Genomic DNA, 72,089 nt, shown 5'->3' with positions numbered 1-72,089 from the left:
GAGACGGCACATGTAGTTTCACAATGTGTGGGGATGGCATGTTATATTTTGCTAGATTCTCTAGTAAATTTTCATTGCGAATTTATAGTAACTTGATCATCATTGTATATTATCATAACCAATTCTTGGAAAATGGCTTTGCAGCCTAATTGTGCTAACTCCAGGCCCCATCTTCATTCTCAAGTTTTATTTCCTCGTAACTATTTGATGATAATTCTTCTACGCATTATAGTAAATAGTTTCTCGGAACAACGTGATGCTAAATTATAGTAAAGTCTATCCTAGTTACCATCTCAAGCCACTGACATCCTGTACTATTTTAGTAAATTCGTCTTATTATTATAGTAACTACAGTCTAAGCGTACACGGTCTGTTAAATTCTATTCTCGTAATTTCCTTTTATTATTCTCGTAACACCATGCAAGTTTACACTAGTAAAACCTGCTTCATGTATATTCTCGTAAACCATCTATACACGCTTGCATGCATTGCACCGTGAAGACATGCACATAATTTCTCGTAAGCACCGGCGTGATTATATATTTACTGCAATTACCTGTGCGTTGATGCCGGGTCATGACGTCACTAATTAACGCCATTGCCGCATGTGCGGCTCAAATCCTCGCATGCATCAGCTGGCTTGTTTGCCGTAATTAGCTCCGGCGTCAGTAAACGGCTCACATCCATGCATGCATCAGCTGGCTTGGTAGCCCGAACGTACAGGGAGGCAGTAAACGCCTAGAGGCTGGCCCGGTTGGATCGGATCGGCAGCGGGATGCGGTCGGTTTGCCTGGCTACAGAATATATATATATATATATATATATATATATATATATATATATATATATATATATATATATATATATATATATATATATATATATATATATATATATATAAAACTACTATCCTGTAGCCACTTTGAGTTATGATAATTACTATGTTAATTTATGAGATTATAGTAACTCCTTACTAAGTGATTTAATATAACGTTATGGTAAATATCTCCATGTGTTATAGTAACCCAACTATCGTAAATATGTATTGACATTATGGTAAATTAGTATATAAAATTATAGTAAATGGAGGTGGCTACAGAATAACTTATTTTGTAGCCGGCTACTGAATAGCCTCTCCCTATATATATATATATATATATATATGTGAATTTGGAATTTAGGACTTAGATGACACCGACGTATAAATTTAGGTACTAGACACAATATGTCAGATTCACATCAGCGCATGCCACGTATGTATATGGAGCAAGTTGTAACACGTTTGGACTAGTAGTGCTAGAATCCACGAGAAGTGTATGAGACCTAGAAATCAAAAAGTAAAAGTTTGGGATCTGGATAGGAACGTCTCCCAAATTTAGGGACTTGCAGGTAGTATATTTTAATAATCTTTCTAGAATACAGGAGCACTAGCAAAGCACTCTGTAGTTTGTACTACACTGGTAAAGACGAACGATTATTGGGTCCAACTCCGTTCAAGCTCTTCCGTGACCTGGGTCATGGTCGTCATTGGCGCCGGCGTTGGGTAGTCGTTTACCTCCATGTCCATCCTCGCCTCCGGCCTGCCCAGGTTCATCGCCGCCCCGACCGTCATCTCCTGTTTCCAGACATAGGGTCATCATCAGAATTACAGAAGCCACCTCAGCTCTAGATGACAAATATATATCCTCCACCATCGATGAATTTAACCTCTGTATTTTCCCTAACAGTTCTGTAAAATCGATCAAGAGGGAACACAGCAGGCAAGAAGGCAGGGTGCGCGGGAGAGATCAGAGCAAAACATCCGATTAGTAGAAGTAGAACTATACCTGAGAAGAAGTGAGCTTTAGAGCCAGCGGGTGTTGCTGCTGGCTCCCTGGGCCCAGGCTTCCTGCAATGGCACGAACGCACATCAAAATCAGCAACTGATCGAGGAAGGAATCAGCGGGGGAGCCGAAGACCATGAACAACGGCACCGGTGGCGGGTGGCGACCGATCGAAACTCACTTGGCATGGGGACGGAGAAGACGAGGGGGAAGACAAGGAGGCAGGACAGCACGAGGAGCGACTTCTCGGCGCGGCGCTCCATTCCGCTGCTGCCCGCTCACGGTCGCGTGTAGGAGTATCTCACAGTCACGAACTCACAACGAGGTACGGCGCCAGGAATTCTGAAACTGCAATGGGATGACGCTGGGTGGTGCCGTGGCCCGTGGGTTTTATGTATTTGGACCACCGACCACGGCGTTGCTGCTAGTATCTCGCTGGCATCCTCTCAGGCTATCCGCACCGAGCACCGCTAAACAGCCCTGCAGCATGCGGTGGTGTACTGCGCGCTCGCACCGTGCGCCTGCAAACGGCTCTGCAGCACGCACACGCGCCTACCCACCGCTACTTCTAGCGTACCGGCCGCACAACACGCTAAACACGGTAGCGGAGAGAGAGAGAGTTGGTGAGAGAGAGAAAGGGGAAGGGAGAGGAATAAAATATGGAATAGTGGGTATAGAGTATGAAATAGAGATAACATGGGTGCGGAAGAAATGGATATAGAGTAGAGAATCTCGATGACTATGATAGAATATTCCTTTTAGAGTATGAAAATAGAGGTTGACGAGTGCGGATAGCCTTAGCTCTAGCTAAAAGAATAGGTCAACTAAATGTCTGAATCTATGTTACCAGCTTTATTCTGAAGTGAAAATGTTCAATCTCTATTATATCTACCGTACAATTTGATTTGCTTTCTCAGCCACAACTGCTGCGAGCAGCACACCCATCCGGTGGCTCCGCAATAACCACTGACAGCATGCCAATTGCCAACAAGTCGTCAGTAGATCGATGCGATTACAGCTAAGGATGTACGTGCTCTCCCCCTACCCATTTTAACCACGAGTAGCTTAATCATGGCACGGTGTTTGAAATTAGAATAAGTCTTGAGACGCTTAATTTCGGTTGTTTTCTTCTTTTTAATATTACTAGCAAATATACTCATGCATTGCACGGATGACTTGGAGATAGAGATAGAGATAGAGATAGAGATAGAGATAGAGAACAGATAGTGATGGATTGTCTCAGTATTGTAGGCCTTCTAACAAGCTACGCGCAATTGATATAGATGAATAGTTGTCGAGTACAAGCAAGTATCAAAACGAGATCTTATCACGACAAGAATGTTGTTGATACATGACATTCATAATTGGTCACAATGTACCCAAAAATGGTCATAAAAGGACATCCGTGATAGAATTTTAGTCTGTCATGTATAAAGCGTCATGAATCCACTCGCCTGATAGAAACCTAGAAACGGTCATAGATGCGCACTATCCATGGCTTTTTATGACTATCATAGAATCCCTAAGGGCATATGGAGTGTTTATATTTTGGCCATCCTAAGGGCATCTTCAACAATATCCTAATACTTTTCTCGTTAATATGTAGTTATCGGGAGAGTTGCGGCAGCTCAACCCTAATATGTCTCTCTTAATACATACCCATTGACATGACATGTCAAGACCACATGTCATTGGCCTCTCTCGGGCAGATGGTTGGGTTTGGTGCGGTAGTGTATTTGGGTGGAACTCCTCCTTTATTGATGGGAAAAGAGGAGATGAGGTTTATTGGTGACTACAAAAAAAGTTGGGGATATGGAAGTTGTCATGATCTGATCGTGCACTTTGGAATAACACATGCCTCATGAGCATCATGTGCACTTAAAAAGTCCTGTTTCAAAACATGCATATCAATTTCTGCACTTTCTTGTCTCTATTAACATTTATCGAACAGTCTGACATCACTCGACGAGCAGACTGTCAAGACCTCGACAAACTTGACAGGTCTGCACACTTTTGCATACCATATCACCATGCACCAAATGGTGAGTTGTCAAACTCTAAAGCCCCCTAGGGATTTTTTTTTTATTTTTAACACTTTTTATAAACTAATTTTAAATCTAACACTATTTTTTTTTCTTTCAAAACTAATATTTTTGGCTGCGCCTATTGCCATGACGCGGCGAAACGCCTGTGCCGTGCCATGCATGGTGGCGCGGCGGGAGGATGACTTGGCACTTCTACGCGCCATGGCCGCTGACGTGGCAGGAGCTGTCGCGCCGCCATGCATGGCGCGGCACGGCCACGCCCCGGCGCGTCCCTTTGTCAGATGTGCCGTAACGATGGTCTGTTCTCCATTCAATGTACCTTTTTTTAAACTTGTATCTCGCTTCTTTGTCGTTGTACTTGTCCTATTAGATTTTATCTTTTGTTTCAATGCCGCTGCATATATTGTATCCTATCTTATCGATTTATCGTGACTTGACATAGCACTGCGTTGCTGACTCTAGTTTCGTAGCCCTGAACTATAGGCCATGCCGCTTTGCTCAGTTACGCAAGACTGGTCATACCGTCTAATCGAAACCAACTTTTTGCAGTCTGAGACGACGTGCGTGTAGATGCTGCTGTCGGTGTTGTAAACAACTATAACTGCTGCCACGACGCATTGAAACGAATATGAAGCAAATAAATAGAGTTCGTACGCAAGTTGATAAGTTGCCACATAATATTTTCATTGGTTCATGAGTCTGCAAGTTTCGGACGACAATATTTGTTCGACATAAATTCAACATAATAAACTAAGTCCCAGGAGTATAAGGATCCATCGGACGCCTCTGTCTTTTCGGATTTGTAGGCAACACATTAGGAGTGTAGCCAACGTCGGTGTGGTCGTGTTGCCGGTGCGTACGGCTCGTACTCTACAAGTATATGATATGCACGATTACTTATAATCTTTATGATCGTTAGTTCATAGTGTAACAGAACCGACCAAATTATAAGAACGTAAGTACAAAAACAATCACCGAAGCGATCAAATTCCTGTACTTAAGCTCCCATAATCCCGGTAGTCCGGAAATCACGAAGGATTTCAACCAACTCTCGACATATAAACCAAGATCGTAATGATTCAACACAACACATCATCTGTTATAACATTTCACAAGTAGCATTCGGATTACATCCATCAGAGTTAAATTAGAATATTACAAACCAAGTTTGAGTGTGCGGAAGCAACATAGTTTAGTACAAAACATCAAGGTTTTCAAATACATTGCCAAGTCTGAGTCATGTCCCACAAAAGCATTATCAGGTACGAGAACTAGTAGAGACCGCGCCCAACGGTCTAGTCTTCATCCCCAGCTGGGAGAAGGCAGTACTTGCAGCAACCAAAGTAGAACTGGTCATCTGCAACAGGTGGGAGATAAACCCTGAGTACGAGAAGGTACTCAGCTAGACTTACCCGACAAAACAGAAATAAAGACACCAAGGATCATGCAAGGCTTTTCAGGTGGGCTAGCTTGACACAGTTGCAGAAAAGAGCTTAAGATTATGGTAACCAATTTAAACTTAGCATCAAGCTTATCATTATTTACCTGTCCACTAGATTAGCACATGTACTAGAGCACTCACTTATTAGGAGCAAACAGTATTAACCATAGCAGGTGTAATAAGGCTGTCATCATCATATCATCATTGCCGAACCATTATGTTATTAAGTGTATCTACATTGGAGATAAGCCCGTGAAGTTCTCACTAACCGGGAGAGACGGCGATTCGAATCGAATTACAACTCAGCTGAGGGGGTATTCCTAACTCTCACCCTGGCATACTTAGCAAGGGTAGCCGTGGGTTACCTTTGGTACAACTCAGGAACCAAATTTGCGGGTTCGATCAGCACCAGCGCTCTCAAGGATTACCCTTCTGCCAGGACGATCAGGACTTTTAAATCACCTGCCCTTGGACTCACGCCTACGGCTCCCCTCCGAGGCGTACTTTATACTTATCGACTCCCGGCCTGAGTTGAGCTACTCGGCTTCGCGGTCGGTCTCCAGACCCGGCCAACTAAGAGAGAGGCATGCGTTCAACATGAACAGGAAAGGCTCCAAGAATCAGTCCTTAAGCGACGCAGACGGAGTCACTGCAAACCGGCAAGCCTCCGTCCGGTCTTCATTTCAAATTAAGACTGGTTCTTTTCCACGATAGCAAATATAGCCAACCGTGCCACATGTATACTCCTATATCTCGCAGGTGACAGGAAATCACCCGACTTCTACCGCGTTTAAGCAGGGATAAGCACTACTCGAGCCTGAGCTACATGGGATTTAGGGTAACAATATCTGGACAAGGAATTGGGTAACCAATGCAGCAAGTGTTTGCATCCAACACCTAAACTTAATGCAACAATATATATATGTAACAATAATACTGTACTGCATTTCGGAAATTAGGGGGCTTAATATGCTCCGGGGCTTGCCTTTCACAAAGTTGCAAGGACGGTGATCCGGGCACTCAACGGCGACCTCGTCTGGCACTTCTCCTGAAGGCTGCTCCTCCTGAATCTCCGGTGTCGGCTGCTGCTGCTCGCTCAGTTCCTCGAATTCCAGCAGGGTTACTCCTTCCGGTACACCTATTGCATGCCGATGCAAAATATAAATATCATGGATGCATAAGGAATGACATGATGCTCATGATGAATGAATCACAGTGAGTGTTTACGAAAGTATCACTGGACACTCGTTTACCGAGTAGTTGGCTCTATTCAAATCACTTTAAGCATGTATCTACTTAACTTAAAGACAATATCAACTTACCTAACTTGCATAACCTAAGGTAAAGATGCTCATCTTCAGTTAAAGGCCTAACACCTAGGAACATTACCACAACTTAGAAATAATAAAGGTATACATAATTTAACATTTAAGTTTCATATGCATACAAGTAGTCCCTTAATTAAATCACAACTAAAGTTCTACAATTCCAAATGACTTGCATGAGGACATTCTGGAAAGCTTATGAAATTCTCTACAAAACATTTGTAAACATCAAAGTATGATTCTTATGTTAACTAAATCAATTTCCAGCAAACCTAGAATCTGTCCAGAATGACGGGGTTACTAACTTAATTATTTAATGATTGTGCAAAAGCATACTTTGATCAAACCAAGTTTACCAACTTGTTTTTCATACCTAAGAAACATCAGAAAGTATAGTGCTAACTTCTAAATAAATTATTTAATATTCTTTTCTAATTTATCTAGTTAATTAGGTGATTAAAGCAATATATAGTAAAACTATTCAGAAAAATCTACAAAAATTACAGTAGCTATCTCATGCTTCACATAGACTACCATAAAAATTTCAAAGCCATTGAGTAAGTATAACAGTCTACACAAAAATGAGAACGCATACTGGCTTAAAATGGCATAATTAAGAAATCCTAATGAAAAGTGTCAAGCAACAGATTTCCCATTTTTCCTAGCATCCTTCTATCATAAGAATAGCACCCATCAAATTTCACCTTCACTGGATCTATAGAAAAAATTATGAAAATTCACACAAGATCCACCCATTAATAAAAGGAAATTCTATAACTTAAAAACTACACATGCACTAGCTCTGAAATTTTAACCAGAGACTCTACTAAATCAAAATAGAGGACCCATAAATTTTCATAATTTTTGGGCCATAGAAACTCAAGATAAAATTCAAACAAGTTTGCATGCTTCTAAAAACACATTTCAAACTCCTATTTAATTCATCCAATTTTTCTAAATCATGTGCTCATATAATATTTTTATTAAATACTAGACATGACCAGGAACTTAACAAAATTAGAACCACATCATTTGGATCTATATACTAGGAAATACATATTTTAGAATCATGCACATAAATCTGTGAAAATAAATAAACAAAACAAATAAGAAAACCTAACAGCTACAGGTGGGCTGGCCCAAGGAACGGCGGCCCACGAGTGCACAGGCGCGGCCCATCGTGCTCCCGCCACGCGCGTCAACGGCTGACAGGGTGGACCCGCGTGTCAGCGAGAGAAGCAGGGGAGAAGCGACGACCGGTGGCGTAGCTCGCCGACGGCGGCTTCTCCGACGACGATGACGGCACCAACGTGACCGCCTCAACCTCACGCGTCGATTGATACCCTAACCCCAAACCCTACCGGTCTCTAGGTGCGCCGGCCATGGAGCTCGGCGGCTCGGCCATGGCGCACGGCGGCGCGCGGCCGTGTTCCGGCTCAACGGCGGCGAATCCAGTGACTATGTCTTCGAGGTAGACACTACAGCTCCTAAGGGTACCCATGCGCGCACTAAGAGAGGTAGGAAGGGAGCGGAGGCGGCCGGCCACGACGAGCGCTAGCTCCGGCGAGGTTCGGCCATGGCGACGGCGTCGGAAAAACGGCCAATGGCCCTCACCTAGGGCTCGGATGTCGCGGCTAGAAGGCCGACGAGTTAGAGGAGGGCACGGCGGAGCTCTGGACGGAAGCTAGCTGGCGGTGGTGACCCGGCGAGCAGGCGCGAGCACGACGGAGCAATGGCGGAGCTGCTGGTCAGTTGCTGCTCGCGGTGGAAGGCGAAGGAAAAACGAAATGGGACGGCGAGTGCGTTCGGCAGGCGCGCGGGGTGACCTCAGACACGGCTCCGACGCCAGGAGGCGCACGGCGCGTGGCCAGCGCGAGCAGGAGTCCGGCGACGGGTGGCGGACACGCGGCGTTGTTTTTCTGAAACTTGATCACTGTAGCCCCGATTCAGTGCTCAATTCTGAGGACTGACAGCGCCCATTCGACGATCATTAACTCCTAATCCGTGGCGATCCAGGTTAAGCCGTAGTTAACAAAGTTGGAGACCTACATGAGTACTACAAGTTTACTAATTGGAGCTCGAGCTAGTTCGGCTTGGTCAGTGAGATACGGTGCTCCAAACATCAGCTCATGAAACTAAAATCTGCTTGGGACTTAGAAAAATTTGCTAAGTATGAAATCAGCATGTACATCTGACTTGTGGGCCATGTTTGAGCATGTTCTAGCCATTTTCATGAATTGGCCATAAAACAACTTTTGTTCCTTGATAAATTAGCTACAAATTTTGTAAAGAGTGCACAGCCATGCAAAGCTTCTAAGTTGGACTTTTGAATCAGTCAAACGATGACACTCCATGGGTCAATTTAAGTCAAACCTGAACTTGAGGACATTTTGGTCATTTTGGTCTACATGAACAATGTTCCAACAAGTAAACTAAATGTAGTTAAGGTGTATTAGACCATGATCAACCATTTTACAAAGTTGTTATACCACTTCTACTGATCACATGTGATAAAGAAAGTAAAACAAGCAATTCATACATATGTTTCAATACAATGTTTCACATGTTGCATGACCTTGTTGTTATCCTATACTTGTCACATTACTACCATATTGCCATGTTTCCAAGTATGAGAGTTTCATGTAACATTCACATGTTGCACTACTACCATTCACAACAATCAAGCATGAAACATACATAGTTGAAAATGTTGCATATGCACGTTTCAGTAACAATGACATGATGACATAGATAATGCACATGTTTATGAAATGACATGCAATTTAGTGGAAGCCAAACACCTAGGGTGTTACAGCCCTCCCCCCTTAGAAAAAATCTCGTCCCAAGATTTGGAAAGCGTACCATTTAGTATAGAAAGTTGGATGATTTTCCTTTAAATAATCTTCCCGCTCCCAGGTTGCATCCCGTTCACTATGATTACTCCAAACTACCTTGTATAATTTAACTACTCGTGTACGAGTCACTCTTTCTTGAGTATCCAGGACTTGCACGGGCTTTTCTTTATAAGAAAGATCAGATTTCAAGTTGACTTTCCTTGTTGCTATTCTCTCCTCAGGAATACGAAGACACTTCTTAAGCTGGGACACATGGAATACCGGGAATATAGCTCCCATTTCACGGGGTAAATCGAGTTTATAGGCTACTCTTCCACTTTTCTCGATAATGCGGTAAGGTCCAACATATCGAGGCTCAAGTTTCCTTTTAATTCCAAAACGCTTGACTCCTTTCATAGGGGATACCTTCAAATAAACATGATCACCTACTTCAAACTCAATAGGTTTTCTTCTCTTGTCAGCATAGCTCTTTTGTCTAGCCTGTGCGGCAATCATATTCTTCTGTATAGTTTGGACTTGCTCTTCGGCTTCTTTTACAAAATCAATACCATAGAATCTTCTTTCTCCGGGTTCCACCCAGTTCAAAGGAGTTCTACACTTGCGGCCATAAAGAGCTTCAAAAGGAGCCATTTTGATACTTTCTTGATAACTGTTGTTATAAGAGAATTCAGCGAGAGGTAACCAGTCTTCCCAAGAGCCTTTGCAAGAGATAAGACAAGCTCTAAGCATGTCTTCAAGAATTTGATTAACACGCTCAGTCTGTCCTGATGTTTGCGGATGATAGGCAGAATTGCGGATTAGATGAGTGCCAAGATTATGATGTAAGCACTCCCAAAAACGAGCCGTGAATTGAGGTCCTCGATCAGAAACAATGGATTTGGGTACACCATGGAGACGTACCACTTGTTGAAAATAAATCTCAGCATAATTGTGAGGATGATAGGTAGACTTGACCGGAATAAAGTGAGCAGATTTAGTTAGACGATCTACGATAACCCAGATAGAATCACAACCCTTGTTGGTAGTGGGTAATCCAACAATAAAATCCATGCTAATTTCTTCCCATTTCCAGCCAGGAATAGATAGTGGCTGCAATAGTCCGGGCCTTATGTGAATAGCCTTGACTCTGCAACAGTTATCACACCTTGCCACATAAGCTGCGATTTCTTTCTTCATCTTGGTCCACCAATAATACAGCTTGAGATCTTGATACATTTTACTACTACCAGGATGGATGGACAATTTAGAAGAATGGGCTTCAGCCATAATTTGATTTCTAAGTTCTTTATCTTTAGGTATCACAAGTCTATCATTAAACCAGAGAATTCCCTTGTCATCGACTTTAAAGTGCTTGGTCTCTTTCTCTTTCATTTTCCGCTTGATGTGAAATACACCCACATCCGTCTTCTGGAGTTCGATAATTCAACTTCTAAGAGAGCAATCCACAGTGATATTGTGGAGTACTACAGGATGAAGGAGGGTGCCAGATGAAAGTCTTCACTAACTAAGGAATTGTAATGGGCCTTTCTGCTTAGGGCATCAGCAACCACATTTGCCTTACCAGGGTGATAGTGCACTTGAAGGTTGTAGTCTTTGATCAATTCTAACCATCGTCGTTGACGCATGTTCAACTCAGGCTGCGTAAAGATGTACTTGAGACTCTTATGGTCAGTATAGATGTTGCACACATTACCAAGCAAGTAATGTCTCCAGATCTTCAGGGCATGAACAACTGCGGCTAGCTCTAAGTCATGGGTAGGATAGTTAACTTCATGCTTTCGGAGCTGGCGTGAAGCATAAGCAATTACTCGACCCTCCTGCATAAGAACACACCCCAAACCGGTGCCACATGCGTCACAGTAGACATCAAAAGGCTTCTCGATGTCAGGTTGTGCCAATACAGGAGCAGAGGTTAGTAAGGTCTGCAAAGTGTGGAAAGCCTCTTCACACTTCGGAGTCCACACAAACTTCTCATCCTTTTGCAGTAGCCGAGTCATGGGCTTGGCGACCTTTGAGAAATCCAGGATAAAGCGACGATAATAGCCAGCCAGACCCAGAAAACTTCGGACTTCTGTGACCGTAGTAGGTGCCTTCCACTCTAGGACTTCTTGCACCTTAGTAGGGTCAACCGAAATTCCATCACCAGATAATACATGACCAAGAAAAGGTATCTTGTTCAACCAGAACTCGCACTTGCTGAACTTGGCATAAAGCTGGTTATCACATAACCGAGTTAAGACAATTCTCAGGTGTCCAGCATGCTCTTCTTCATTCTGAGAATATACCAGGATATCATCAATGAACACGATGACAAATTTGTCCAATTCCGGCATGAATACAGAATTCATCAGGTACATAAAGTGTGCCGGAGCATTTGTCAACCCGAATGACATGACGAGGTATTCGAACAAGCCATATCGAGTAGAGAAAGCTGTCTTAGGTATATCTTCAGGACGAATTTTGATCTGATGGTAGCCAGACCTCAAATCGATCTTGGAGAATACCTTAGCTTTGGAGAGTTGATCAAACAGAATATCGATGCGAGGAAGAGGGTACTTGTTCTTGATAGTAACAGCGTTTAGGGGACGATAATCCACGCACATGCGTAGAGACTCGTCCTTCTTCTTCACAAATACAGCGTTTAGTAACGGCGGCTTCTCCGGCAATGATGACGGCACCAACGTGACCGCCTCAACCTCACACGTCGATTGATACCCTAACCCCAAACCCTACCGGTCTCTAGGTGCGCCGGCCATGGAGCTCGGCGGCTTGGCCATGGCGCACGGCGGCGCGCGGCCGTGTTCTGGCTCAACGGCGGCGAATCCAGTGACTATGTCTTCGAGGTAGACACTACGGCTCCTAAGGGTACCCATGCACGCACTAAGAGAGGCAGGAAGGGAGCGGAGGCGGCCGGCCACGACGAGCGCTAGCTCCGGCGAGGTTCGGCCATGGCGACGGCGTCGGAAAAACGGCCAATGGCCCTCACCTAGGGCTCGGATGTCGTGGCTAGAAGGCCGACGAGTTAGAGGAGGGCACGGCGGAGCTCTGGACGGAAGCTAGCTGGCGGTGGTGACCCGGCGAGCAGGCGCGAGCACGACGGAGCAATGGCGGAGCTGCTGGTCAGTTGCTGCTCGCGGTGGAAGGCGAAGGAAAAACGAAATGGGACGGCGAGTGCGTTCGGCAGGCGCGCGGGGTGACCTCAGACACGGCTCCAACGCCAGGAGGCGCACGGCACGTGGCCAGCGCGAGCAGGAGTCTGGCGACGGGTGGCGGACACGCGGCGTCGTTTTTCTGAAACTTGATCACTGTAGCCCCGATTCAGTGCTCAATTCTGAGGACTGACAGCGCCCATTCGACGATCATTAACTCCTAATCCATGGTGATCCAGGTTAAGCCGTAGTTAACAAAGTTGGAGACCTACATGAGTACTACAAGTTTACTAATTGGAGCTCGAGCTAGTTCGGCTTGGTCAGTGAGATACGGTGCTCCAAACATCAGCTCATGAAACTGAAATCTGCTTGGGACTTAGAAAAATTTGCTAAGTATGAAATCAGCATGTACATCTGACTTGTGGGCCATGTTTGAGCATGTTCTAGCCATTTTCATGAATTGGCCATAAAACAACTTTTGTTCCTTGATAAATTAGCTACAAATTTTGTAAAGAGTGCACAGCCATGCAAAGCTTCTAAGTTGGACTTTTGAATCAGTCAAACGATGACACTCCATGGGTCAATTTAAGTCAAACTTGCACTTGAGGACATTTTGGTCATTTTGGTCTACATGAACAATGTTCCAACAAGTAAACTAAATGTAGTTAAGGTGTATTAGACCATGATCAACCTTTTTACAAAGTTGTTATACCACTTCTACTGATCACATGTGATAAAGAAAGTAAAACAAGCAATTCATACATATGTTTCAATACAATGTTTCACATGTTACATGACCTTGTTGTTATCCTATACTTGTCACATTACTACCATATTGCCATGTTTCCAAGTATGAGAGTTTCATGTAACATTCACATATTGCACTACTACCATTCACAACAATCAAGCATGAAACATACACAGTTGAAAATGTTGCATATGCACGTTTCAGTAACAATGACATGATGACATAGATAATGCACATGTTTATGAAATGACATGCAATTTAGTGGAAGCCAAACACCTAGGGTGTTACACATAGAGCCTACGTATTTAAAGAAACTACCTTTGTTACTGTCTATGAGGCTCCTTGGGTACCAAGCAGGGCACCACCTAGCTAAGACATGTCGATCTCGTCCTAAGGCCAATCGTCCCACTGGTCGTGCTGTATGCGGAAGCCTAGAGGGGGGGGTCATCGTCGTCGTCCTCGTCGTCCTCATTTGCAGGGTCCTTCCCAGCGCTATGATATGGTGGTGTACGCACTGTGGAAGTGACACCTGTCAGATCAGCCCACAACCAGCGAATTGGCCTAGCCCAAAGGCGCACACGTGGCCCATGCGCGGGCGGGACGTGCGCATGACCACAGGCGAGATAGACGAGCAGGCCAAGGCCACGGATGCGCAAGGCGAGTGGCCCAATAGGCCAGCGCATGACAGTTTTACAAAAACATCCCTATGGTTCCATCTATTTGGTCCGCACTGTTCATGTGAGTCACAGTCATCACACCTAGCCCTCGGGAACGATTCTATTCATAGTTCTACGTTCTCACCTTCTCTTTCTCCCCAACGAAGAGCACAGAGCAGAGGAAACAATCCGCTAGCCCCTACGGCGGTGCGGGGAGGTACGCCACAGCGACGATAGGACGGCCAGCTCCAGTGTGGGTCAATCCAAGACCCCAAGGCAGTCGCGGCATGGTCAAAGGCAACGCCAAGAGGTGGGACCACACACAGCGGCGGCCGGCGCGGGCAGGCGGTAAGTAGCAGGAGCAGGGAGGTAGCGTGCCAGACCAAACCAGAAGAGATGGCCAGCCATGGTAGGGCGCGGACGGACCGGCTGGCGAGGCACGATGGTGGTGACCCTGACGATTGCTCAAGGGCGAGGTGGCTATGGGCGCGGGAAGGGAAGCGACAAGGACGTCGGCATGCGGGGCGCTGCGGCTCAGCGCGTGGAGGAGCAGTAGGTCCGCACGGGGTCAGAGCATGCGCGGGGGAGGAAGAGGAGGGCGGCGCTACAGACATGGGGCAGCGCAGTGGGGAAAGGCAAGCATAGCTATGATTCGGCATGGGGAAGATGTAGGCTCAGCGCAGAGAAGGAAGGAGCGGCATGGGTCCTGGGCAACATAGTAGTCCCGAGCGGTCGAGGGGCACGTGCGCTCGCACGCGGTGGCCTGGCAGTGGCACTACAGCGGCCACGGCGAGGAGGTAGTGCGGGGCAATGCGGCTGTGGTGGGGCGCGAGGAGCTTGGGCGCACACGGTGGCATGGAGCACTACGGTGGGACGACGCGGGTCCCGGTGGGGCACGACAGCTAGCAGCGCTATGAGCGAGGTGGACGAGCAGGAGCTAGGGCGCCGATGGGCAGCAAAGAAGAAAAGGGAGGAGGAGGCAGCGCTACGGGGTAGCGAGCAGGGAGCCAGGAGCACCGGTGGCATGCGGTAGCAGCGCGGCTCAGCTTTTGGCTTAAGGCACACGAGGGCGGCAACAGTAGCGAGTGCTGCCAAGATCTGGAAGGACGAGAGCAGGGCTGACGAGGAATCAAGCGCACGCGGGCGGCCGGCCAAGGCGTGCGCAGGGCAGTGCCAGCGAGGGCAGCATGCCAAGGTCACTAATTCGATGGGACAACGGAGGCAGGCAAGGATGGGACCGCGCAAGGCAGGCAAAGAGATAAGACAAGAGGCATTTGAAAAGCAGGCGCGCGAGATAGAGCGGGGAAAAGAAAAAGGACCTGCTGCATGCTTGAATGCTCGGTGCGACTGCCGTTCACATAAAAAATATCGGACGCGATAGCTCATACTTGTACCACGCCTTGGAACAAAATATTAAAGAGTTATTGAATTCTTTTGCGCAAAACAAATCGCCACAAACAACGTTTTAAAATATAATTCCTGATTTTTACCATTGACGTGAAAAGCTGGCTTTTAAAATTTTGAAATCCGAGAAAAATTGTTTCAAAATTTTTTCTTAGGCCTAAATAGCGGTGCTAAACAAGATCGTAACACTAGGGGTGTTATAATCAACCCCTCTTAAAAAGAATCTCGTCCTGAGATTCGAAGCAAGAACCAGAAGAGAGGAAACGCGATTACATTTTGTAGATCAGGGATTACACGAACGATTACATGACTTCGAATGCTAAACCACACGGGGACCTAGGGATACATGGTCAAGAGCAACCTAGTACAACCGAGATTTAATCCAGAAGTCAAGATAGACGAGGACAATGGAGAAACAACAAGATAATGATTATCCAAAACATGGCGTAGCACCAACAGATCCAGAAATAGGACCCCAGAACTCAAACATTGTGAACCCTAAGACCAAACTAACTAATGGAACTTAAACTTCTTCAGAAACCAGATCCTTTCTTCTCCTCGGGTTACACCATCACCTCAGACTGACGAACCTAACTTCACAATGTCGACTGGATTTCGTAACTCTGCTCCGAATGCGAGGGGAATGGGATGAAGAAGAAGAACAAGGACCAAGGGTATCTTATAGTGGCGAACGGAGGTGGGGCGCAACACACTAGAAGTGGAGATAGTGTGGATGAGGTACATAGACGAGTCATGTTGTGGGGATAAACACGGCCATGGTGTGTTCCCTGCACAATTGAGCGGATGGGAAATAAAGGAGAGGAGATAAGAGGGTGCGCTCAACGAGGGAGGCGTGCGGGCGACCATGTTCACAAAGGAAGAAAGAAGGGAGGGGAAAGGGGGTCCAGTATGAGGGATGAGGTGAGGGAGTCGAGAGCCAACCGGATGCTAGGGAAAAGAAAAAATGCATAGTGCACAAAGACGGCGGGTGCGACACGAGACTATGGCCATTTGAGAACACGGAGCTAAAGGGTCTGACACAGACGACGTTCGTAGGGCACGCATCATAATAATCTGGTAGGCGTAGTGCAGTCAACTAAACACAGGGCTTGGGACATGACATCCACTCTGACTTTTCCAAGCACTCCCTACTACCCGAGACTAACTTCCTTACTACTCTTCTTTTGCTTTCCCTTCCTTGGCCACATCTGTCTTTCATGTAGACTAAGACCATGTCATACATTCTTCCTCCAAAACCATCTCCTCTTGCTTACCTTGAGAGAACGCTATGTCATCAACCCGTTGTGGATTTCTCGTTTGAACACATGAACATTTTCAAGGAGAATATTTTGTAGCAAAAGCGGTATGGTAGTGCAACTTGGTAAAGGTACTTGGTTAACAACCTCGATACCAGCGCGTGCCGAGCAGCGTCACATGTGGTAGTTGTTCCACAGGGAGCCCTCGGTTTTGTCGTAGCACCATAAGCTTTTAACCAGGCAATTATTACCAACTTACACGTCATGAAGGCGGTAGGGTCATAGACCACAGAATAAGAGGAGTATTGCAAGAAAAGATTCAAACAATAAGGGTTCCCTTCACAACAAGGGACAAGGAATTCAAATCCAATGGTGGATTTGCTTTAAAGAGATTCAAGTGTTCTGTTGGAACATCCACAATTAATCGATACAGTATCCTATGTCATCCAATCACAGCTGGTTTGCTGATATCTGAATGGCAACTTCTCTTGTAACCCTCTTAACATCGCCCTTGAACACTCTACGCACGTCTAACAGGACTTAAAGTAGATTGACGCAATAAACACAATGAAATAAAATGCATGTTCCAACGGTCTTACACGGGTACAACGTACAGGCATTCAGGCTCCCATTCATGACACAACATTCACCTTCCCTACTAGCGGATGATCCCAATACTACGGACAAAAAAACAATGGCTAGAGTACAATACCCAAGGACAGCGATGAAAAGCACTACTACTACAGTTACTGCATCCCAAGGCAACTAATCTACTCTGGGCCATGCAGCCTCATTCCTAGGCTCGGCGAATTTCTTCTACTGCCCTGGCTATGGATCTACATCTTCTCGGGCAATGGCTAAGTGAGAGGAACCAAGGGTTCTACATCTGACACTTCCGATGGCAGAGGTGCTGGCGGTACTGCAACACCAGTTCTCCTTCTTTCAGGCGTGTGGACAGGGATCCCTTCCAAGATCGGGGCATCCTACCATTCAGCAGCCAGCATCCTCCGCTTGGCCCTGGTGACAAGATAGGCCTCATGCAGCTGATGGACATGTCGATCTTCAGCTTCCTTAGCTTTCAACATGGTAGTCTCCTAGCTCTCAGCAGCTATAGCACTGGCATGCGCTTTGGCGAGCTGCACCTAGAGCATCTGGTTGAAGATCTCGGCTTCCTTGGCTCGACGGAGGTAGATCCGTAGTTCCAAGGCTTGCCGGTCATACTGCTCATCCAGAGCAAGCAGGTACATGGTCAAGTGCATCATGGTAGGACTATCTTCTTGCGCATCTCGCCCTTGCAAAGCCTCCATGTGAGCCCTCCATGCCCATCAATTCTTGTCCAAAGGTGGAAAGAACCTCATGGGGGTATAGGCAATGGGCTCCTCATAGATCTGGCAGAGGTACCGCAAGGCTTTGTGGGCCACAACCTGGTAGGTGTCGATGAAGCTAAACCCGGTTGTGGTCACACTCTAGGCTTCAGTGAGGTCGAGGAACTCTTGACTCTTCCCGATGTAGACGGTAACCTCACACCGCTCGGTGCCTTGCTCCTTATACTCATGGCCCTCATACTCGGGACGATCTTTGACTCTAAGCTTTTGCAGGGTGGCATGCAGGATTCTAGGAAAACCCTCAACGTTTAGGCAGTAACTACTAACCTAGGCTCCTGCCATTTCTGGCGGTGGTGGTGAGGAAGGCTGAGCGAAAAGCTTGCTCAAAGGAAAAGCTGGACTAGCTAAAGTGCGCCGAGTGGTGGTAATAATGGCTAAGCTAGGCTCTACTTATAAAGGTGGAGTGTTTAGTGGTCCTGACGCGGTTCACTAGGGTTCCTGCGCGGGATCACTATGACTAAATCGACCAAATTCCGCATGTTCGAGGCGAGCGAGGTCCAAGGCCATTACTGACTGGTACGACTGCAGGACAGGTGTCCGACAAGAGCGTAGAGAAGAATACAGGGACAACATGGGAGAGCGCAAAGAAGAGTATGGGGACAACGTGGGTCACGATAGGCGTGAACCATGGGTGAACGCGGAGCACGAAGCCACAATGCAGACCTAACTCTAGAACAGGAATGAGTCGGTCATGCACAATATGACATGCGTGACACCTATGGAGGGCGTATCTACAAGCAATACGAGCACTACAGTACACAAACATGATATGCATGAATGCATGTCCTATACATCCTTCAACTGTTGCCAACATATAGGGCAACCGTTCTTAGATTTTTGGCATATCATTCTCTCCATGTAGCTAATCGATACTATCGAACTATGCTCGAGTCAGCGTACCTGCAGAAAAATTGATTAAGTCTATCTAAGTCAGTAGAGTGCCATCTATCCTGGATACATAACCATAGTAATAGGGCTACTTATATAACTTCACGTGAAAATGTCCTAACTTTTTAAAAAGAATTTGTTGTCAAATTTTATTTTAGAAAAGGTTTTCGAAGCTTTATTTCCTTATTTATGCTCTGATACCACCTGTGGCAGAACCGCCTAATCTAATGCCTCCCAAGAGTGCTTGTCTTCCATTAGACACTAAGCACTCATGGGAGAACACTAAATTACTCGATTCCATCGGGCACATCCCAGTGGAGAACCCGAAAATCCACATTTTTGCCATCAGGATCACAAATGAGAGAATAAGGCTTACATCGTTCTTAACCATTTCTTACATCACTTTTAATACAACATCAGAGTATAATATTTATTATTACCATAGCGGAATGTAATCATATTATCAGAGTTATAAATAATTTAATTGAACAGCGGAATATAAACATGTGATCAAAATTATAGCGGAAATAAATATCTAATCATGACATGATGAAGTATTAATATATAAACTACGACAACAGATTATGAAACTTTTATTTATAAAAACATTTGGTGAAAGTTATAAATAACAACTACAATCGCAGCGTAAAGGAATCCTCGCTGAGCCCACCAGGAGGTATCCACACATAAGGGTCAGCTCTAGCATCCACCTGTCACCTGCAACAGGGAGAATAAAACCCTGAGTACTCAATTGTACTCAGCAAGACTTACCCGATAGGAGGAAACAAAAGATTCCAAGGATATGCAAGGCTATTTGGCTTGTGGGTTTATTGCATATGTAGGAGCTTTACTAAAAGTGTGTCCTTATATTCGATTTTTATTAATAGCCGCATTAGTTCATTAACTAACCATTCTATGTAAGCACCAGTGCTACTTTCAAGCAGGTGGTAAGCAATCAGATTTCCTTTTTCCATCTTCCATCTTTCATCTTTCAGTTCTTACTACGGTGCTAGACCCAAAAACAAGCTGTACCGGATTGCCCGGTGATTCGCGAATCAATGCCCCCAGCTGGGTACCCCAAAAACACATGCCCCGCTTGTACCCCGGGCACAAGTAGGATCAACCCATTGTCCTCCTGTCTTGGGTGTCTAGGTCCCCGTCCAAACTAGGACTCCATGCCCTCGGCCCTAAGTCCTGGACTCAGTGCGGTGCAAGGACCTCCTAACCCAAAAACCACCAAGACAGTCAGTCCGGAAAGAGCCAGATCCACGACAAGAGAGTAACAAGTCTTCGAAGCGCCCATACACAAGTATGTGCTCAAGATAATAAATCTGTGACTTGCCTGGAGACTTATGCAACGACTAGTTCTTAACCGACACAGACAGAGAAAGCAGTGTAACCAAGCCATGCCTTGCGTCCACGGCGACACAACCTCTTACACCCACCAATACCCAAACCATATCCTTGCCCGGTCACCATTTTTCTTTTCCACCATTTATATTTTCCAAGTGATAATAATATAGTAATATATTTCTTGTCCCTCGCGAGTGACAGATAATCACTTGACTTCTATCGGAGTCCTGTAGCATAGCATTCTACACGTTCCTGTCATACTAGTAAGACTCATAAGATAAAGATATATATGTAAGTGGGTTTCATTCAACTCCTTAAAACTTAATGCACAAATATAATTTAAACTACAGAAAAGTAGGGGTTATGTACCGGGGCTTGCCTGGGTAAGATTTAACCAAAAGTTAGTATTTGTATCTTCGGATCATCCACCATCATCTGAATAGAAAATCCATTGCATCATCTCCTAGAGAGAATACCATTACACCATCTTTGGATTCTCAATCATCCTTCAATTGATCCGTTGATCCATCATCGTACCTATATGATATGCAATGCGATGCAATGCAATAGATGTAATTAATCAACGACAGCCAAAATGCTTAGAAATCTGATCACGCCTCACAAGCTAACGAGCTAGTTCTAACTCTAGTCTATGTATCCATGTTGTCGAATAAGACATTATTTCATAACAATTATTTTAGTTATATAAACCCAAGTTGTTTCTTTATTCTACTCTATCAATTTAATCTTTATCCGTAATAGGGCATCATTATCTATTTAGCAAATTAATTATTCCGGAGCTATAAAATTACAGTGAGCAGCTAATAACATTAGTAATTTACTGTAAAATTCTCAGAGTCAACACTATCATCATTTTACCACAAAAATTCCTATAAATTTACATTTCCATAATATTAAGCATTCTAAATCAATTAGAGCAACCCTAGAAACATCTTAAAACTGGGTGAACAAATTATACTAACATATAGATTCTGATTTTAGCAACCTAAGAAAATTAGTTTCAAAATTTTTTGAATTCCTATACCATTTTATATTGATTTTTACAAGTTAACTAGAAACCTATATTAGCACTGCTTCAGAAATTTAAAAGGCCAGCGGCCATCAGATCGGCCCACAACCAGCAAACTGGCCTGGCCCGAAGGCACACGCGTGGCCTAGGCATGGGCAGGCGGCGTGGACGGGATGCGCGCTCCACCACAGGCCGCGGCCCACGACACGGTGAGCATGGCCCAGCACGGCGCAGGCGACGGTAGGCCAGCCCAGTGTAGGCGCGAGCGGCCCAAGCACCATGAGCGCGACCCAACGCAGACGACGAGTAGGCCGACGCCGTAGAGACGCAAGGCGAGTGGCCCAACAGGTCGCCGCTTGATAGTTTTGCAAAAACGTCCCTACGCTTCCATCTATTTGGTCTGCCACTATTCATGTGAGTCACAGTCATCACACCTAGCCCCCGGAATGATTCTATTCACAGTTCTATGTCCTCACCTTCTCTTTCTCTCCAACAAAGAGCACGGAGTAGAGGAAACAATCCGCTAGCCCCTACGGTGGCATGGGAAGGTACACCATAGTGACGACGGGATGGCCAGCTCCAGCGCGGGTCCCTCCGCGACCCCAAGGCAGCCGTGGCATGGTCAAAGGTGGCGCTAGGAGGCAGGACCACGCACAGCGATGGCCGGCGCGGGTAGGCGGTAAGTAGCAGGAGCAGGGAGGCGGCGTGCCAGACCCAGCCGGAAGAGATGGCCGGCCATGGTAGGGCGCGGACGGACCGGCTGGTGAGGTGCGACAGGCGGTGACCCCGGCGGTTGCTCGAGGGCGAGGTGGCTGCGGGTGTGGGAAGGGAAGCGGTAGGGACGCCGGCGCACGGGGCACTGTGGCTCGGCGTGTGTAGGAGCAGCAGGTCCGCTCGGGGTCAGGGCACGCGCGGGGAAGGAAGAGGAGGGCGGCGCTGCAGACATGGGGCAGCGCAGCGGGGAAAGGCAGGCGTAGAAGGAAGGAGCGGTGTGGGTCCCGAGCAGGGCAACAGTCCTGAGCGGCGGTGGTCTGGCAGCGGCGCTGCAGCGGCCACAGCGAGGTGGTGGTGCGGTGCAACGTGGCTACGACGGGGAGCGAGGAGCTCGGGCGCACACGGCGGCGTGGAGCACTGCGACGGGACGGCGCCGGTCCTGGTGGGGCACGACAGCCAGCAGCACTGCGAGCGAGGAGGACGAGCAGGAGCTGGGGCACCGATGGGCAACAAAGAAGAAAAGGGAGGAGGAGGCAGCGCTGCGGGGTAGCAAGCAGGGAGCCGGGAGCTCCGGTGGCGTGCGGCAGCAGCGCGGCTTGGCTTTCGGCTTAAGGCGCACAAGGGCAGCAGCAGCTGCGAGTGCTGCCAAGGTCTGGAAGGACGAGAGCAGGGCCGACGAGGAATCAAGCGCATGCGGGCGGTCGGCCAAGGCGTGCATAGGGCAGTGCCAGCGAGGGCAGCACACCAAGGTCACTAATTCGATGGGACAACGGAGGCAGGCAAGGATGAGACCACGCAAGGCAGGCAAAGAGACAAGACAAGAGGCATTTGAAAAGCAGCCGTGCGAGATAGAGCGGGGAAAAGAAAAAGGACCTGCTGCATGCTTGATTTCTCAGTGCGACTGCCGTTCATATAAAAATATCGGACGTGATAGCTCATACTCGTACCACGCCGTGGGACAAAATATTAAAGCGTTATGTAATTCTTTTGCGCAAAACAAATCGCCACAAACAATATTTTAAAATATAATTCCCGAATTTTATCGTTGACGCGAAAAGCTAGCTTTTAAAATTTTAAAATCCAAGAAAAATTATTTCGAAAATTTTTCTTAGGCCTAAATCGCGGTGCTAAACAAAATCGTAACACCAAGGGTGTTACAGCGTGCGGGGCCTCAAAGGAGGCAAGAGCACCTCTGCGTCGGTGTCACTCAAGAAGTTTGCTCGGTGCGGCTCGTCGTACTCCACCTCAAGAAGGGGGTGCAACGGGTGCTGCGTGGGAGGGGCCATCCTGTTACAAATTGATAAACAAAGGGTTAGAGTATTCAAATTAACAATATTCAAATTAACATTATGTAGCATTGCAAAATTTGAACTACTTGTTATGCAATAGGAACACAATATGAAAGCACATGTATATATTCAAAGTAACATTAACAGACATATTAAACAACTTCACTAGAAAAATAAACAACTTCTATGTATTCAAACAGACACAAACGTCATTGAAGCTAGGAAGTTCATCAAACCATTCCAAATCACTGTATCACGCAGTACTAAGTACTGACACTTGAAAACTAGTATCTATACTGACAACCTTTACTACTATAAACTAACTAAATAATAAATAGATAATCAATCCCTAAACCCAAAGGCCTAACTAACAGTAACCTAAACCCTAACTACCTAACCAAACCTTAACTATACTACAACACACAACCTAAACCCTAAAAACTACCTACCTAAATAAACAAATTTACTAACCTAACTATACTAAATCACAAACCCTAACTATCCTAAATCACTAACCCTAACTAAAATAACATTCATAATAACAAGAAATCGAGAGAGGGAGCTACCTTGATATAAGCCGAAGGAGAGGAGGCGGCGCTGGCAGGCGAGGCGGCGGCGGCTGGCCCAAGCGAGGAGGCGGCGCTGCCAGGCGACGCCTGGCATAGGTGAGGCGGCGACGCTGGGCGGGCGAGGGCGCAGGCGGCGGCGTTCGAGAGCGAGGGCGGGCGCAGTGGGGGCGTCGTGGGCTTTAATTGGGTCTTACCGCGCCACCAGCGATGGCGCGTCACAGCTGTGCCAAGATGGGTGGCACGACAGACCCTGCCACAACGACACCACGTCATCCTCCCGCCGCGCCGCCATGCATGGCGTGGCACGGACGTTTCGTCGCGCCATGGCAATAGACGCGGTAAAAAGTGTTTTAGAAAAAAAAAATAAACCGTGTTAAATTTAAAATTAGTTTACAAAAAGTGTTAAAAAAAACCCTAGGCCCGTAGGTCACGAAACCACCCACATCACTACACCAGTCCCCCCCCCCCTCTCCACTCTCTCATCTCCCTCATTCTTTGGAACAAGGACCAGAGAAAGAACAAAGAAGAGAGAAGAGGAGAAGGAGATGAGGAAGAGAAAGAAGAGGGAAGTCCACCACCACGCTAGAGCCCTACTGGAGGAGCACGCTGGTGACCCCCTTGACCTTGTCGGTGTGCTTTACATATTTAGTTTACCCATGGTGGTAGCGCTGCACGGGTGGTTTTGCTGGCTCTGTTTCATCGTCGACAGTCGCATGGAGGACTTCAGTGTGGCTGGTTGTGGCGTGCCCTTCGGCACGTGGTGCTCCAACTCCTTTATTGGCAGAAGTGTAAGGCTTTCCGTCCCCTTTTTGCGAAAAGGTGGGAACTTTTGGCATCCCCTTGTGTGGGTTCCTTGTTCGTGCTGCTGACGGTGTTGGTTACGGCAAAATAATCTTCTGGTCGTTGGTCTCATGGTCGACAGTGGCGGATCCCTCATCCTCTCCTTTTCTTCACACGTCGGCAGCCGATGCTCATTTACCGTCAACGATGCGTTCTGATGGAGTTTCCAGGCGCTCACTCTTGTGGCAGATCCCTGTGAGGCTAGGAGGTGGACCTTGGCCCGATCTCGGCAGTCATTTCTGGTGGACGATGTTCAGGTGACGATGAGGAGAACATTCTGGTGTTTTTGGTGTTGCGTGCTGGAATTTCCAATTTTGCCAAGTTGTTTTCTATAAGACCGGGGATGTTTTGTGCTATGGCTTCTTAATAGAATTTCTCCCTTTGCAAAAAATATAACATGTCACAAAATATAGGATTATATGGGAAAGTTAGTCTCCATAATTTACAAAGCATGTATATGGACATTTTTCTTTTCTTCTTCTTTTGGCCTCACACACACATCAATCATTTTCTCTCTATCCCCACCATTTAGATCTCATATAGAACTAGATCTAGACCATCAAATCCATCAAAGATACAAAATAACAAATATAAAATACATAGGAGCCACAAACTAGCCACTTACATACAACTCTTCCAAACAAATGAAGATCAAAACCTCCCTCCTTGAGAAATCACTTTTTTGGGCCTCCTTAAGCACCTCAACTCAAGCAAGAATGTGTCCAAGTGAGTGATCTCTGAAAGGAAGAAATGTGTGGTTGATATAGGCCTCTCATTAACATTAATCCTTAACAGAGGCGTGCGTTGTAACACAACCACCTCTGCTAACAATGGGGCATTAAAAAATGTTACTTGGCCACCTCTATAAAATTATTAATAGAGGCAGTCTTCCTATCTCGCTCGTCCCTGAAAAAAAATTAACAATCTCATTAGAACACCCACCTCCGTTAACAATCTAGATGCACCGCTCCAAGATGTATGCCTTTGTTAATCAGGTTGCCTATCTCCAGAAATCGATTTTGTAGTAGCACAGGTCCAAACCCAAACGATTGCCATTCTTACTCCCTCGCTGAGTAAGGCCCCCTTTGGCAGGGCTTTTGCCGCGGCTCCTCGAGCGGCTTCGGGCGAAGCCCTGCCAAACGGCGACAAGCAAAACGGCTTGCGGCAAGAAGCCGGCAAAAGCCTTGCAAAACCCGGTGACTCGGTTCCTCCCCACGCGAGAAGCCAAAAATACTGGCTTATTCTGGTTCGAGCTCGTCACTTTCCATCCCTGTCCCCGGCTCCCTGACGCCGCGCGCCGACGGCCGCCTCCCAGCGCCGTGAGCTTACCGATCTCAGTGGGGATGGCGCCGGATATCTGGTTGTTGTCGAGCTCGGCCGAGATCGGGCCGGACACCTTGTTCACGCTAAGCTGAAGCTCCTGCAGCGACGTCAGGTTCCCAAGCGACGCCGGGATGGGGCCACTGGCACGGCGACGCGTCGGACTCCCTCCAGTCCCCCAGCGCCTCCGCGCCTCCCCGCAGCGTGCGCTTCCACGCCAGCAGCGCCGCGCCCTGCGCGTCCACGGCCAGCGCGCCGCCCACGCACGCCATGACGAGCGCGCACCGCAGCAGCAGCAGCGGCGGCGCCGCGCACGCGCCCCGCCACCTCCCCGCCGGCCTTGAGCTCCGCCCCGCCGGCCTCCTGCTACGCCCGAGAGAGAGAGAGAGAGAGAGAGAGAGAGAGAGAGAGAGAGAGAGAGAGAGAGAGAGAGAGAGATGGATGGAGGGAGTGGGTGCTGGTAAGGAGTGAGGCCGTTCAGATAAGGAGAAGAAAAGAAGGGAGAAGGAAAGAAAAAGAAAAAAAAGAAAGAAAAATGAAGAGAAAAAAGGAAAAAAATAAGGGTATTTTGGATATTTCACATCTTCTTTATACTAGGAGAAGCCGTTTTGCCAAACGTTTTTGTACAAAATAAGCCAGAGTCAGAAAAAGCTGATTTTCCATACGAGCCAGAGCTAGAGCTATTTTTTCACGAGCCGGAGCCATGCCAAACGGGCCCTAAAGCACAATGGTTACCTCCCCCATAATTCCTTTTCAACTCCTCCTAAACGCACTCCTCCACTGTGATCGGCAGTTTGCTATATCACCACCTTTCTCACCGTCCCACTACTGCCAGTTGTCCAACGATAAACTAGCAATTCCCTCTATACCAGGTTGGTAGACACATGTCCCTCAAAATCCCTAAATCTTAACCCTCTACACATTTTGATGGCCGGCATCAAAGAATATAATGGTATTGGGCAACTTTCTAGATCACATATGAACGGTGTCTCTAAGCAAAATTTACCATATAATAAAGTACTGATATTTATTATGCATGATAAGTATATTAGATTATTATAATCGTGGAACATAATTTCATGATAAATATAACATTTGTAGACCTAGTTAAATATAATTATATGGATTTGTATGTAAATTTTCCTGGGAAGAAGCAGTAGGCAACACAAGCGACCGACACTGACAGCACCATCCAAGTTCCCAACTACCCTGGCCTTTGTCTCCAATCGATACAATGCAGTGGTGGGCGAGAAGTCGCCGGCAGCCGGTGAGACCGATGTGTAATGTGCTTTGATCATACTCCTGCTGGCTGGCTGGTTCTTGCATAGCTAGATTATCCGTACGCGATGAGCTCCAGCGTGCGAGTTCTCAACGTCACCCCTGTCCTCCCGGATCAAAATCGAGCTGCGCTCTACTCGCCGTCGCCGCAGCCCCTCCCCGTCGTTCATGGACTCCCTGTTCGTCGACAGGGTCATGCCGATGCGGCGGCTGTTCATGTACGAGGGCCCCGGCGTCCCGCCCTTCCCGGACCTCGTCGGCTCCCTGCGGTCCTCCCTCGGCACCGTGCTCACCATCTTCTTCCCTCTTGCAGGGAAGCTCACCTACCGCCCATCAGCCGGCGGTGACGTCGTCGTGGACTGCTCGCCGGCCGCGGTGTCGTCTGGCGTCAAGTTCGTGGAGGCCGAGTACGTCGGCGGCATCGACGACATGCGCCGCGTGTCCAGTGGTGGCGGCGACGAGGGCGACAGGGACGATCTGATGGAGCTCGGGCCCGAGCTGGACGCGAGGCAGCTGCCGGCCCCGGTGATAGCGGTGCAGGTGACGAGGCCGGCCGTCGGCAGCGGGCGCGCTGTGGTGGTCGCGGTGGCCATCCGCCACGCCGTGGCTGACCGCCACTCCGTGTGGCAGTTCATGAGGGCGTGGACAGCCGTGGCGCGGGCGGAGCAGGGCTCGGAGGCCATGGCACGCCTCATGCCGACGACCTCCCATCTTCCCTACAGCAGCCGTCGACGCGTCGGTCCCGGCCCACCTCTTCCACCTCCCCGGCGCCCCCGGCCATCTTCCCGGCTTCCTCTGGTCCTTCTTCACGGTGGACACAGCCAACTTAAATTGATGATAAGTTGGGTCAACGTCTAATTTAGTCAAAATACTAGACTCAAATTTAGTTTTAGAATATATGAGACTTATGATATCAGGAATGCTAAAGGACACACGTGTGTTTTAGCTTGTCTTGGCACACGAATTTTCTGTGCGTTGGATTGACATCGTGTGTCTCCTTGCCACCACCGCTTCTGTCTCTGATGAGGAGGTCCCACTTTTTCTATACTGTTGAAAAATCGGGAATCGCGTCTCTTCCTTCCTGAGCGTTTCATTTCCCCTTCGTCTTCCTTCCCCCGACCCCAACGCTCTGTCGTGCGACGCGCCCGGCGCCGTCTTAGGGTGCGCCGGTATGGGTGGTTCAGGGCGTCGCCTCCATATCTACCGCCGGGAGCCACGAGTGGACCGGATCCGCCGCCGATGGGGTGGGGGAGGCCGTTGCGTGCCTGCGGCGCCACCGGGGAAAGTCCACTGCCACCACTCCCTGTTGCCTCCGCGAGCTCGCTAGCGCTGCTGCTCGCCTGACGGCCCGGGGTCTGCAGAGCTTCCTCGCCGGTGAGGAGCGGGGTGGGCAGCAGGGCCACCACCGAGCGAAACCAGTCTCCCCTTTCAAAAAAAAATCGGGAGCCTCCCTCTCTGAAAGTCTGACACCCTGGCTCCCGCGGCGGCCGGGACTGGGCTTGAGCTCACCGACGGCGGCCACGACTGGGGCTCGATCTCGCTCGAGCAGGGGCCTCGCTCGGTGGCCCTGCTGCTAACCATGGATTGTGCAGCCCTCGTACCGCAATTTTCCTGATCCTCAGCTATCTACAGCTTGCAACCCGTGTGAGGAAGAGATGTCGTTCGGTACATCTCCGGTACAATATACAGCAGCGCAGTAGTCCCGCTCATGACAAAAATGGCCAAACACGGTGTGGACTAGTACTCTACTTACTGAATATTTTCGGGTTGTTTTACATAATATCCTTTCAGATTAGTTTAGAGTATTTGTTCATATTAGTTCTAGCAGTTTATATTTCCTTTGAATCATTACTTTGCTTGTGAAATGTTTATTCTATTTTTTCAATAGTTAAAAGGCATATGTGGTATTTATCTTTTATTTAGTACTTGAAATTAATAGTTCACTGTGTCTGTGGTGATGCTTGTATTACTAGTGTTTTTTTTCCATTGGTTTTCTCTATTCGTAGTCATGATAGAATTTTGATATTTCTGATAGATGGCTAGGAAGAGGCGTCCTAGTTTTGTTGAGATATCAAGCTCTTATGATTTAGAAGGCCAGGATGTTGAAGATGTTCAGTGCTCGTAGTTCCAAGTGTTGATTCTGATCTCTATCGCTCCATCTCTTGCTCTGGAACTGATTATAACTGTGATGTAAGTGTAGTGCATTTGTTTCTAATTTTTGTCCTTTTGTATGTTGGTGCACATAACATGCATGCTTAATTTGGTAATACTGAATTGATAGCTTTGACTCAACATGTTTTTTTCCCTCTTGGCATTGTTGCGCAATAGCCTTTTTGAGTTTATGTGGCATGCCTTTCCCTGTAGTAGAATTGTAGGTTCTTTAATCTGGGCGTGAACATTTTTTTAATTTAGGCTTACTATTGAGTGAGAAATGTGACCATTTTCTTTTGTTTCTGCACCTGCCATCTTTTTGACAGTCAGCAAATGCCTTGTGTATGGACTTAATCATAGTATGGACTTAATATGTAAGAACTACCAGTATAAGCTTATATCAATATATCATATGCTAGTTCACATGCCTAATGTCAAATATGAAATATATGTACAATAATTTTCTCTTTTATTTTTGTACATCTTCTTTATGAGCTTACTTATTACTTCTATACTGTTCAACTTAATGGAAGGCACTGTATATCTAGTCCATACATTTGGTATTATTGATTGTGCCTGTCAATGGTGTATGTGCACTCGTATGTATGGATATGTTTGTATTATTGTTACTGATTAATGTAATGAGAAGTGTTGAGCCGACAATTATGATTAGTTTAGTAGAGGGCAGTGATGCCATCGTTTATGTTATTTCTATATGGAGCATGGAGTTGTCATGCCAGTCTTTTTATTGTAGCACTTTCAATAACCCTAACCCTAATCTCCCCGCCCTGCGGAGCTGATATTTTTTATCTCTAACAGTAGTGTGAGCTTGCTTTTTCTTCCAATTGTTTGTTAGTAATGATTTATGATTTTTTTTAAATTTGTTGTTTTAAAATTTCATACTGTAGGACTCTTCTTCAAGTGGCAACTCAAGTTTCAATAATGTATTGTACCAGCAATGCTTGAGATATGTATGTATTATTTGAAGCCTATGTCATCACTTCCTGCATGATGACAAACCTGATGACCTACAGGAGCTAGTACATTCGCTCTCATATGTGTAAGTATAGCAAGAAGAGGCTCAAAAAAACTTTTGCTAACCTTTGTCTTGTTATGAAACTTTCCTGCTCACAAGCGATTTCCTAGGACTTTATTTCAGGTACCAAAGGAGCACAACAGTCATATCAGTTGGTAAGTTTACCTGGGCACCTTTTTTCCCTCTGTTTCAAACTCTTATCACCTCCAGGAGCTTTTGTGTATCAGATCTACTGGAACTGATTTCCTTGTTTTGCCTGCCTACAGTTGCTCGCATCTGCTATGCACATCTCGCTGCTGCTCAGGTTGGCTAGTTCATAAAGTTCGATGAGATGTTGGAGACGTCCTCCAGCCACGACGGGCACACTTCGGTGGGCATCGTCCCCATCCAGGAGCTGTCCCGTCTGCATGAGAAAGTGAGTAACTCGATGTTCTTCTGCTGAGCAGGGGAATCTTTCGTGGTTTAACTTTTTGGTGGATGGTTGGGTCTGAACCCTGGTAGTTGTGTCAGGTGGCGGTAAACGCTCCATGAACTTGTTGCGGCACTTGGTGCTTGCCTCGCCCTAGGAAGACTTAACCTGGTAGTAGGATGTTAAATTTTAGTTGTTTAAGCACCGCTGCTACAGTTATGCTTGGGTGGCTGTAATGCCGGCATGCCGCAACTATGTTGAGTGGCTTGTTGCAGCACTTGGTGCCTGCCTGCCTCAGGAAGACTTGGAACCTGTTAGGGATGTCGGTAAACCAATCTTTTTAAGCGTTGCTGATTCAATCTGAGTTGTTCTGTATTACATGATTTCCTTGTTCAATCAGAGTTCACAAAACGTCACATCTTGGAAAATCTGCTCAAGCTACTTTCCAGTTATTTTGGTGTAGTACTGTAGAAATAAGATGCATCCACAATATACTACTGCATATTAAAGTGCTTTGTCACTATTAATACCTATTGTTGATGAAAACCAAACAAACTAAAAATTTAGTTACATAATTGCAATCACCAACAATGTAAATTGCGGCTACTGGGTACTGCAATTGTAGTTCTCAGTATATGCAATTGTAGTTCTTTTTATTGTAGGACTTTCAATAACCCCAACCCTAGTCCTCCAAACTTTTCATTTGTTTATTGTGATTTGTGCCAGCACAAAGCACATTTTTGTCCTTGTCCTTTCATATAAAAAAATGTTTCTTGTGATTTGTGCTAACACAGCTTTTTCTTTGTTTATTATGATTTTTATCAGCCCACTCCAAAAAAAAATTCTTTGTCCTTCCATAGAAAAAAATTTGTTTCTTGTGATTTATGTTAACACACCTTGTCCTTTGTTTATTGTGATTTGTACTAGCACACACCAAATTTTTGTCCTTATCCTTTCATAGAAAAAAAATTGTTTGTTGTGATTTGTGCTAACACACCTTGTCCTTTGTTTATTGTGATTTGTGCTAGGACACACCACATCTTTGTTAATTATGATTTGTGGCGACACATTTCATATATTTGTGCTAGCACACACCATATTTTTGTGATTATGTTTTATTGTAATTTGTGCAAATAAAGACCTCAGAAGCTAAGCTCCTCCTTTTTTCTGTAGAAGTTCTGTAATACTGAATTTGAAGCATAGAGATATACTAAAAGGAGAAGAATCCAGTTGCAAACTTTAAAGAACTAGGTTATAGACCTCAGAAGCTAAGCTCCTCCTATCTATTAATTTCTGAATTTTCAGTTAAGTGTGAATGTGTACCCTATATGTTACCGTGTTCTGCATGTTACTGTGAACCATAGTCTGAATAAGATTGGAGTTACTGTATATTCTTCCTAGTTTCTGAATTTGTTGCTGATTAGCTGAGATCGAAACCATCTTGTGACACGGTCATCGACTCACTTCCGTGAATCCTTTTTTTTAGTTTCATCGGAGGTGGCTCCGGATTGTACTTTGTACTTTGTGAAGCTTTCTTTGTGGAACGCTGGTTATAGAGCCGGTAAAAATAGACCAGTTGAGTGCTTTTAAGTTGTACTTTGTTTGTTTATTTGCTTGTGTGTTTGTGTGTATGTGTGTGGAGGAGGCACAGGTGTGTCAGTGTTACCACAGTTTGCTTGCCTCTAAATCCTAATTGATGCACATTCTTTGCTTAAGCTGCAATAGCCATCATGTCTAATTGAGCTCGGTCCCTCCACTAACAATGACATTGATGAAGCATTTTTGTTTTACCCTGTACTGCTTGTGTATAGCCTCATCCTCCTGTAGTTTTGGATAGCTGGGCTATCTTTTGGCTGTTGTAGTGGAATAGTAGGAGCTCACATCTTTTTAATTGTGTGTTGCATATACGCATACACTATACAAGAAAGTTGTGTTTAGTATCCATTTCTTTGATTGCACATTTATAAGTAATAAATTGCACACTTAAAATACTGCAATTATGGTGTTTAACATGTGCAATATCCAGTCTTTATATATAACTTTGGCACTATTTTGTTTTCCTTTTTACATTTGATTAAGCAGGAAAAACATATGTTCAAAGCTTGCCTCTGTGTTTAACATGTGAAGAATGACAAAAAAAATATTTATCTAGAAGAAAAACTCGTCATGTGCCAAGAGGATCTACTATCCAAAGAGTGCCAGGTTGCTCACCTAGAATCAAAATTGAGGTATTGAATTACCGAGGTTGTTTGTTTTGTCTGATCAAGTTTATGGAAAATTACGCTCTTCTAGCTTTCTGAAGTCTTAGATCCCCAACTTTTTTGTATCATTTGCATTATGTTTATGAGGCTTTGTTTAGTGAATGATGATATGCATCTTGTAGTTTGCATAGATTTTTTATTTGTTCCTTGTTTTTTGGTTGTGGTCAATGATGTTAGCAATATTGAGCTATGTTAATGCACCTGATTTGCCATGTACACGGAGATCCACTCAGCTTTGATCTATATATATGTTTTATGAAGCATCATGGCGAGTTTGATATATAGAGGAGATTGCTTGGTGTGCTTCACTGCATTTGCATAAATGTTGCGATGAGATGTCAATATTTTTTCCTTTTAGTATTGTCAATTTTTCTAATTTTAAGTGAATCATCATACTACTATTTTAGCACTGTGATTTATCTAAAAGTGAATCATACTACTATTCTAGTTTATGTAGTTTTTCTATAACTGGGAACTCTATGAATCTAAATCATGGTACTTGCAGCCAGAAAATTTAGAAATGTTTGATATTACAGTTAATGAAAGGAAGTAATGAAAGGAAGTATATCAAAATGAAAGGAAGTATAGGCAATTTGGCAATGCACAGATCTCAAAATGAAACCCTTGTGTGTCAGTAAAGAATTGCAACTTCCAGTCGAGGAAGGTTTGATAATGGATTGTGGTTTCTCAATGACATTAGAAAATGATGATTGGTTAGGACGATGCGCATGTGAGCTGTACAATTTTTTTATTTTTTTCCCACAGAAGCTAAGTATTTTCCAATCTTTTTGTCCTGTGTTGGGAATGTTTTCTCTGACCGCATAGAACAAATCAATGGCATGTGTTAGTTATTTACAAAACACCTATAGTCCTATATTTTTTATCTTATGATCTGTCTATCTCCTCACCTTTGTTACCAGTTATCACTTCACAAAATCACACCTGCTATAGATGTAGGGGCTTAACAATTTTGGTTTGCTATACTTATACTCTTTGTCTCCTACTTGATCAGTTGCTTGCTTTTGTTTTTACTCTGTATAATTCTGCCTACTTTGATGTTTGTAGGACGTTGCTTTGATGTCACTGAATCTTTGTGCGTGTAGGACGTTGCTACCAAAATAATGGACTTCTCACAACAAGGCCCATGGGCAGTGTGCATCATTTCAGCAATTGGAGCTGTTTCTATAGCAACCCTTCTCCAGATTCAGTCTGGTGGTGTGGTTACATATGAGGTATGTTGCTGCTGGTTATCATTTGCCTAAAAACTACTGCATGTATGTGTTCTGTTCTTCTCTTGTTGCATATTTGAATATAAATGTTTGCCCACCGTCCAAATTAAACAAAAGGTTTGCTGGTAGCATTTGTCACTGGATAGTACCAAGCATGGAGATGTTTCAACTTTCTGTGCCTTAGTTGTTGTGCTAGCTTGGAATCTAGTTTCTATTTCTCTTACGGGAGTCATGTTTGCTTTCATAGACACCAAGACCTATCCATCTGTTTCCTTTTCCTTGTAGCTTCGCTTCAAGCTTGGGCATGCTTTTGTTATGTCGGGCATCATAGAAGACAAGAAATGGTTTTTACTTCATTTGTATTGGCCTATTGGGTATCATAATGGGAATATGCATAAGAACATGATTTTGTATTTTCTTCTGTTGATCAAATTGTGTGGCCATAGTAGATTGCATAATGGCAAAATTCACCAGTTTTTACACTGGTCTGGAATGAATCATGAGCTTCAGGTGATCTTTTTTCAATAGTTGACGATTGTTGTATTTTAATGAGGACACATTTTAATTCAATGAAAAACAATTATATCATAGAGTCTGTCTACTGTACACACATGTGCTTTAACATAAGTCAACACATGGTTGTTGGCTGTATGTAAAACACACAGATTTCAACATAGAAAAAACCACGTGTTTTTGGACTAGTTAGCACATGGTTGTTAGATGCCTAAGAAAGACACGAATTGAAACACCAGAAAAAATGTGTGTTTTAAGAGAATGCAACACAAAAATTCCATCAGGCAAACAAGGACCACAACAGTCGTTCAGCCCAAGAAAAATATCTGAACAGCCAGACAGTCATAGCAAAATGACGATGACTGTCTGATCTGATGACGACGCTGATATAAGCAAAACAATGATCAGGCCAGCAAAATCACTTTTAATCGCCAAGGGTGTCATCCTTAAAACTAGCATTAAATAAAAAAAAGACAGCCATAGTCTAAGAAAGTTTAAATGGGGTTTCAATTCTAGCTAATGGTTAATGGTTCGCTATGGCCAGCAGCATCTTTCAGTAAACATAAAACAATGGCTGCTTTGAAGTTTCGAACATTCCTCACTGTTTGGCTATGCGCGTGCCTGCATCTGATGAATGGTATCTTTGCTGCTGGCTTGTGCACTGCCTTCCTGCATCTATTGAATAGCAGAGATCGAACATGATTCCTTCAATCTCCATTCTCCAGGTGAAAATGGAGGAAACAGAAGCAAAGCAAATCAAGGGAATCAAATAAATTGAGTTGTTATAGTGCAAGGATGAAGAATATGGTGAGAAACAAGGATCTCACATCAGGTCCAAATATGAACCAGCCTTGCAAGAAAAACTCCTGAAAAGAATACCAGCAAACTCAATTGCGAAACATATGTATAAAAAAGCATCATGTAACATATGAAGGCATTGAGTTAGAACATTTCATCCATCAGATACCAAACAACAAAAATATCCCCTCAACACTTCAGCTGTAAAATCTGCCATTGGAAAATGAACATATAATACAAGAAAGATACTAGAAGGATATTGTATAAAGTAAAGAATTATAATGAACTAAAGAAGCATCAGAACATGTCATAGTGTAAATTAGGATTCTGTTCACAGGGAGGAAGTGTTGGGCAGGCTGACAGTCCCCATACAATGCTTTCTGGAACTTAGCCAGGTAACTTCTCTAATTAATTGTAAACTTGAAGCCGATTTGCTATCCAAAAGCCAAGGGATACTAACCACTGGCAGGGAAGAAGGTGTGCCTAACTACCAGAAAGAAATTCAAATTGCAGATGCTTCACAAGAATTGCATGAGTAAACACATGGCCAGTGAGCAGCTGACAATCAATGTTAAGTCTCAGACAATGAAACACAATACTACCTGCCTGGGAACGTACTCGTAGACCACCTCAAAAGAAGCCTCAATAGCTCGTAAACAGAATCCACAGGCTAAAATCTAAGAAAGAGGACTGGTACATATCATTGATTAAGGATGTCGGCTTGCACCCAATTGGACAATCTAGAGTAGCAGAATGAGTGGGGAAACAGGAAAGAAAAGGGATGGATGAAAGGAGGTTCTGCCCGATAAAAGAAGTTTCCCATCACAGCTTATTCAACAGATGGTGAGCTCAGGTACATACGTCAGGTTATAACTCGGTCTGCTGAAATTATGCTCAAGGGCCAGTAAAGCTGATTCCATCTAGTAAGTTAAGTTTCAAATAGTGAACAGATGGTGATTCCACCATAGGTGAATAAGAAGTATCCCTCAATGAACAAGTGGTGATTCCCCACAGATGAATAAAAAGTATCCCAGTTCCCCTAAATTGACAAAAGGGTTTTTTGAATGAAAAGTATCCCTACTCTCCGTAAACAGCTAAAAGGGCATTTCTATAAATTAGACCAACATCATCAGTACCCCAATGATTTTCCCCAAAATGGTAGGTATGCACATCACCAACCTAAGTATTTTCTTATTCTGCTCAATGCCTCGAAGCCATATTTCCCCACCAAACGCCAAAACCTGATCGACATGCCACAAAGGGATAAACCATCTATACCTAATAAACTAAGTGTAGTGTCCAATGAAAAGGAAGCCTTTGCTCCACCTAGTTTCAATCCATGTTTTATAATTCATTCCATAACTGTTTAGAAGTTACATCAATTAAAGTAATCTTTCATCACAAGAGTTAGTATGTCCTGCCTAGACTGATCAATACACTACAAGTATGAAAGGTAGCTGTTGTACTGGATGTCATTAGCGTAATGTTCAAATTAAATAAAGCATGTGATTTTCCTAGTTTCGATCCACATTTCAAGATTCATTCCAGATCAGTGTAAAAACAGGTGAATTTTGCCATTATGCAATCTACTATGGCCACACAATTTGATCAACAGAAGAAAATACAAAATCATGTTCTTATGCATATTCCCATTATGATACCCAATAGGCCAACACAAATGAAGTAAAAACCATTTCTTGTCTTCTATGATGTCCGACATAACAAAAGCATGCCCAAGCCTGAAGCGAAGCTACAAGGAAAAGGAAACAGATGGATAGGTCTTGGTGTCTATGAAAGCAAACATGACTCCCGTAAGAGAAATAGAAACTAGATTCCAAGCTAGCACAACAACTAAGGCACAGAAAGTTGAAACATCTCCATGCTTGGTACTATCCAGTGACAAATGCTACCAGCAAACCTTTTGTTTAATTTGGACGGTGGGCAAACATTTATATTCAAATATGCAACAAGAGAAGAACAGAACACATACATGCAGTAGTTTTTAGGCAAATGATAACCAGCAGCAACATACCTCATATGTAACCACACCACCAGACTGAATCTGGAGAAGGGTTGCTATAGAAACAGCTCCAATTGCTAAAATGATGCACACTGCCCTTGGGCCTTGTTGTGAGAAGTCCATTATTTTGGCAGCAACATCCTACACGCACAAAGATTCAGTGACATCAAAGCAACGTCCTACAAACATCAAAGTAGGCAGAATTATACAGAGTAAAAACAAAAGCAAGCAACTGATCAAGTAGGAGACAGAGAGTATAAGTATAGCAAACCAAAATTGTTAAGCCCCTACATCTATAGCAGGTGTGATTTTGTGAAGTGATAACTGGTAACAAAGGTGAGGAGATAGACAGATCATAAGATAAAAAATATAGGACTATAGGTGTTTTGTAAACAACTAACACATGTCATTGATTTGTTCTATGTGGTCAGAGAAAACATTTCCAACACAGGACAAAAAGATTGGAAAATACTTAGCTTCTGTGGGAAAAAAATAAAAAAATTGTACAGCTCACATGCGCATCGTCCTAACCAATCATCATTTTCTAATGTCATTGAGAAACCACAATCCATTATCAAACCTTCCTCGACTGGAAGTTGCAATTCTTTACTGACACACAAGGGTTTCATTTTGAGATCTGTGCATTGCCAAATTGTCTATACTTCCTTCCATTTTGATATACTTCCTTTCATTACTTCCTTTCATTAACTGTAATATCAAACATTTCTAAATTTTCTGGCTGCAAGTACCATGATTTAGATTCATAGAGTTCCCAGTTATAGAAAAACTACATAAACTAGAATAGTAGTATGATTCACTTTTAGATAAATCACAGTGCTAAAATAGTAGTATGATGATTCACTTAAAATTAGAAAAATTGACAATACTAAAAGGAAAAAATATTGACATCTCATCGCAGCATTTATGCAAATGCAGTGAAGCACACCAAGCAATCTCCTCTATATATCAAACTCGCCATGATGCTTCATAAAACATATATAGATCAAAGCTGAGTGGATCTCCGTGTACATGTCAAATCAGGTGCATTAACATAGCTCAATATTGCTAACATCATTGACCACAACCAAAAAACAAGGAACAAATCGAAAATCTATGCAAACTACAAGATGCATATCATCATTCACTAAACAAAGCCTCATAAACATAATGCAAATGATACAAAAAAGTTGGGGATCTAAGATTTCAGAAAGCTAGAAGAGCGTAATTTCCCATAAACTTGATCAAACAAAACAAACAGCCTCGGTAATTCAATACCTCAATTCTGATTCTAGGTGAGCAATCTGGCGCTCTTTGGATAGTAGATCCTCTTGGCACATGACGAGTTTTTCTTCTAGATAAATATTTTTTGTCATTCTTCACATGTTAAACACAGAGGCAAGCTTTGAACATATGTTTTTCCTGCTTAATCAAATGTAGAAAGGAAAACAAAATAGTGCCAAAGTTATATATAAAGACTAGATATTGCACATGTTAAACGCCATAATTGCATTATTTTAAGTGTGCAATTTATTACTTATAAATGTGCAATCAAGAAATGGATACTAATCACAACTTTCTTGTATAGTATATGCGTATATGCAACACACAATTAAAAGATATGAGCTCCTACTATTCCACTACAACAGCCACAAGACAACCCAGCTATCCAAAACTACAGGAGGATGAGGCTATACACAAGCAGTACAGGGTAAAACAAAAATGCTTCATCAATGTCATTGTTAGTGGAGGGACCGAGCTCAATTAGGCACGATGGCTACTGCAGCTTAAGTAAAGAATGTGCATCAATTAGGATTTAGAGGCAAGCAAACCGTGGTAACACTGACACACCTGTGCCTCCTCCACACACATACACACAAACACACAAGCAAATAAACAAACAAAGTACAACTTAAAAGCACTCAACTGGTCTATGTTTACCGGCTCTATAACCAGCGTTCCACAAAGAAAGCTTCACAAAGTACAAAGTACAATCCGGAGCCACCTCCGATGAAACTAAAAAAAAGGATTCACGGAAGTGAGTCTGTGACCGTATCACAAGATGGTTTCGATCTCAGCTAATCAGTAACAAATTCAGAAACTAGGAAGAATATACAGTAACTCCAATCTTATTCAGACTATGGTTCACAGTAACATGCAGAACATAGTAACATATAGGGTACACATTCACACTTAACTAAAAATTCAGAAATTAACAGATAGGAGGAGCTTAGCTTCTGAGGTCTATAACCTAGTTCTTCAAAGTTTGCAACTGAATTCTTCTCCTTTTAGTATATCTCTATGCTTCAAATTCAGTATTACAGAACTTCTACAGAAAAAAGGAGGAGCTTAGCTTCTGAGGTCTTTATTTGCACAAATTACAATAAAACATAATCACAAAAATGTGGTGTATGCTAGCACAAATATATGAAATGTGTCGCCACAAATCATAATTAACAAAGATGTGGTGTGTCCTAGCACAAATCACAATAAACAAAGGACAAGGTGTGTTAGCACAAATCACAACAAATAATTTTTTCTATGAAAGGACAAGAACAAAAATTTGGTGTGTGCTAGCACAAATCACAATAAACAAAGGACAAGGTGTGTTAACATAAATCACAAGAAACAAATTTTTTTCTATGAAAGGACAAAGAATTTTTTTTTGTGTGGGCTGACAAAAATCACAATAAATAAAGAAAAAGCTGTGTTAGCACAAATCACAAGAAACATTTTTTTATATGAAAAGACAAGGACAAAAATGTGCTTTGTGCTGGCACAAATCACAATAAACAAATGAAAAGTTTGGAGGACTAGGGTTGGGGTTATTGAAAGTCCTACAATAAAAAGAACTACAATTGCATATACTGAGAACTACAATTGCAGTACCCAGTAGCCGCAATTTACATTGTTGGTGATTGCAATTATGTAACTAAATTTTTAGTTTGTTTGGTTTTCATCAACAATAGGTATTAATAGTGACAAAGCACTTTAATATGCAGTAGTATATTGTGGATGCATCTTATTTCTACAGTACTACACCAAAATAACTGGAAAGTAGCTTGAGCATATTTTCCAAGATGTGACGTTTTGTGAACTCTGATTGAACAAGGAAATCATGTAACACAGAACAACTCAGATTGAATCAGCAACGCTTAAAAAGATTGGTTTACCGACATCCCTAACAGGTTCCAAGTCTTCCTGAGGCAGGCAGGCACCAAGTGCTACAACAAGCCACTCAACATAGTTGCGGCATGCCGGCATTACAGCCACCCAAGCATAACTGTAGCAGCGGTGCTTAAACAACTAAAATTTAACATCCTACTACCAGGTTAAGTCTTCCTAGGGCGAGGCAAGCACCAAGTGCCGCAACAAGTTCATGGAGCGTTTACCGCCACCTGACACAACTACCAGGGTTCAGACCCAACCATCCACCAAAAAGTTAAACCACGAAAGATTCCCCTGCTCAGCAGAAGAACATCGAGTTACACACTTTCTCATGCAGACGGGACAGCTCCTGGATGGGGACGATGCCCATCGAAGTGTGCCCGTCGTGGCTGGAGGACGTCTCCAACATCTCATCGAACTTTATGAACTAGCCAACCTGAGCAGCAGCGAGATGTGCATAGCAGATGCGAGCAACTGTAGGCAGGCAAAACAAGGAAATCAGTTCCAGCAGATCTGATACACAAAAGCTCCTGGAGGTGATAAGAGTTTGAAACAGAGGGAAAAAAAGGTGCCCAGGTAAACTTACCAACTGATATGGCTGTTGTGCTCCTTTGGTACCTGAAATAAAGTCCCAGGAAATCGCTTGTGAGCAGGAAAGTTTCATAACAAGACAAAGGTTAGCAAAAGTTTTTTCGAGCCACTTCTTGCTATACTTACACATATGAGAGCGAATGTACCAGCTCCTGTAGGTCATCAGGTTTGTCATCATGCAGGAAGTGATGACATAGGCTTCAAATAATACATACATATCTCAAGCATTGTTGGTACAATACATTATTGAAACTTGAGTTGCCACTTGAAGAAGAGTCCTACAGTATGAAATTTTAAAACAACAAATTTAAAAAAATCATAAATCATTACTAACAAACAATTGGAAGAAAAAGCAAGCTCACACTACTGTTAGAGATAAAAAATATCAGCTCCGCAGGGCGGGAAGATTAGGGTTAGGGTTACTGAAAGTGCTACAATAAAAAGACTGGCATGACAACTCCATGCTCCATATAGAAATAACATGAACGATGGCATCACTGCCCTCTACTAAACTAATCATAATTGTCGGCTCAACACTTCACATTACATTAATCAGTAACAATAATACAAACATATCCATACATACGAGTGCACATACACCATTGACAGGCACAATCAATAATACCAAATGTATGGACTAGATATACAGTGCCTTCCATTAAGTTGAACAGTATAGAAGTAATAAGTAAGCTCATAAAGAAGATGTACAAAAATAAAAGAGAAAATTATTGTACATATATTTCATATTTGACATTAGGCATGTGAACTAGCATATGATATATTGATATAAGCTTATACTGGTAGTTCTTACATATTAAGTCCATACTATGATTAAGTCCATACACAAGGCATTTGCTGACTGTCAAAAAGATGGCAGGTGCAGAAACAAAAGAAAATGGTCACATTTCTCACTCAATAGTAAGCCTAAATTAAAAAAATGTTCACACCCAGATTAAAGAACCTACAATTCTACTACAGGGAAAGGCATGCCACATAGACTTAAAAAGGCTATTGCGCAACAATGCCAAGAGGAAAAAAAACATGTTGAGTCAAAGCTATCAATTCAGTATTACCAAATTAAGCATGCATGTTATGTGCACCAACATACAAAAGGACAAAAATTAGAAACAAATGCACTACACTTACATCACAGTTATAATCAGTTCCAGAACAAGAGATGGAGCGATAGAGATCAGAATCAACACTTGGAAACTACGAGCACTGAACATCTTCAACATCCTGGCCTTCTAAATCATAAGAGCTTGATATCTCAACAAAACTAGGACGCCTCTTCCTAGCCATCTATCAGAAATATCAAAATTCTATCATGACTACGAATAGAGAAAGCCAATGGAAAAAAAACACTAGTAATACAAGCATCACCACAGACATAGTGAACTATTAATTTCGAGTACTAAATAAAAGATAAATACCACATATGCCTTTTAACTATTGAAAAAATAGAATAAACATTTCACAAGCAAAGTAATGATTCAAAGGAAATATAAACTGCTAGAACTAATATGAACAAATACTCTAAACTAATCTGAAAGGATATTATGTAAAACAACCTGAAAATATTCGGTAAGTAGAGTACTAGTCCACACCGTGTTTGGCCATTTTTGTCATGAGCAGGACTACTGTGCTGCTGTATATTGTACCGGAGATGTACCGAACGACATCTCTTCCTCACACGGGTTGCAAGCTGTAGATAGCTGAGGATCAGGAAAATTGCGGTACGAGGGCTGCACAATCCATGGTTAGCAGCAGGGCCACCGAGCGAGGCCCCTGCTCGAGCGAGATCGAGCCCCAGTCGTGGCCGCCGTCGGTGAGCTCAAGCCCAGTCCCGGACGCCGCGGGAGCCAGGGTGTCAGACTTTCAGAGAGGGAGGCTCCCGTTTTTTTTTTTTTGAAAGGGGAGACTGGTTTCGCTCGGTGGTGGCCCTGCTGCCCACCCCGCTCCTCACCGGCGAGGAGGCTCTGCAGACCCCGGGCCGTCAGGCGAGCAGCAGCGCTAGCGAGCTCGCGGAGGCAACAGGGAGTGGTGGCAGTGGACTTTCCCCGGTGGCGCCGCAGGCACGCAACGGCCTCCCCCACCCCATCAGCGGCGGATCCGGTCCACTCGTGGCTCCCGGCGGTAGATATGGAGGCGACGCCCTGAACCACCCATACCGGCGCACCCTAAGACGGCGCCGGGCGCGTCGCACAACAAAGCGTTGGGGTCGGGGGGAAGGAAGACGAAGGGGAAATGAAACGCTCAGGAAGGAAGAGACACGATTCCCGATTTTTCAACAGTATAGAAAAAGTGGGACCTCCTCATCAGAGACAGAAGCGGTGGTGGCAAGGAGACACACACGATGCCAATCCAACGCACAGAAAATTCATGTGCCAAGACAAGCTAAAACACACGTGTGTCCTTTAGCATTCCTGTGTTTGTTTGGCTTATTACAAACACATGAGTTTCAAACACTGCAGTAGTGCAGTACACCCCAAGCAAATGATCGAGTTTTGATTTTTTTATCAACCACCTGCGTCGTCATATTTACTCCAAATTTTTGGCTCCGTCCCCTCGTCGTGACACCTGCATGAAGTTGGCTGCGAAGCCCTCGATGTGTGCATGGTCCAGCGACACGGTGACCTGCACACCGCCGTCCTCCGCCCCCAGCAGCAGCACCAGCTCCCTGGTGAAGAGCGACACGAGCTCCACCCGGCTCGGCGCGCCCCACCCGAAGTCCGTCTCGTACGCCCTGAACCTGTTCGACGACCCCGTGAACGTGAGCCTCTCCTTGGGCAACGCGAGGAAGTCCTCGAGCCAGAGCTCCGCGCCGCCCAGCGGGTCCTTGAGCTGCGCGCGGACCGCGTCGCTGATAGCCGCCGCGGCGTGTCCCAGCCCGGCGCCGCCGTCGCGCAGGTGGCGCACGGCGGCCCTCGCGTAGCACGGCGCCACGCAGTTCCCAAAGTAGCGCTCGTCGACCGCCGGCGCCGGGCCGAGGCGGCGCCGGAGATCCACTGGCACCAGGAAGTAGGCGTCGCCGCCGGCGGGGTCGTCTAGGGACTTTGCGCGGACGATGGACGTCCACACCAGCGACGACACCGCGACGTAGGTGCTTGGGAATGTGCCCAGGTGTCCACCGATGGCCTGGCTTTGAGTCAGTATGCTCTGCTTCATCGACCTGATGTCGTCGGCGCGGAGCAGGAAGCTTCTCCTCCGCTGGTCCAGTGGCGTGTACAAGGACGGCGATCTTGCCACAGGCAGCGCCGGCGCAACCGTGCGCAAGAACTTGCGAGCCACTTCCCCGGCTTTGGGGTACGGGATCGCCGTCCGATCCCATGTCGGCGGCGGTGGCGGCACCAGGTCTGAGTCCAACGCGGGCTCACGAGACGCAGCGGACCACGCCCTCATAAACTGCCACACGGAGTGGCCGTCGGCGACGGCGTGGTGGATGGACACCCCGATCACCACGCCGGCGCGCCCAGCTCCGATGGCCGGCCTCGTGACCTGCACGGCGAGCACCTGGGCCGGCAGGCGCCCCGCGTTCAGATCCGGCCCGAGCAGCACCAGCGCCTCCGTGTGGTGCTCGTCGCCGACGGCGAGACGGCGCATGTCGTCGATGCTGCCGGCGTACTCGGCCTCGACGAACCTGACGCCTGGCGAGACCGCGGCCGGGGAGCAGTCCACGACGACGTCGCCCGTCGAGGCGCGGTGGGTGAGCTTGCCGACGAGGGGGTGGAAGACGGGGAGCACGGCGGCGAGGGAGGACTTCAGGGAGCGGACGAGGGACTGGAAGGGCGGGACGTCGGGGCCCTCGTAGAAGAAGAGACGCTGCATTGGCACCCTGTCGACGAATAAGGCGTCCATAAACGAGAGCTTGACATGGCCGTCGTCGGAGACGGCTTCTGGTGGTGACCAGATGGCAGTCTGATGATCTGGGGATGGAAGCACATGGGTGACGGCGAGAATTCGCACCCGGGACCTCATGGTGCTGGTAGCTTGTTGATCACTGCTTTTGAGTTGCAAACAACTTATTATCCTACGGTTCCTAGATGATATCGAAGTTGGCCATTTTCTAATGCGTAAAATATAAACTGTGGAGGCTAGAATACTACCATTTGGCAAGCATGGGTGGACTCACTGCGAAACACTGATCGACCGCTCCAAGAAGACACAATATATCAACCCTTTTGTGGCCTAACAAAGACAAATGGAAGCAGTGCCTCCAATTTCCAGTCAATTTGGTTGCCATTCCCTGCGTCTTGATGCAACTAAATAGACGATAATACTTTTCTCTATAAACTTAGACAAACTTGAAATAGTTTAATTTTGGGGCAAACTCACTTATATTTTAGGATGTGACGATTAAAAAATGAACATGGTAAGTTACCATGCTTTATTGAAATCTAATAGATCAAATCATAGTTGACAAATCAATATTCCTTACTGCATAAAAAAAATTCTTTATGAATTTTACATGGTAATTGGTGAACCCTACAATGGATCCAATTAACACGGAGACACAAGCGTTTGGGTCGGCAATACCATTTATCTAGCAACCAATGCGCCTTGTCGTGAGAGTGTTCTTGGGACGGCCTTAAGATACCACAGGTGTGTGGTTGATTCACTCTAGTGACCCTCCACTTCTGAACCTCATCGCCATCCACAGCCTTGTTGGCAACGAACCATTTACCTAAGCTTAGTTGACGAATGAACCACATCTTATGTACAGTGATGTTGCACCAAATCATCCTTAAGCCAGAACTTGAGGTCTTTAAGGCTCTCAAAAACCATACCCTTATGGATGAACACCTTCTCACTATTTGCTTTCGACTCCATGGACCTCTATCCACCCTTACGAAACACAAGCTTTGTTAAACGAATGTTCTCGAACAAATACCGACATCGAGAACCACTACACTTGTAGTGTCAAGCTACCTCCTCTCCTTCGATGCCAATGGTGGAATCATTATGCCCGACATAGTCAATGGCTGATGGGTACGACCATGTAATGACTTCATCATGATGGGCAATGCTTGTGTTTCCCCAATCACTTGTTCATGCCTTTGACTAGCCTCTGCCACCGCATCACCCCCATGCCACTGAAACTCATGGACATTATCATCTACCCTTTCTTCATTTCCCTCATCGTCACCATCTTGATCATCAAGAACCCTTTTTTCCATTCGCCTACTCCTGAAAGGTCTCTATATCGTGGTCCTTATTAACATGAGCCTCATCATAACCAGGACAATCTTGCTCCATCTCACGAATGGATACATAAGATAAGTCCAGTATGAAGCTTAGTTCTTGGCGTGATGATGGGCCTTCTTGGTTTACTTGTTCAATTGGCTCCTTATCAATATCAATGCTCCCTCGCAAAGGAACCAACCCTTAGCATATTGTCATTACGACCTACCATTCATTTGAGATCCCTTCACTAAATTCTTATAAAAGTTCCATGTGACTTAATTTGCATGAGCACATAGTAAGTCATTTTTCACCGCCATCGAAGTATCGAACCTACTAGGTACCAAAGCTTCACAAGCATCCTCAGCAACATCCAAAAGCAATCTAACTTGACGGACCACTTCATTAAAAGATGGTAGGTACTCAAATTTCATTAATTCTTCACTTATCTCAACCAAACCCAATCTCTTTTAATTTATTATAGTGCCACTAGAAAATTAACACGTAGACAACACAATCCATCATGGTGCCATCCACAACATACATAGACCACTCGCGTTTACTACATCTAAGGAATAGATGGAGACAATCTACTAGGCCCATTTGAATTTTTATGATCATGCATGCAACTATCCTTTTAATGTTTAGCACCTGGATTAAAAGTACTGTATTACTCCATCCATTTCAAATTATAAGACATTTTGGTTTTTCTAGATACATAGCTTTTGCTATTCACTTGGATACATAGCTTTTTTTAGATACATTATGTTTAGATACATAGTAAAATCAATGTATATATAGAGAAAAAACAAAGCGTCTTATAATTTAGAATAGAGAGAGTATAAAATTATGATGTTTTGGAGTTGTCCATCAACCAATTTTAGTTATATCAATTGTACCCACAATTTTAGAAAATCACTATGAATCTACTTCCTCCACCCTCTAATATAGTGTATTCTTGCATCTGTAAGGTTTATCAACTAATCTCCATCAATCTTGCCAATAATAGCGTCTGGTTAGAAAATAAAGTGAGGCACATACTTTTTTTCATTCTTTCTTAGTCTGTTCTAAAATCTTTAGACTACACTATATTGTAGGACAAAGAGATTACACAAGGGGAGAAAAAGGAAAACAAGTAATTCAGATGTTAATAAGAGGAGTTCATTTGGCAAATCCCATAGGAGCATCAGTCTACCAATGAGGAGAGTCATTCCAAACCGTCCAACTGCGACAAGAAGTTGGCCTCGAAGTCTTCCATGCGTCCCCGGTCAAGCACCACGCACACCTGCACTGCGCCATCCGGCGCCCCGACCACCGCCACGAACTCCCTGACGAACACAGCTGCGAGCTCCACCCGGCTTGGCTTGCCCCAACCAAAGTCCGTCTCGTACGCGGCGAACCGGTTGGACGAACCTATCTGCACGAACCTGTCCTGTGGGACCGCCTGGTAGCGCTCCAGCCACCGGTCGACGTCGCCCAGCGGGTCCTCCAGCTGCTCCCGGACCGCCTCCCGCACCGCCGACGCGGCGCGCGCGAGCGCGCCCACGCCGCCGTCCCTGAGCTCGCCCACCGTGGCCCTCGCGTAGCACGGCTTGACGCAGTTGCCGAAGAAGGCGGCGGGCATGGGCGGGCGCAGGCGCGCGCGGCAGTCCGCGGCGAACGACAGGTAGGCGTCGTCCTCGGCGCGGCTCAGGGCGTTCTTGGCGCGGATGCCGGATGTCCAGACCAGGGACGCCACGGCGGCGTAGGTGGTCGGGGGCTTCGCTACGGCGGCCGGTGCGTTGTCGCCGTCGGCGCGTTTGCTCTGCAGTGAAATGCGTTGCTTCAGCGACAGGATCTGGCTGGCGCTGAGCAGGTAGGTCCTTCTCCCTTGTTGTGTCAGGTCCGGTCCGGGGAGTGCGTTCAACTGTTCAGATAATGATGTAATTGCAACACGAATTCCATTCAAGTTTTCAAACTACTAAATACAAAATATTCTATAAAAAAATGACAGTTAAATACGCTGAATTGACTGCTGACATAACGAAGAAACTCACCGTCGGCAACGCTGGCGCAAAGATTCGCACGAACTTGCGCGCCACCGCGTCTGCCTTGGAGTGGCTGTTGATCACCGCGCGGTCGAAAACCGGCGGCAGGGTCCCCAGCAAGGCCGGCGAGCCGCCCAGAGCTGCGGCAGCCCACGCCCGGATGAACTCCCACTGCGCCCGGCCGTCGGCCATTCCATGGTTCATGGACACGCCGACCACCACGGCTCCGATCCCGCCTCTGTCATCCGTGTCCGCGGGCATCGTCACTTGCACGGCCAGTGCAGGGACCGGCAGCGCGCTGACCACGAGAGCAGGCACGAGCTGCGCGTACGCCTCGACGTCATGCTCGGCGTCGCTTGCAAGCCGGCGCATGTCGTCTGTGCTGCCGGCGTACTCGGCTTCGACGAACCTGACACCCTGGGAAACGACTTCGGGGGAGCAGTCGATGACGACGTCCCCCGACTTGGAGACCGCGACGTGGCCGGCGAGCGGGGTGAAAACGGCGAGCGTGGCGGCGAGGGCACGGAAGGGCGGCAGGTCGTCACCCTCATAGAAGAAGAGGCGCTGCATCGGTTGGAGGGGGATCAACATGGTGTCGAAGAGCGAGAGCTTGATGGTGTGGTCGCCGTTGTCCGGTAGAGGATTGGAGGTTTCAGCGGGTGGTCGGACATGGGTGATGCTGAGAACTCGGACGCGGGAGACCATGCTGGTGCCGCGAGGAGCACTGTGTGAGCGTGCTTGTCGTCGAACTGGTTTTGAGTTTCCAACTCATCCTGGTTTTAAATAGCCCGCTAAAAATGTTACCATATACATCAGTCACTCGAGTGTTTCTTGGCGTCGGCTCACTCGATTTATCAGCCGTCCGATATCTCTGCTATTGGGCTCGATTTCCATCGTACTCCCCTCCGTTCACAGAAGAATACAACTACGTGTTACATGCTACAAAAAATAGTTCATGTTTGACCAATTTTTTAGTGAATATTATTCACATTTATGGCTACAAAATCATTTATTATAAAAATACATTTCATAATTAATTTAATTATATTTATTTAATATCATAAATATTAATATTTTTTTATCTATAATTGATTAAATTTAAGATACTAAACCATGGTACTGTGCTAAAATTATATTTTTTCGTGGACAGTGGGAAGGGAGTACTAGGCTGCAGGCCGTAGCTGGCTAGTGCGCACTGAGGTAGAAAGCAGGCTCAAGCGCTCAGCAACACAGATTCAATTATAACTATACTATTGTGTGAGGCTCTGTTCGGCTTACCCAGAAACCGGCTTATTCGGTTTGTTTTTTTCAGCCGGAACAGTGTTTTCTCTCACAATAATTCAGCCAGAACAGTGTTTTTCAGCCAAGTTTCAGCAAGCCAAACAGGGCCTAAAAGCTTTAAAACAACACCCACTGACCACTGAGTATATTTAGATTACATTTTGTTGTAAAACTTTTTTTTTCGTGAAGATTACTGTTCCAACATCACATATTTTTCTTCTCATGAAGAATAATGTTTTGTGTAACTATATTTGGGTTTAAAATATCCTAGATTAGCAATAAAAAAATATTCCATCGTCACATGTAAATTGTTTCGGCTTCAAGGAAAAATGTTCTAGCTCCAAAGAGGAATTTGTGCTAGCTTCATGAGAAAAAATATTAGTAGGAATAAAAATGTTCCAGCTTTATATGAGAATATGTACTAGCTTCACAGCGGCAGTCAGACCCAATGTATCAATAAATAAAACATGTTTCGGTATAATAAAAATATATGCAAAGTTGCACCATTAACCATATTGAAAATTCTATGAAAACAGTGAAATAATGTTATTAGAACAAAAAAACTTGTGGTTATAGAATTTGAAATAAATAATAGTATATTTGAACGATTGTAAGAATTGTTGGTAAGAATATACTAAAAATGAAAACATCATGATAGAATCAAATAAAGTCAGACAAGATAATACCGTATTTTAAATAAAACAAGCAAATAAGAGGACACAGATGTAACAAAAAAGAAAGTGGGTGGGGAAGTAGAATATTTATAGCCAAACATATAGCTTGGGCCGAAATCAAACTTGCCTGGTTAAAAAAAACACTTGTGGGCCATGCATGTGGCAAATAATAGATTATTACTACTTATTAGGCTGCAGATGAACAAAATAGTCAATGAAGACATACAAAGCGTTTGGTTTGTGTCGTGAGGGCATCCGGAATCATCCGATCCTAATCAAAACGTTTGATTTGCGTCTCGGAATGAAGTCGTCCGTCACCAGGCCATTCTGTGTAGTCCAACAGAAAGGCAAATATCTCGGACGAGTTCGTTCCACTAGAAAGCATCGGACGACCTGCAGCTGTTTGTTTGGCTGTGGCTCGTCGTAAACGATCGTAAATTTTCAGTCGGAATATTATTTTTCTTTCACACGAATCAGCCAGTAGTACTTCTTCACGAACCAGCAACGATACGAACCAGCCAACTGATTCCTTTCCATGCTGCACCACACCACTCCATTCCAGATCAGCTGGATCTCCAAACCAAACACGCTGATAGTCTACCGCTCTACCTAGAACAGCAATTAGCAAAAATTATGTATGTACACGGGTTGCACACCCTAGGGAGCCCAGCAAAAGAGTCAAAACCAGCCCACGTGACCACCTAACGCTACTACGCTCCAACAATTTCAGTCAAGAGAAAAAGGAAGGGGCCGGGGTGGTCGTTAGAGATCTTCCGCCATGATTAGTTTGCAGAGTTTTGCAGCAGCACTTTGTTCAAGCAAGAAAGATCCCTAATCCAGTCTCATGCTGCACCGGCCGGCCAAAGGGAAGAATTCCTGGTGAAGGTCGGCCATGTACTCCATCCACCGCGGGCTCTTGTCGAACACGAGAGACTCCTCGTAACCCATCGCCAAGAACTCCTCCACGATGCCGGGATCGGGCGCGGGGGCTCCGGTGCAGCGTCACGGCGGCGCGCGGCGGTGGGTGCAGGAGGGACCGCAGCCGGGCACCGGCACACGGGGGCAGCTCAGCTTCACCCTCAGCCACTTCTCCACGCACGTGGCGTGGAACCGGTGCCCGCACGGCGCGACCCGGCTCCACGGCCGCGCTGCCGGCTCCGGCACCGGCGCCTCCCCGCCGTCCTGCAGGCAGACCGGGCAGCAGTCGTCGGCCAGCGCCTCGGCCGCCTCCAGCGCCGCGATCGCCGCCTCGGACGCCGCGTGCACGGGGAAGGGGTACTCCTCGTCCTCGTTGTCGTCGTCGGACATGAAGTCGTCGTTGTCACCTTGCGTCGACCAGTAATCGTCATCATCGTCGGACATAAAGTAGTCTTCGTCGTCATCGTCGGACATAAAGTAGTCTTCGTCGTCATCGTCGGACATGAAGTCGTCACCTTGGTCTGGTTGCTGGTCGAGGAAAAATCGTCCTCGCCGTCCACCGCCGCGCCAAACGTCTCCATTGATCGAGGTGCGAGCGAGCGAGAGTGCGTGCGGCCGGCGAACGAAAAGGCCGGTCAGGGCGATTGATTCTGGTGTTATTTTGGGTTGGCCCATCCGGATCCGTTCGTGGGGGGATTTATGGTCATGGGGCCTGCAGGTGTCCGTGTCGGAACATTTTCTATAAATCGAGTCAAACTTACGATATTCACATCAACAGTAACAATTGTTTAGGAACACATGGATTAGCTCCTCGTGAGAAAGCTTAATGTGTATTTATTTTGAGATGGACTCGTTTTTTTCCTGTGGGAGAGAGGGAGACGGAACCGTTGTTGAAAAGGCACGCGGAGCGGAGTACATGCTAACCAAACGAGACCTTATCCAGAAACAGAGACCCCGCCCTCCCTATCCCAGCGGTCCACGCCGCCCAACCCTAGATCCAACGGACCATACGCCTCCACCCCTCCTCCCCACGCGTTCACCCTATAAACTCGCCGCCGCCCCGCACCCTCTCCTCCTAACACAGCACACCCATGAACCGCAACCCGCACCGCTCCCTTTCCCCACCTCGATCTCGCGCCTAGGGTTTCGTCTCGTCGCTCTCGTCCTCCGCGAAGATGCCGAAGAACAAGGGTAAGGGAGGCAAGAACCGGAAGAGGGGAAAGAACGAGGCCGACGACGACAAGCGCGAGCTCGTCTTCAAGGAAGACGGGCAGGAGTACGCGCAGGTGACCCGGATGCTCGGCAACGGGCGGTGCGAGGCCGTCTGCGTCGATGGCACGCGCCGCCTCTGCCACATCCGGGGCAAGATGCACAAGAAGGTCTGGATCGCGGCCGGGGACATCGTCCTCGTCGGCCTCCGCGACTACCAGGACGACAAGGCCGACGTCATCCTCAAGTACATGAACGACGAGGCGCGCCTGCTCAAGGCCTACGGGGAGCTTCCCGAGACGCTCAGGCTCAACGAGGGCGTCGACGTCGATGGGCCCGAGGACGGCGAGGAGGGCAGCGACTACATCCAGTTCGAGGACGAGGACATCGACAAGATCTAAGAATTCTGTCTCTCCTTGCGGGCTGCTTTATTATTGTGTGACTTTGTGTTCTAGTATGTGGTGGTATGGTTTAGGCTGGGCTGGCTGTTGTGGATTCGTAATCCTGCCTGCGTGGATCACAATCCTGCCTGTGTGATCTTGTAATAGGATTGAGGTGGTTAAATAATCGCGGATAATTTCGTTTTTAATCTGGTATATGCTGTCACAGGATGTTCTATGCTAAAGTTATTATTGTTCTGGATTGTGTTCTCTTATATATTGATTGATTTGCCAATTAGACCCAGTTTTCGTCGAGTCTAATATTTTCGAAATGTAGTGAACTACTGATGCATTCAAAAATCTAAAATCCAGTCAATCATACTGTTTGATTCATGAATTCATACAAAAGGAGGGTTTATCTGCTTTCCTTTTTATGATACACAGATTGCAGGGGTGCATCAAAATTAGTCGTTGGCTAAACGAGGGGCTGCTCTTTGTTTTGTCAGGCCTGCTTGTGTCACTTGTTCATGTGAACAAGAACTGTAAATGTTTGGGGTGCACTGGATCAGGAATCATCGCCCTTGTTTGTGTAGAAATCTGTTTTTGTTTGGTCCAGCTTGTTCTCGTGTCCTTTTGTGTCTTGTTTTTTATGAGGTAGGATTCGGCGATGTTTGACTCGGCGTTGGACTGGCTATGCTTTAATCTGCCTGGCGATGAGCACCCCCTCAAGTTCTACAGTGTTGGCACCAGCACCATCACTTCACAGGTATGAAATTTCAAGGGTTTAAGGTTTATTAGGCGATGAATGGTTCAACATGTTTACACACATTCCTCTCTGTGTGTGCTGTGTTCTCATCAGTCTACTAGGGTGCTCATTTGCGATGTCTGTCTTTTCTCCTACAGTTTTACGGATTTTACATCATTGATCATTTGCCTGCATTCTGTGATTTATTTGTTTATCTGTGAAGTGGCTGTCACACCCGTGGTCACTGGTGAGAACAACCTGACTACGTGACTTGTCAAAAAAAAAAAAAAAATCAAACTGACTACATGAGCAATCACAGGGATAATTGGGAAGAGGTTCTCGATAGGGAGCAGGAAGATTTGCTTCCTTTCCTCTGTTTGTCTTATATATATTTCTGTTCTGCTTGATGCTTCTTTCCCTGATTTGGATCCATTATGTAGTCTAGACCTTAGGCTTCCTCTTCAGATGTTTGGGCCAATACTCTTGACAGTCCATGAACTCGCTGGTTTGTCTCTTCTTTTCCAATATCGTATAAATGTTGAAGTGTTGAGTTTGTCTCTTCTTTTCCACTTATATAGGGCGCTGATTGGTTGATTAATTAGGTGTTGCTCTTTCATGCTAGAATCATGTGATGATCACATTGTTGGTATGTGATGTAGGAGCTGAAGGTTCTGTTAAAGTACTGTTCACAGCCAAGGACAATTGGGTGCCAGAGTCGTGAACCTGAGGAGGTGAAGGTGATGCACTGAGGGGTTGGAAGTTAGAATCGGTGGGTAGAGAGAAGAGAATGTGTCACTGGATGATGGGCGGTTATTGCAAGCTGCATGGATTCGTCAATACATGGACCATCAAGAGGAGGTATAGATGAATGAACAAGTAAATTTATCACTTGAATTGAGTCATCTCTTAGTACTCTCTGAACAAACATTGGATTTTGTTAATCTTATGTTTTTTTTTTGTCTGTTTGCTTATTCTGTAATTGTATCGTTCTGTTTCATACTTCCCTGAGGTTGTACTGAACTTCCCATGGATACTAAGAGCCTCTACATCATGAACTTGTGCAACTTGCAGTTTAGAAGACAAATAATTGTTTAGTTTTGCTAGTCTAAGTAGCTCAATGTTTTTATTGTTTGAAAAAAAAAACTCAAAATGGTTATGCAAGATCGTAACTATTATTCACTGAGAAATCTGTTTCACAACAATTCAAGTCTTTTCTTATCTCTTTTGCTCATGGTTTGTCTTCTGTTTCAATCTGTTAACTATCCTCACCGCAGTTTCAGATGTTGACATGGTCTGTGTAGTTTTTTGTAGAGCGAGGTAATACCCTGTGGTGAGGATAGTTAACAGATTGAAACAAAAGATAAACTTTTTTTGTAGAGTGAGGTAATACCCTGCTTATAAAGAAAGGATACCAGCTTTTCCAAGTTCCAAGCTGGGGACAACCCACATGAATGGGAAATTATGAAAACATGACACCGTTCACTTAAAATGGTATCAATGTATCAGAGGGATTATTGCAATAAATTATAAATATACGGCTGATACTCTCATTGCATGTACCCAACATCAGAATGTCCTATGCACACAATTTCACAATGAATTGAATGATTCCTCTACCACTTTCTTTCTTCCTTTATAAAGTCTTTTTGTTAGCTGTTATTCCTTTTCCTTTCTTTTAATATCATGTTTATATTGATATATAATCATATAATTTTTCTTTTGCATGTCACTGATGTTAGGAGGAGGATACAAATTCCAATGATTCCTCTACATGGGAAGATTACTCACAAAGTTTTGAAGTTGTTCAAGCAAAGCCAAATAGGCGTTAGAGCAAGGTAACTTTGCTCATTGTATTACTGGCATTCATGTTGTAACTATGACACATATTGTCTACTAGTTTTTAATACATGGCCCTGACAAGTTTTTGGAAGTTTTACAAAGTTGATAGTTTACACTGATCTATCTTATGATTCCCTCCCACACTTTACGGCTGCAAAAATGAATTCCAAGCATGGAAGCCTGAACGGACATATAAGCAATCCTGCCAATTCTGTATCTTCAAATTCTGAAACTGCAAATGTCCAGGGTGTTCAGAATGATTTAGAGGCAACTGAGAAAAAATGTCCTGAGTGTAGGCAATGTTAATGAAGGATCTGATTTGAAAAAGGCAATTCCTAAGGATGTCGATAGAACTTATACAAAGGAGGTAGATGAAGAGGTGGTAGAGCTTGATAACATGTTCTTTGAAGACTCATCTGCTTGGGAGGCAGTGGCTCCAGAAATCATGAAACAGCAACAAATAGAGAAATTATCACATGATGGTTGTAGCCATCTTCTTAGAAACATAGATGATATATATGGAAGAAGGTCCAAGTGCTTTTTCCCTTTTTTCTTCATATTGGTGGGACATGTTTCATGTTTGATTTGTGCTTTTACTATGCACTATTTTCTAGCCGTTCTTTTCTCTTTTTTTTTTGCTCAACTACAGGGAGACTATGGTAAAATGCCGAAAGCTGTTCTACCAAAGTTGTCCTAAACTTGGTTGGGAAGCACCAAAGTATAATAAAATATCTTAGAGAGATGGAAAATTTGTATATTCTGTTAATGTGTTGCGGGGAGCTACTGGCCATGGTAAGAGTCAGAAGTCTGGAGGCTTGATGAAAATCCAGTTACCTGAACTAGATGAAGAATATGGATCTGTTCAGGTTATAACTTTTCTGTTACTTTGTATGGTAATTCTTCTTACAAATAATTTGATTCGGCTAATTATTATTCTGTTATGGCACTTCTCTCCATGATAATAATTATCATGATACACTGAGATATCAGTACATAGCAAATCAAAATAGAATATTATCTTATCTCTTCTTATCTAAAATGCTATTATTAAACTGGATTTATGAACAGGAAGCACAAAGTCGAGCTGCAGCTTTTGCTCTGTATCAATTCTTTGCTGACCTTCTACTCCGGCAACTCCTTACAGAGCCATACTCATCACTTATTTTAAGATGGCAAGAAGGTCGGAGCTATTGGTTTAGGTTTTCTTATGTGATGACTTGAGCATCGTAATGGGTCTTTTTTGAGCTACAAATTGCATGTTTTCATAAAACTGGTGAATTGTCGTCAACATCAAGGGTGCTGGATACTGAGGATAGCCGAAGATCTGGTTTTGTTGATATGTTTTGAATATAGATGCAGATACAATTCCTTCATCTGAAATAGAAGATTCTTCTGCTGGTGGCATATCTGTAGATTCTGGTAAATACTGAAGGCAGCAAATCTGTGAATGAGAAGAGACAGACTACCATGATGAGTTGTATGGGTAAGTTTTCAAACCATTTATACATATTTCAGAATAATGTCACAAGAAATCTTGCTTGTGGATGATTATCTTTTCCCCTTCCAAGACATGCTAGGTTGTCATCCATGACAGACATATTACTTCCTTGTAGCATATTGAACAATTACATTCACCTTCTTCATTCTTGCACTTTGTGGGCAGTGGGCATCAATAAGGTTGCTATCATATTGAACCTGTTTCCTTGCCACTTTTCAGGATGAATCATATGGAATTGTGAATTTGTCTATCAACATTCATGTCTTCTATTTTATGAACTTTGATTTCCTATCATATTTCTACCTTTTTTTCACATTCCCTCTTCTAATTGAAATGGTCAAATGAATAAAACCTCCCGTTAGTTTTGTGTTTTGTTTCTTCTTTCTGCTAAAAATTAAAGTGTGATGTTTTTCTTCCACAATTAGGATTGAAATCTGCAGAGCATGCAGAGTGCAATTTTGAAAAAGCAGTTGGAAGATAAAAGGAACCTACCAAATTACTTGGTGAGCAATGGATTTGTAATCTAAGAACATTTCCTTTTTTTCCAGAATTAGGGGCTGTTTTTTTTTTTGTATTGTTACTGCCCCGTTCGCTTTGCTGAAAAAACAAGCCGAAATATTGTTCCGGCTGATTTGTTGTAAGATAAAAACACTGTCCCGGCTGAAAAAACAAGTTGAAAAGTACGTGAAAGGATCAAGATGACTAAGAGGATGGTGAATTGGGCTAATTCTAAATTTCTTTGCAATAATTAAGTCCTATGATTAGTCCAATTAACCCCTTGTGCCAAGAAAGTGTATCTATTGATCTACCGCACAAAAGTTTAGCAACATATGTTTCAATCCAACTCTAGCTTACAATTCTATGAATATAAATGACAAGAATTGAATTGTTCAAAGTAAATAGAGAAGGAGTAATGCGGCGATGTTTTGTCGAGGTATCGGAGAGTCGTCACTCTCCACTAGTCCTTGTTGGAGCACCCGCGCAAAGGTGTAGCTCCCCTTGATCTGCGCAAGGATCAAGTGCTCTCTACGGGTTGATTCTTCGACACTCCGTCGCGGTGAATCATCCATAATGGCTCACAACTTGAGTTGGGTCATCCACAAGCTCCATCGGATGATCACCAAACTCTCAATCACCACCAAGCCGTATAGGTGATGGCGATCACCAAGAGTAACAAGCACGAACTCGACCACGATAAGCCTAATGAGAAGGGTGAATGCACATTTTGCTACTCTTGATCTCACTAATGAGGGCTTCCTTGGGGATTCTCAAATCTCAATCACCTCATTAAGACCTTGCTCTTCTTGGCACTCTCATAGGTGTTTCTCAGCTGTTGGAAGGAAAAAGTCTACTTAACCTCCCACCTTTCATACTTGGTCTACTTCACCCCCAACTATGAAACCATCTGTTTTACCCCCTGAACTTTCTAAAAACGTCTATTTTACCTCCGGGCGGTTTTCAGTGGCGGTTTTGCTACAGTAACAGCGGGTCTGCTACAGCAACGGTGGGTTTGCTTCAGTGCCGGTGGTTTTGAATTTTCTTTTATTTATTTATTTTCGGTGAATTTTTGAAAAATCATAGTAAATCATAGAAAAATCATAAAATGAAAAATCTAATTTTATTGGACTCCACATGAGTAGATCTACACAGTGAATATATAATACGGTATGTTTTAGGACAAATTTTTTTTGTAGCTTTAGATTAATTGAAAAATCCAATTTTGTCTGTAATTAATTAGAATTTATGTATAACTAAGTTATACATAGTCCAATGAGTACAAAATTTTTACTATAGTTCAAGCATACAATAATTAGCGTACCATAAAAATTTTACCACAATTGGACCATAGAAGCTGCAGCTATGAATTATTTTAATTAATTACAGACAAAATTAGATTTTCCAATTAATCTAAGGCTACAGTAAAAATTTTGTACTAAAGCATACCGTATTACATATTCACTATGTAGATCTACTCATGTGGAGTCCAACAAAATTAGATTTTTTATTTTATGTTTTTTCTATGATTTACTGTGATTTTTCAAAGATTCACCGAAAAAAAAATTCAAACCAACCATCCCTGTAGCAAAACCGCTGTCAAAAACCGCCCGGGGGGTAAATAGACGGTTTTAGAAAGTTCAGGGGGTAAAACAGATGGTTTCATAGTTGGGGGTGAAGTAGAGCAAGTATGAAAGGTGGAGGGTTAAGTAGACTTTTTCCCTGTTGGAATGAGCAAAAGTATGCACACACACGAATGGAGGAAGTATTTATAATCATGGCTGAAAAACGAATCGTTATGTGCCTTTGCGGGGTGACCGGACGCTCTGGTTATGTTGATCGAACGCTCCGGTCAGTTTTCCCCGAACACCAGTGTTTAAAATGTGTCCGGACGTGTCCGGTCGTGATTTTCCCTCTCTAGAACCTTACTGGAGTCGATCGGACGCTGGGACAGCGTTCGGTCATAATTTTTTCTCTCTGGAACCTTACTATAGTCGACCGGACGCTGAGACTCAACGTCCGATTATTTCACCTCTCGGCGTCTAGTCGCACCAGACGATTTCACCTTGATCAAATAAACTGACCGGACTCTACGCCAGCGTCCGGTCATCCCAGAGCCAGCGTCCGGTCAGTATTTGATCCTCTATTCACTTCCAACTCTCGATCATATGTGAATGAAGTTTGCTCCAATAGATCTAAGGGCTTCTTAGGAGCTACCTAGTGCTAGGTTTAGCAAGTGTGCACCATACCTAACCTACCAGACTTACCTAGGTCAAGCTACCCGTCCATACTCACTTAATAGAACGGTCAAAGGAAAAACAAAGTTCTAAACTACTATAAGTGTCTCTTCAACTCCAATCGACACTTAGAACTAGTCCATCCTTAACCTTATCATTCATCCTTTGAAAATCGAAATGATTTCCATTGTAGGGGCATGACCACCATGATAGCTCAATCGATTTCCATTACCGTGACCTAACTTAATTACGTCTGTAAAACACACGTTAGTCACAATAATCACGTATTGTCATTAATCACTAAAACTCAACTAGGGGCCTAAATGTTTTCAATCTCCCCCTTTTTAGTGATTGATGACAATACCACCTCGAGTATATGAGAGAGTTGATGTTTTTAACATGCTTGGTTCATATAAGCTTTTGATAAGAAGAACAAAAGACTAGGCAAGCTTATATGATCCAGGCCAACATACTGTACTCAAAAGATATGAAATAAGCATGAGTACAAGTAATAAAGCTCATTTGTATCAGAGTAAAACGCGGAAGCAAAGCAAATGAGCATAACACTAGTGATATGACATAAAAGATTCAAAGTAGAGAGCACACATGTCACATATCACAATCACGTAGATATCACTATCACATAAATATAGTTTGATGCATAAAAGTAAACACACGAATGTATAATAGTATATCACACATAAAAATAAAAAATAATAGAATACTAAGCTCCCCCTAAGTCTAACATACTCGATCCCTCTCCCCCTTTGGCGTCAAACACCAAAACCTAAGGGTCGGTCGGTGGGGCTACAGTGGATGAGTCGAGCGCTGAGGTACGAGGAGCGAGCTGGAACTGTGTACCATCATCATCTGACCCTGAGCTCTGAGCTATCTGACCCTGTGTAGCTGGAAGCGATGCTGAAGCGGTCTAGGTTAGATCAGGGACTGGAGCGGCAGTAGACTATGCATGTATCACTAAAGCAGACGGCTCTGATGATGCAACAGAAGAAGGGATCGTCTCTATAGTCCTGGTAATAGGTGCAACTATAGAAGGACTTGAGACATGTAAATGTGACGGAGTAGGCTACTCTGTCAACTCACTGAAAGTCACTCCAAGGCTCCTGGAGATTGAAGTATCTGTCACTAGCAGCGAAGAAGTTTGAGCTGGTGTGAAGCCCGTCTGAAGAGGTGTGAACTGCGGGGCTAGCACTGGTGAGGCAAACCACTAGAACACCTGCTCTATAGGTGAAGCAAACTATGCTGATGGTTGTCTCTAACTCTGAAGCCAATTAGGCTGTAAAGCTGGAGTCATAGAAATGGTGGCAGGCTAACTAGGCTATGGTGGTGGAGCCTCAATAGCTGTCACAACATGCTGCATAAACCTAAGTAGCTGCTGCTACATGAGAAGCTACTGCTGCTGCTGGATCACCTGCTGTTGTCGCTAGAACTCATCCTGCCTAGTCTGAAACTGAGCAAAAGTGGCAGCTATCTCCTGAGCCCAGCGAGCCTGATCCTACCTCATCCGCTCAAGTACGACAAGTAGAGCAGGGTCTGTCTGCAGTGCAGGTGGAGCTGAACTATAACTACTGGCCTCATGGTCATGTTGACGTGGAGGCATATGAGGAATAAGCTGGTAGTCATTATCTGAGCTGTCACTGGGGTCGCTCGCGACAATCCTGTCCTGCTGAGCATCAAGCTCCTCCTCCTCTATAGCTGCTATGCTCCTGATGGTCTCATCTTGCTGAGCTGCAGTCTCTAACACCTCTGGACGTTGGCTCGGCTAGCTGGATGTCCTCACTGCACTATGTCGGATCGTTTAAGTCATGTTGTATGCAGGGAACTCTGTAGTAGCACCACTATACTCTGCCAGCATCTCTGGTGGCCTCACAGTAACTGCCCTGTGGATCAGAAATATAACCCAGTGAGCATATGACAGCTGCCTATGACCTCTAAACCCCTCTGCAATAGTATCATCTATCTCTGATAGAAGGAGATCCCAAATGTCAAACACTATCTGCTACATCAGAGAGTTCAGTAACCATAACTATATGCGAGTCAAGCCCTCGCGATACACCATCCTTAGAAGTAGTGTCCTCCTCATAATAGCATCCAACACTCTAGCTATAGGAGTAAGATCATTGGATGTCCTGCTCGACCCCTCGTCGAATGTCTCTGTAAAGCAATGGTGGACTAGATCTGTAGGGGGCACAAGACCACTGTGAGGGCGTCTGAAAGGCGTTGTCTGTCCATAGCAAACCTCATGTAGCCGGAAGGGCTGCTCCTGAAGTTTGAGTATCTCTCTGATCCTAGTGCTCATCAGCTTGTAATCTCTGCCTCTAAATGAAAAGTGTATAAATCTGTGCCGCGAGTCAATCCAGAGTGTAGCATAGAACTGACGGATCCAAGATGGAACATATAGGCCTATCCGTCCAAGTAAATCTATCAGCCCTGGCAGGTAAGATAGGTAAGGGTTAATATGCTCTCCAGCTGCTGCTACAATGGTCTCAATGTTACACACCCTCTGAGATCTGAATACTACTCTACTGTTAAGATATGCATTATAAAAGTCTTCCTATAGTGGTGTGTAGAAACCCTCTGAAGCACACTCATCCCGCCTCAGTGGAAACCACTGCTCAAAGTCCATAAATCTGGGCTACTGAATCTGCTTAGCCGTGGCGGTCCTTAAATCCAAGTGAGTCACTAGAGGCAGACCCTGTGGTCTAGGTGGTGGGCGATAACCCCTCTGCTGTGTCTCTGACCTCGATGTGACTGGAGCACATGTACGACCAGAGCGGTGAAGCTGTGGCTGAGGTGCCTGCTCTGTCTCCTTGGCCAACTCTCCCTCCTGGGTCTGCTCTACTGGCTGTGGCTGCTGGTGAGGCTTCCCCTGAGATTGACTCTCATCAATAGCGACACGCCGTCCTCCAACCATGAGAGTCCTAGCTAGACCACCATGATGGTGCTCAACCCGCTGAAGTGCAACCCTCGTAGATGGAGAGAGCTGATCTGCAATGACAACACTCCGAGCACCTCCTCTCTCTACGCTCTGCGACCTCTGTAACTGTGGCTGCTCTCGTTGTATTTGCATCAGGGTACTTGTGCTTCCTCGTCGCTAGCTTCTTCGTTGCCTTGCCTTTTGCATCTATAGGCTGGCGAGGCGGGGGCCTCGGATCCTCATCACCGGGACCTCCTTTGACATTCTTAACACGAGCCATCTGATGAAGCTAAAAGGAACAACTGCCCTGACAAGAATCAACTGCCAACTATCACTTTCGAGGCTTGGCCTCGATCCGTACTCGTGAGCTTGGCCCCGAGTTAACTGGCAACCGCCAAAGGGACCACAACGGCATCGACTCGCTGCATGATAGAATAGATAGGATATACAAATAAATACAATATATCTAAAGATACAAAATCCTAGGAAGCAAGCAATTAGGAATGAAATTGGAAACGAGGGCTTGCTACCTGACGAACTGGCGAATCGACGAGAAAAGGAACGAATCGGGGAACCACTGGGTCGGCACTTCAAGGCTAGGGTTAGGGTTGCGGCGAGATTCGACGGCCGAGCAATACAATGAGGGCACGAGCGTGGGCGGCGGCGTTGGAGGTAGGGCACGGGAGGCGGCGCTGGTGTAGTGGTGCGGCTTGCTACGGGCAGATGGAGGAACTCCAACATGGTGGCATGGGAGCAAGGCGCGCGGAGCGATCGGCGGTGTGGGTGTGGCGGCGCGGTTGTGGGCAGGCAGCGCGAAGCAGTGGCGCGGGTAACGGCAACGCGGCTGTGGGCAGGCAGCGCGAAGCAGCGGCACGGGCAGTGGCGACACGGCTGCTGGTAGGAGCGGCTATGCGGTGGCTTGGGATGGCGAAGACGATGCGGATGCGGCCGTAGGTCACGACGGTTGGATTATATGGGTGGCCCCCGATGAGACAGAAAAGGAAACGAAGAAGAAGTCCTGAAACCGCATATTTCCTACTGACCGGACGCTCTGGTGGCAGCGACCGAATGTTGGCACCCAGCATCCGGTCGATTCCAGAGAGGTCCAAAACCCCTGGAATCACGACCGGACACGTCCGGCGAAGCCCGACCAGACACAGCCAGAGTCCGATGCAAGCAGTCTCCTTCGTCTTCGATCGACCGGACGCTGGATCGCCATCTGACCGAATGCTAGGAAAACACTGTTTCAGCGTCTGGTCACTCCTTCTCAGCAGCAGTTCACCTCATGTAAACTAACCGGACGCAAGACTTCAGAGTCCAGTGCAGCGTCCGGTCACTCTTTTTCTAGCAAATCTTCAAAGTCCTTCGTGCTGCCTGTTCCCAATCAAGTCCCAACTTTAATAAGATCTAAATAAACACCAATTAGGACTGATGTGAGTGACCTCTCTCAATCCCTCAAAATTTTCAAAATATTTTATCTTAGGCTATAATTCTTTTTAAGAAAATAGGCAATAAGAGGGCAATTAAAGATAAACAATAAAGCAATATTCATGTATATGCAATGCAATACTTGAAAGTAAATCTAGTTGCTTGTCAAGTTTGATACAAGGTTAAGCTTCTTCACATGCTTTTCGGTGGTTATCTTAACCATGTTAGACAAGCTCTATATACATTATCATAAAAAGTAAATATGTTGTATATTATAATGCAATGCAAGGGACAACACAAGCTCATTTTTTATGAAGTTATTAAAATCAAGAACATTGAGCTCATTCCGCAATCGACAAAAAGTCGTCTCATCTAGCGGTTTAGTGAAAATATCCACCAATTGATCCTCGGTCCTTACACCTTCTAATGAAATATCATTCTTTGCAACATGATCTCTAAGAAAGTGATGATGGATATCAATGTGCTTGGTGCGTAAGTGTTGAACCGTATTATTTGTAAGTTTTACCGCACTTTCATTATCGCATAAAAGAGGTACTTTTTCTAAAACTACACCATAGTTTAGCAAAGTTTGTTTCATATAAAGAATTTGTACACAACAAGCACCCGCGGCAATGTATTCCACTTCAGCGGTGGATAAAACCACACTATTTTGTTTCTTGGAGGACCAAGACATTAGTGATCTACCAAGCAAATGACACCCTCCAGATGTGCTTTTTTTATCCACTTTGCAACCGGCATAATCTGAATCAGAATAGCCAACTAATTCAAATATAGCTCTTTTAGGATACCAAAGGCCAATGCTTGGTGTGTGCTTATAATACCTAAGGATTTTTTTAACGGTAATCAAATGAGTTTTCTTAGGATTAGCTTGAAATCTAGCACACATACACACACTAAACATGATGTCGAGCCTAGATACGGTTAAATATAACAAGCTACCAATCATAGAGCGGTAGAGAGTTTGATCAACCATGTTACCTCTTTTATCTAGATCGAGATGTCCATTAGTTGGCAGTGGTGTCTCGATTGGCTTACATTCATCCATCTTGAATCTCTTGAAAAGATTATTTGTATATTTCTCTTTAGAGATGAAAATCCCTTCTCTTATTTGCTTGACTTGAAAACTAAGAAAGAATGTAAGCTCTCCAATCATTGACATCTCAAACTCCTTCGACATCAATTCACCAAACTCTTTGCAAGAATCTTCATTTGATGATCCAAAGATGATATCATCAACATACACTTGACAAATGAAGATGTGCCTATCAAGCTTTTTGGTGAATAGTATGGTGTCGACCTTCCCAATGATGAAACCCTTCTCAATGAGGAAGTCCCAAAGACGCTCATACTAAGCTCTTGGGGCTTGCTTAAGCCCATATAGCGCCTTGGACAACCTACAAACATGATTAGGATATCTAGGATCTTCAAACCCGAGAGGTTGATCAACATAGACTAGTTCATTAATAAAGCCATTTAAAAATGTACTTTTCACATCCATTTGATATAGTTTCATATCATGATGTGATGCATATGCAAGGAGGATACGAATGACTTCTAGTCTTGCAACCGGTGCAAAGGTCTCCCCAAAATCCAAACCTTTAACTTAAGAGAACCCCTTTGCAACTAGTCTTGCCTTATTCCTCACAACTATGCCTTGATCATCTTACTTGTTGCGGAACACCCACTTTGTTTCAATGACTCTTGTACCTTTTGGCCGCTCTTCAAGAGTCTAAACTTCATTGTGGGTGAAGTTGTTCAACTCTTCATGCATGGCATTTATCCAATCCGGATCTCGAAGAGCTTCTTCTACCTTAGTAGGCTCAAAATAAGAGACAAAAGAGTGATGTGCAACCAAACACCCTAAAGAAGGAGATGTCTGGCTTCTTCTCATTGAGCAACTCATAAGGTGTCTTACCAAGAAACTTTTGAAGGAATAGGTGGTTGGATGTATAGCATGCGGTGTTGATAGCTTCCACCTATAGAGCTTTGGGGGTGTTGTACTTATCTAGCATTGTTTTTGTAAGAGTGATCAATGTTCGGTTCTTTCTCTCAACTACACCATTTTGTTGAGGAGTATATGTTGCGGAGACCTCATGCTTGATCCCAACTTCATCATAATAGGCTTCAATGTTTGTGTTGTCAAATTCGTTCCCATTGTCACTTCTAATCTTCTTGAGCTTCACTTCAAATTTATTTTGTGCTCTCTTGGCAAACTTCTTAAAGCAAGATGCAACTTTGGATTTGTCATGAAGAAAAAATACCCATGTGTATCTTGAATAGTCATCAACAATCACAAGACAATAAAGATTTCCTCCCAAACTCTTATATGTTGTTGGTCCAAATAAGTCCATGCGAAGGAGTTCTAGCACACTTGTGGTTGACATGAAAGCTTTTGTTGGATGAGTATTTGCAACTTGCTTGCCGGCTTGGCATGCATTACAAAGCTTGTCCTTCTCAAACTTCACATCCTTCAACCCTCTCACCAAATCATTCTTCATTAGATTCTTAAGTGAGCTCATCCCAACATGAGCAAGTCTTCTATGCCATAGCCACCCAAGTATTATTTTGGTGAATATGTATGTTTTCAAGTTAGCATCTTCGGAGGTGAAATCCACTAAGTATAGGTTGTTGTATCTAAATCCTTTGAATATCACTTGATCATCATCCTTCTTAGATACAACAACTTTATTCTCAGTGAACAAGCATTGGAAGCCAAGATCACACAATTGTCCAACGGAAAGCAAGTTAAAGCTCAATAAAGCAATATAGAGCACATTTGAGATAGAATGATCATTTAATATTGCCACTTTGTCCAATCCTTTAACCTTGCCCTTAGAATTATCTTCAAATGTGATTCTTTCTTGTCCATCTACTTCTTCATCTAGTGAGGTGAACATACGAGGATCATTGGTCATATGTTGTGTGCAACCACTATCAATAACCCAATGACTTTCACTGGTCTTGTAGTTCACCTACACACAAAAGATCAAGCTTTAGGAACCCAAACTTGTTGAGGGCCCTTCACCTTCTTAACAAGTGACTTTACAACCTAAATTTTCTTAGGCCTATTCTTGTTTGGAGGTCCTAAGAACATGACTTTTATCTTTCCACTAGAATCCTTTCTAAGCATGTAATGAGCATTGAAGACAAAAGGTCTAGCATGCTTGGGCAAGGGCTGTGATGGTGGAGTTTGGCACTCATGGGCAAAGTGACCTTCTTGTCCACACTCAAAACACTTCTTTGACTTTGGCTTTTGTTGTTGTTGAGCTTGAGCCTTCTTCTCTTTGTTTGCCAGGTACCTAATGCCACTTCTATCCATCTTCATGATGGTGTTCATTAGTAGCTCACTTTAAAGATGCTTGCCTCTTATGAACTTGCTCAATCCAATCTTGAGATGCTCTTTCTCCAACTTAAGCTTCTTGTTTTCTTTCTTGAGAGCATCATTATTTTTTCTTGCTTGAGCTTCTTGTTCTCTTCTTTGAGCTTCTCATTCTCAAGAATCAAGTCACCATCATGATCACTAGTTTCAAGTACTATGGTGTTGGTGGTCTTGAGCTCTTCAAGATCTTTCTTGAGCTTTTCATTGTCATTCTTGAGCTTGACAAACTCATCATAATCATTGGCCTCAAGCACTTGCTTGCCCTTGCGACTAGAACTTTGCTCAATGCTCTCAATGATCAAATCATCACATGATGTAGCTATATCAATCTTAACAACATTGTTAGTAGCATCATGTGGCTCATTGGATAGAAATTCTTGAGCAATGACAAGATTATCATGATTAATCTTAAGAGTAGTATATTCTTCTTTTAGCTTGTTGTGGCTAGTGATGAGTTCTTTGTGCATCCCCTCAAGTTTATCATGTTTATCTTTAAGCTCTTTCTTAGAAGATTTGAGCTCCTTGAGTTTGGATGATATAGCATAATTTGCTTCTCTAAGCTCAACACTAGCCTTTTTGGCTATATCACATTTTGCTAAAAGTGAATCATTCTTAGCCTCTAGTTTTTCATTCTTAGCTCTACTCTTTCTAATGATCTTAATGTATTGATTTAGCAATTTAACAAGATCATCATAAGAAGGTGATTCATATTCATCATCATCACTATCGCTATCATCATTGCTAGCATGTTTATCACCACTACTATCATCATTTGATACCTTGCGATCACCCTTGTCCATAAGGCATATGTATGTATGGGATGATGGTGGTGGTAGCGGTGAAGATGATGAAGAGTCAATAACAATGGCGATCACCTTCTCGTTGTCACTATCATCATCGGATGAGCCACTAGATGAATCAATATTCGTGAGCCAATCAACGACGATGTATGTCTTTCCACTTTTCTTCTTCTTGTGGAAGTCCTTCTTGCCATCTCTCTTCTTGTATGGCTTGTTTTTCTTCTTCTCATCTTCTTCTTCATTGTTTGAGTCATCTTTCTTACCCTTGTACTTGTTCTTGTACTTGTCTTTCTTAGGCTTTGTGCATTGATGTGCTAGATAACCAAGTTCTCCATAATTGTAGCAATCTATCTCGAAAATTGGCTTCCTTCTAGAGCTTGTGAAATGATCAAGATGCCCAAAAGGGAGGGAGGGTGAATTGGGTTAATTCTATTTTTTTTGTAATAATTAAGTCCTATGGTTAGCCCAATTAAGCTCTTGTGCCTAAAAAGTGTATCTATTGATCTACCACACAAAAGTTTAGCAACCTATGTTTCAATCCTACTCTAGCATGACAATTCTATGAATATAAATGACAAGAATTGAATTGCTCAAAGTAAATGCTCAAAGTAAATAGAGAAGAAGGACCACGGTAATGTTTTGCTGAGGTATCGGAGAGTCGACATTTCCCACTAGTCCTCGTTGGAGCACCTATGCAAGGGTATAGCTCCCCTTTGATCCACGCAAGGATCAAGTGCTCTCTACAGGTTCATTCTTCGACACTCCGTCGCGGTGAATCACCCATAACCGCTCATAACTTGAGTTGAGTCATCCACAAGCTCCGTCGGATGATCACCAAACTCCCAATCACCACCAAACCGTCTAGGTGATGGCGATCACCAAGAGTAACCAGCACGAACTCTCACTTGACCACGATAAGCCTAATGAGAAGGGTGGATGCACACTTTGCTACTCTTGATCTCACTAATGAGGACTCTATTTGGGATTCTCAAATCTCAATCACCTCACTAGGACCTTGCTCTTCTTGGCACTCTCAAAGGTGTTTCTCAGCTGTTGGAATAAGCAAAAGTACCACCACACACGAATGGATGAAGTATTTATAACCATGACTGAAAAACGAACCGTTATGTGTCTTTGCGGGGTGACCGGACGCTCCGGTCATGTTGATCGGACGCTCCGGTTAGTTCTCCCTAAACCCCAGTGTTTAAAATGTGACCGGACGCTGTCCAGCGTCCGGTCAACACTGACCAGACGCGTCCGGTCGTGATTTTCCCTCTCTGGAACCTTACTGGAGTCGACCGGACGCGTCCGGTTGTGATTTTCCCTCTCTGGAACCTTACTGGAGTCAACTGAACGCTGGGACTCAGCGTCCGGTCGCACCAGACGATTTTACCTTGATCAAATGAACTGACCGGACTCTGCGCCAGCGTCCGGTCAGTATTTGATCCTCCATTCACTTTTAACTCTCGATAATATGTGAATGATGTTTGCTCCAATGGATCTAAGGGCTTCTTTGGAGCTAGCTAGTGCTAGGTTTAGCAAGTGTGCACCACACCTAACCTACTAGACTCACCTAGGTCAAGCTACCCGTCCATACCCCCCTTAATAGTACGGTCAAAGGAAAAACAAAGTCCTAAACTACTCTAAGTGTCTTTTTAACTCCAATCGACATTTAGAACTAGTTCATCCTTAACATTGTCATCCATCCTTTAAAAACCGAAACGATTTCCATCGTAGGGGCATGACCACCATGTTAGCCCAATCGATCTCCATTACCGTGATCTAACTTAATTGTCTCTGCAAAACACACGTTAGTCACAGTAATCACGTATTATCATTAATCATCGAAATCCAACAAGGGTCCTAGATGCTTTCAGTACGGATTATAAAAGAAGCGAACAATGCCACTAATGCTTTTCAGCCTGTTCGGCTGATCACTTCTCAGCTTGTTTCAGCTTATTCTCTCTCACAGAATACTATTGAATCATCCGAAATCATCCAAAAACTGAACAGCCGAACGGGCCCATGTCACCTTGGATTTAGAAAATGCTGGAAAACGTAACTGGCAAGGTAAACTATAATGCATCACCAGCTGAGTAAAAGGGAGGCTACGTCGGGAAGGATAAACAGGACCATCTGGTGACCTTGCAGGGGTGCGGGTTCACCACGATCTGGTGACCTTGCAGGGGTTTGTTCACCAAACTGCTGGTCTGCACCTAATAAAAGATCTCTGCAGAGATGCTCGGATCGTTGAAACGTTGCCGTGCATTTTTGTGCCATTCGAACCTCACGGACGAGTTTGTGTTTGTTAATCGGTCGTTCATTAACGATCCAAGTCCTTGGTCCACAGTGTGAAGATAGAGACTCGGAAATTTGAATTCGTCGACCAAAAACCTTGTACGTACTGAATGCATATATGGCATGGATCGACGCCACACTTGGGTACTAAATAAGGCACACTTGCGTGGAGCGGGAGAATGACGGTGTGGTACTAAATAAGGCAACCAATCAAAATTATGTGGCCATTATTTCAGGTGTCCATTTTATATGTTTATTATGTGGCCAGTTGCGCGCAACCGTTGGTGGATTGCAGTTCGTTTGATGCAGCAAGGCCTACCTCATTCCAAGCGTTACCTCTGTGACCAAGAGGATGAGAAGACTTCTTTTTTTGCTCGGCAGTAGTTCTAGTTTATTGTCCCGTGTCATTTTTGTCGTGCTGCTCTGTCGTCTGTCCTCGTAACCAACATATAGATGTGTCCTTAGACCACCGTACATTTTACAATCGTATACATGTACTTAAACTTCATCTAAGCATCTATCACTGAAAGAATAACGCCGTAACACCTTGAATACCCGTGTAAGTCAAGGACTAAGGAGGATGTGGTGTTTTGCAATTTGTTGGTGATGGGCTGTGCAGTGTGCTTACGCTGCATGGCCAGAGCCAAGGGTTATACTTAATATCTCAAGCTTGAAATCTGATGGTTGAGATGTCGTAGGTGGGGTAATTCTTTTATTTCTCATGGGCGCATATGTTTAATGTAAATCAAGTGTGGGTGTCGTGTGGCGTGTCATTTAGACTCTCTTCTTTATTGCAATGGTATGCATCTTTTCTGTTTATTTGAGAAAAGAAGAATGAAAGGACATAAATAGCCTTGCTACAAATCTATCTCGTAGTTAGATTAAGGCATGATGGCTTGTTGGTTTCCAACTAATCACATGATTTCCAAAAAAAAAAAAGAACAACCTCTCACATGGAAATGGCTTGTTGGTTTCCAACTAATCACAGACCTTGTACATACAAAAAAATGGTCATGATAGTTACAGATCTGGCATTAAAAATTTATATCCCAATTCCAAGTCCAATGAATTAAACAGGTAGCCCCAACTCAATCAATCCCATTGCCAATTAATAATATGTGCATGGCGGCCTCTTTCTGGATAAACCCCCTGACTTAAGCATCAATCCATTCTCACTCGGAGCTTACCACCAGAAACTTGGGC

At 44.5% G+C, this 72,089-nt stretch overlaps 4 protein-coding genes and 2 long non-coding RNA genes across 6 annotated transcripts; 3 read left to right on the top strand and 3 right to left on the bottom strand.

The window, feature by feature from the left end:
- Window positions 1-27,384: 27,384 nt before the first annotated feature.
- LOC136526779 (spermidine hydroxycinnamoyl transferase-like) lies at window positions 27,385-28,234 on the top strand. Its single transcript, XM_066519369.1, has one exon. It carries the CDS (start codon window positions 27,537-27,539, stop codon window positions 28,224-28,226), a length of 690 nt encoding a protein of 229 aa, XP_066375466.1. The 5' UTR covers window positions 27,385-27,536; the 3' UTR covers window positions 28,227-28,234.
- An 11,180-nt stretch (window positions 28,235-39,414) lies between these two features.
- LOC136526735 (uncharacterized) lies at window positions 39,415-41,774 on the bottom strand. The gene is made up of 4 exons (XR_010776568.1): window positions 41,668-41,774; window positions 41,537-41,568; window positions 41,276-41,424; window positions 39,415-40,111 (listed from the first exon to the last, which is right to left on the bottom strand). It is a non-coding gene; the product is annotated as an uncharacterized lncRNA (long non-coding RNA).
- Window positions 41,775-41,910: 136 nt separating this feature from the next.
- On the bottom strand, window positions 41,911-49,454 carry LOC136525581 (uncharacterized). Its single transcript, XM_066518524.1, has 5 exons — window positions 48,759-49,454; window positions 47,941-48,628; window positions 45,923-45,938; window positions 44,126-45,541; window positions 41,911-41,965 (listed from the first exon to the last, which is right to left on the bottom strand). Exons 1-5 carry the CDS (start codon window positions 49,452-49,454, stop codon window positions 41,911-41,913), a joined length of 2,871 nt encoding a protein of 956 aa, XP_066374621.1.
- Window positions 49,455-51,706: 2,252 nt separating this feature from the next.
- LOC136525580 (uncharacterized transcriptional regulatory protein TBS1-like) lies at window positions 51,707-52,126 on the bottom strand. Its single transcript, XM_066518523.1, has one exon. The coding sequence runs from the start codon at window positions 52,124-52,126 to the stop codon at window positions 51,707-51,709; it is 420 nt and encodes a 139-aa protein (XP_066374620.1).
- A 563-nt stretch (window positions 52,127-52,689) lies between these two features.
- On the top strand, window positions 52,690-53,469 carry LOC136528284 (eukaryotic translation initiation factor 1A-like). Its single transcript, XM_066521223.1, has one exon. It carries the CDS (start codon window positions 52,798-52,800, stop codon window positions 53,230-53,232), a length of 435 nt encoding a protein of 144 aa, XP_066377320.1. The 5' UTR covers window positions 52,690-52,797; the 3' UTR covers window positions 53,233-53,469.
- A 1,222-nt stretch (window positions 53,470-54,691) lies between these two features.
- LOC136525158 (uncharacterized) lies at window positions 54,692-70,764 on the top strand. The gene is made up of 5 exons (XR_010776441.1): window positions 54,692-54,814; window positions 55,696-56,661; window positions 56,864-57,278; window positions 57,719-57,796; window positions 70,632-70,764. It is a non-coding gene; the product is annotated as an uncharacterized lncRNA (long non-coding RNA).
- The last annotated feature ends 1,325 nt before the right edge of the window (window positions 70,765-72,089 follow it).

This window comes from Miscanthus floridulus, chromosome 19 (assembly GCF_019320115.1).
Source record: "Miscanthus floridulus cultivar M001 chromosome 19, ASM1932011v1, whole genome shotgun sequence".
Taxonomy (NCBI): domain Eukaryota; kingdom Viridiplantae; phylum Streptophyta; class Magnoliopsida; order Poales; family Poaceae; genus Miscanthus; species Miscanthus floridulus.
The sequence above is the reverse complement of the archived record's forward strand: the minus strand, read 5'-3'. Positions and strand labels throughout refer to the sequence as shown.

What these genes read in the sequence shown, in the direction of transcription:
- LOC136528284 (XM_066521223.1), top strand. Translation starts at nt 52,798, where the DNA reads ATGCCGAAGAACAAGGGTAAGGGAGGCAAGAACCGGAAGAGGGGAAAG.
- LOC136525580 (XM_066518523.1), bottom strand. Translation starts at nt 52,126, where the DNA reads ATGTCCGACGATGACGACGAAGACTACTTTATGTCCGACGATGACGAC.
- LOC136525581 (XM_066518524.1), bottom strand. Translation starts at nt 49,454, where the DNA reads ATGGTCTCCCGCGTCCGAGTTCTCAGCATCACCCATGTCCGACCACCC. An exon ending in TTGCGCCAGCGTTGCCGACG is followed by an intron (nt 48,629 to 48,758) that starts GTGAGTTTCTTC and finishes TTATCTGAACAG; the next exon opens with TTGAACGCACTCCCCGGACC. An exon ending in GGCTTCGCAGCCAACTTCAT is followed by an intron (nt 41,966 to 44,125) that starts GCAGGTGTCACG and finishes TGTAGCACTTTC; the next exon opens with AGTAACCCTAACCCTAATCT.
- LOC136526779 (XM_066519369.1), top strand. Translation starts at nt 27,537, where the DNA reads ATGGACTCCCTGTTCGTCGACAGGGTCATGCCGATGCGGCGGCTGTTC.